We start from the raw sequence: 72,089 nt of genomic DNA, 5'->3' as shown, positions 1-72,089 counted from the left end.
TCCCCGGGGGTAGGGTTGGGCCACAGTAGGGGAATCAAGTTTTACATAGGAACATATAGAGAAAATCTTTAAACTTTCTTCTCAAAAACTATGACGCCAGGAAAGCTCAAATTAAAATGGAAGCATCCTCAGAAAGTGAATAATCTAGCTTATTTAAATCATGGTCCCCGGGGTAGAGTAGGACCACAGTAGGGGTATCAAGTTTTACATAGGAATATATAGAGAAAATCTTTAAACTTTCTTCTCAAAAACTATGATGCCAGGAAAGCTCAAATTAAAATGGAAGCATCCTCAGGTAGTGTAGATTTTTGTTTGTTCAAATCATGGTCCCCGGGGATAGGGTTGTGCCACAGTAGGGGGATCAAGTTTTACATAGGAATATATAGAGAAAATCTTTAAACTTTCTTCTAAAAAACTATGACGCCAGGAAAGCTCAAATTAAAATGGAAGCATCCTCAGGTTGTGTAGATTTTAGCTTGTTGAAATCATGGTCCCCGAGGGTAGGGTAGGGCCGCAGTAGGGGGATCAAGTTTTACACAGGAATATATAGAGAAAATCTTTAAATTTTCTTCTCAAAAACTATCACGCCAGGAAAGCTCAAATTAAAATGGAAGCATCCTCAGGTTGTGTAGATTTTAGTTTGTTCAAACCATGGTCCCCAGGGGTAGGGTTGGTCCAAAGTAGGGGGATCAAGTTTTACATAGGAACATATAAAGTAAATCTTTAAACTTTCTTCTCAAAAACTATGACGCCAGAAAAGCTCAAATTAAAATGGAAGCATCCTCAGGTAGTGTAGATTTTAGTTGGTTCAAATCATGGTCCCCGGGGGTAGGGTTGGGCCACAGTAGGGGGATCAAGTTTTACATAGGAATATATAGAGAAAATCTTTAAACTTTCTTCTCAAAAACTATGACGCCAGGAAAGCTCAAATTTAAATCGAAGCATCCTCAGGAAGATAATATTCTTGTTTGTTCAAATCATGGTCCCCGGGGGTAGGGTTGGGCCACAGTAGGGGAATCAAATTTTACATAGGAACATATAGAGAAAATCTTTAAACTTTCTTCTCAAAAACTATGACGCCAGGAAAGCTCAAATTAAAATGGAAGCATCCTCAGAAAGTGAATAATCTAGTTTATTTAAATCATGGTCCCCGGGGCTAGGGTTGGGCCACAGTAGGGGGGTCAAGTTTTACATTGGAATATATAGAGAAAATCTTTAAACTTTCTTCTCAAAAACTATGACGCCAGGAAAGCTCAAATTCAAATGAAAGCATCTTCAGGTAGTGTAGATTTTAGTTTGTAGAAATCATGGTCCCCGGGGGTAGGGTAGGGCCACAGTAAGGGGATCAAGTTTTACATAGGAATATATAGAGAAAATCTTTAAACTTTCTTCTCAAAACTATGACGCCAGGAAAGCTCAAATGAAAATGGAAGCATCCTCAGCAAGTGAATATTCTTGTTTGTTCAAATCATGGTCCCCGGGGGTAGGGTAGGGCCACAGTAGTGGGATCAAGTTTTACATAGGAATATGTAGAGAAAATCTTTAAACTTTCTTCTCAAAAACTTTGACGCCAGGAAAGCTCAAATTAAAATTGAAGCATCTTCAGGTAGTGTAGATTTTAGTTTGTTCATATCATGATCCCCGGGGGTAGGGTTGGGCCACATTAGGGGGGTCAAGTTTTGCTTAGGAATATATAGAGAAAATCTTTAAACTTTCTTCTCAAAAACTATGACGCCAGGAAAGCTCAAATAAAAATGGAAGCATCCACAGGTTGTGTAGATTTTAGCTTGTTGAAATCATGGTCCCCGAGGGTAGGGTAGGGCCGCAGTAGGGGGATCAAGTTTTACATAGGAATATATAGAGAAAATCTTTAAATTTTCTTCTCAAAAACTATCACGCCAGGAAAGCTCAAATGAAAATGGAAGCATCATCAGGTACTGTATATTTTAGTTTGTTCAAATCATGGTCCCCGGGGGTAGGGTAGGGCCACAGTAGGGGGATCAAGTTTTACATAGGAACATATAGAGAAAATCTTTAAACTTTCTTCTCAAAAACTATGACGCCAGGAAAGCTCAAATTGAAATGGAAGCATCCTCAGGTAGTGTAGATTCTTGTTTGTTCAAATCATGGTCCCCGGGGGTAGGGTTGGGCCACAGTAGGGGAATCAAGTTTTACATAGGAACATATAGAGAAAATCTTTAAACTTTCTTCTCAAAAACTATGACGCCAGGAAAGCTCAAATTAAAATGGAAGCATCCTTAGGAAGAGAATATTCTTGTTTGTTCAAATCATGGTCCCCGGCGGTAGGGTAGAACCACAGTAGGGGGATCAAGTTTTACATAGGGATATATAGAGAAAATCTTTAAACTTTCTTCTCAAAAACTATGACGCGACGAAAACTCACATAAAAATGGAAGCATCCTCAGGTAGTGTAGATTTTAGTTTGTTCAAATCATGGTCCCCGGGGGTAGGGTAGGGCCACAGTAGGGGGATCAAGTTTTACATAGGAATATATAGAGAAAATCTTTAAACTTTCTTCTCAAAAACTATGATGCCAGGAAAGCTCAAATTAAAATGGAAGCATCCTCAGGTAGTGTAGATTTTAGTTTGTTCAAATCACGGACCCCGGGGATAGGGTTGGGCCACAGTAGGGGAATCAAGTTTAACATAGGAATATATAGAGATAATCTTTAAACTTTCTTCTCAAAAACTATGACGCCAGGAAAGCTCAAATTAAAATGGAAGCATCCTCAGGTAGTGTAGATTTTAGTTTGTAGAAATCATGGTCCCCGGGGGTAGGGTACGGCCACATTAGGGTGATCAAGTTTTACATAGGAATATATAGAGAAAATCTTTAAACTTTCTTCTCAAAAACTATGACGCCAGGAAAGCTCAAATTAAAATGGAAGCATCCTCAGGTAGTGTAGATTTTAGATTGTTCAAATCATGGTCCCCGGGGTTAGGGTTGGGCCACAGTAGGGAGATCAAGTTTTACAAAGGAATATATAGAGAAAATCTTTAAACTTTCTTCTCAAAAATTATGACGGCAGGAAAGCTGACATTAAAATGGAAGCATATTCAGGTTGTGTAGATTTTTGTTTGTTCAAATCATGGTCCCCGGGGTTAGGGTTGGGCCACAGTATGGGGATCAAGTTTTACATAGGAATATATAGAGAAAATCTTTAAACTTTCTTCTCAAAAACTATGACGCCACGAAAGCTCAAATTAAAATGGAAGCATCATCAGGTAGTGTAGATTTTGGTTTGTTCAAATCATGGTCCCCGGGGGTAGGGTAGGGCCACAGTAGGGGGATCAAGTTTTACATAGGAACATATAGAGAAAATCTTTAAACTTTCTTCTCAAAAACTATGACGCCAGGAAAGCTCAAATAAAAATGGAAGCATCCTCAGGTAGTGTAGATTTTAGATTGTTCAAATCATGGTCCCCGGGGTTAGGGTTGGGCCACAGTAGGGAGATCAAGTTTTACACAGGAATATATAGAGAAAATCTTTAAACTTTCTTCTCAAAAACTATGACGCCAGGAAAGCTCAAATTAAAATGGAAGCAGCATCAACAGTTAGTGTAGATTTTAGTTTGTTCAAATCATAGTCCCCGGGGGCAGGGTAGGGCCACAGTAGGGGGATCAAGTTTCACATAGGAATATGTAGAGAAAATCTTTAAACTTTCTTCTCAAAAACTATGACGCCAGGAAAGCTCAAATTAAAATGGAAGCAGCATCAACAGGTAGTGTAGATTTTAGTTTGTTCAAATCATAGTCCCCGGGGGCAGGGTAGGGACACAGTAGGGGGATCAAGTTTTACATAGGAATATGTAGAGAAAATCTTTAAACTTTCTTCTAAAAAACTAAGACACCAGGAAAGCTCAAATTAAAATGGAAGCATCCTCAGGGAGTGTAGATTTTAGCTTGATGAAATCATGGTCCCCGGGGTAGGGAAGGACCGCAGTAGGGGGATCAAGTTTTACACAGGAATATATATAGAAAATCTTTAAACTTTCTTCTCAAAAACTATGACGCCAGGAAAGCTCAAATTAAAATGGAAGCAGCATCAACAGGTAGTGTAGATTTTAGTTTGTTCAAATCATAGTCTCCGGGGGCAGGGTAGGGCCACAGTAGGGGGATCAAGTTTTACATAGGAATATGTAGAGAAAATCTTTAAACTTTCTTCTCAAAAACTATGACGCCAGGAAAGCTCAAATTAAAATGGAAGCATCCTCAGGAAGTGAATATTCTTGTTTGTTCAACTCATGGTCCCCGGGGGTAGGGTAGGGCCACAGTAGGGGGATCAAGTTTTACATAGGAATATATAGAGAAAATCTTTAAACTTTCTTCTTAAAAACTATGATGCCAGGAAAGCTCAAATTAAAATGGAAGCATCCTCAGGTAGTGTAGATTTTAGATTGTTCAAATCATGGTCCCCGGGGATAGGGTTGGGCCACAGTTTGGGGATCAAGTTTTACAAAGGAATATATAGAGAAAATCTTTAAACTTTCTGCTTGAAAACTATGACGCCAGGAAATCTTTAAACTTTTTTTCTCAAAAACTATGACGCCAGGAAAGCTCAAATTAAAATGGAAGCATCCTCAGGAAGTTAATATTCTTGTTTGTTCAAATCATGGTCCCCGGGGGTAGGCTTGGGCCACAGTAGGGGGATCAAGTTTTACATAGGAATATGTAGAGAAAATCTTTAAACTTTCTTCTCAAAAACTAAGACACCAGGAAAGCTCAAATTAAAATGGAAGCATCCTCAGGGAGTGTAGATTTTAGCTTGATGAAATCATGGTCCCCGGGGTAGGGTAGGGCCGCAGTAGGGGGATCAAGTTTTACACAGGAATATATAGAGAAAATCTTTAAACGTTCTTCTCAAAAACTATGACGCCAGGAAAGCTCAAATTAAAATGGAAGCAGCATCAACAGGTAGTGTAGATTTTAGTTTGTGCAAATCATAGTCCACGGGGGCAGGGTAGGGCCACAGTAGGGGGATCAAGTTTTACATAGGAATATGTAGAGAAAATCTTTAAACTTTCTTCTCAAAAACTATGACGCCAGGAAAGCTCAAATTAAAATTGAAGCATCTTCAGGTAGTGTAGATTTTAGTTTGTTCATATCATGGTCCCCGGGGCTAGGGTTGGGCCACAGTAGGGGGATCAAGTTTTACATAGGAATATATAGAGAAAATCTTTAAACTTTCTTCTCAAAAACTATGACGCCAGGAAAGCTCAAATTCAAATGAAAGCATCTTCAGGTAGTGTAGATTTTAGTTTGTAGAAATCATGGTCCCCGGGGGTAGGGTAGGGCCACAGTAAGGGGATCAATTTTTACATAGGAATATATAGAGAATATCTTTAAACTTTCTTCTCAAAAACAATGACGCCAGGAAAGCTCAAATGAAAATGGAAGCATCCTCAGGAAGTGAATATTCTTGTTTGTTCAAATCATGGTCCCCGGGGGTAGGGTAGGGCCACAGTAGGGGGATCAAGTTTTACATAGGAATATGTAGAGAAAATCTTTAAACTTTCTTCTAAAAAACTATGACGCAAGGAAAGCTCAAATTAAAATTGAAGCATCTTCAGGTAGTGTAGATTTTAGTTTGTAGAAATCATGGTCCCCGGGGGTAGGGTAGGGCCACATTAGGGGGGTCAAGTTTTACATAGGAATATATAGAGAAAATCTTTAAACTTTCTTCTCAAAAACTATGACGCCAGGAAAGCTCAAATTCAAATGAAAGCATCCTCAGGTAGTGTAGATTTTAGTTTGTTCAAATCATGGTCCCCGGGATTAGGGTTGGGCCACAGTAGGGAGATCAAGTTTTACATAGGAATATGTAGAGAAAATCTTTAAACTTTCTTCTCAAAAACTATGACGCCAGGAAAGCTGACATTAAAATGGAAGCATTTTCAGGTAGTGTAGATTTTAGTTTTTTAAAATCATGGTCCCCGGGGGTAGGGTTGGGCCACAGTAGGGGGATCAAGTTTTACATAGGAATATATAGAGAAAATCTTTAAACTTTCTTCTCAAAAACTATGACGCCAGGAAAGCTCAAATTAAAATCGAAGCATCCTCAGGAAGATAATATTCTTGTTTGTTCAAATCATGGTCCCCGGGGGTAGGGTTGGGCCACAGTAGGGGAATCAAGTTTTACATAGGAACATATAGAGAAAATCTTTAAACTTTCTTCTCAAAAACTATGACGCCAGGAAAGCTCAAATTAAAATGGAAGCATCCTCAGAAAGTGAATAATCTAGTTTATTTAAATCATGCTCCCCGGGGGTAGGGTAGGACCACAGTAGGGGGATCAAGTTTTACAAAGGAATATATAGAGAAAATCTTTAAACTTTCTTCTCAAAAATTATGACGCCAGGAAAGCTGACATTAAAATGGAAGCATATTCAGGTAGTGTAGATTTTAGTTTGTTCAAATCATGGTCCCCGGGATTAGGGTTTGGCCACAGTATGGGGATCAAGTTTTACATAGGAATATGTAGAGAAAATCTTTAAACTTTCTTCTCAAAAACTATGACGCCACGAAAGCTCAAATTAAAATGGAAGCATCATCAGGTAGTGTAGATTTTAGTTTGTTCAAATCATGGTCCCCGGGGTTAGGGTTGGGCCACAGTAGGGAGATCAAGTTTTACACAGGAATATATAGAGAAAATCTTTAAACTTTCTTCTCAAAAACTAAGACACCAGGAAAGCTCAAATTAAAATGGAAGCATCCTCAGGGAGTGTAGATTTTAGCTTGATGAAATCATGGTCCCCGGGGTAGGGTAGGGCCGCAGTAGGGGGATCAAGTTTTACACAGGAATATATAGAGAAAATCTTTAAACTTTCTTCTCAAAAACTATGACGCCAGGAAAGCTCAAATTAAAATGGAAGCAGCATCAACAGGTAGTGTAGATTTTAGTTTGTGCAAATCATAGTCTACGGGGGCAGGGTAGGGCCACAGTAGGGGGATCAAGTTTTACATAGGAATATGTAGAGAAAATCTTTAAACTTTCTTCTCAAAAACTATGACGCCAGGAAAGCTCAAATTAAAATGGAAGCATCCTCAGGTAGTGTAGATTTTAGTTTCTTCAAATCATGGTTCCCGGGGGTAGGGTTGGGCCACAGTAGGGGGATCAAGTTTTACATAGGAATATATAGAGAAAATCTTTAAACTTTCTTCTCAAAAACTATGACGCCAGGAAAGCTCAAATTAAAATGGAAGCAGCATCATCAGGTAGTGTAGATTTTAGTTTGTTCAAATCATAGTCCCCGGGGGCAGGGTAGGGCCACAGTAGGGGGATCAAGTTTTACATAGGAATATGTAGAGAAAATCTTTAAACTTTATTCTCAAAAACTAAGACACCAGGAAAGCTCAAATTAAAATGGAAGCATTCTTAGGGAGTGTAGATTTTAGCTTGATGAAATCATGGTCCCCGGGGTAGGGTAGGGCCGCAGTAGGGAGATCAAGTTTTACACAGGAATATAAAGAGAAAATCTTTAAACTTTCTTCTCAAAAACTATGACGCCAGGAAAGCTCAAATTAAAATGGAAGCAGCATCAAAAGGTAGTGTAGATTTTAGTTGTTCAAATCATAGTCCCCGGGGGCAGGGTAAGGCCACAGTAGGGGGATCAAGTTTTACATAGGAATATGTAGAGAAAATCTTTAAACTTTCTTCTCAAAAACTATGACGCCAGGAAAGCTCAAATTAAAATGGAAGCATCCTCAGGTAGTGTAGATTTTGAGTTTTTCAAATCATGGTTCCCGGGGGTATGTTTGGGCCACAGTAGGGGGATCAAGTTTTACATAGGAATATATAGAGAAAATCTTTAAACTTTCTTCTCAAAAACTATGACGCCAGGAAAGCTCAAATTAAAATGGAAGCATCCTCAGGAAGTGAATATTCTTGTTTGTTCAACTCATGGCCCCCAGGGGTAGGGTAGGGCCACAGTAGGGGGATCATGTTTTACACAGGAATATGTAGAGAAAATCTTTAAACTTTCTTCTCAAAAACTATGACGCCAGGAAAGATCAAATTAAAATGGAAGCATCATCAGGGAGTGTAGATTTTAGTTTGTTCAAATCATGGTTCCCGGGAGAAGGGTTGGGCCACAGTAGGGGGATCAAGTTTTACATAGGAATATATAGAGAAAATCTTTAAACTTTCTTCTCAAAAACTATGACGCCAGGAAAGCTCAAATTAAAATGGAAGCATCAACAGGTAGTGTAGATTTTAGTTTGTTCAAATCATAGTCCCCGGGGGCAGGGTAGGGCCACAGTAGGGGGATCAAGTTTTACATAGGAATATGTAGAGAAAATCTTTAAACTTTCTTCTCAAAAACTAAGACACCAGGAAAGCTCAAATTAAAATGGAAGCATCCTCAGGGAGTGTAGATTTTAGCTTGATGAAATCATGGTCCCCGGGGTAGGGTAGGACCGCAGTAGGGGGATCAAGTTTTACACAGGAATATATATAGAAAATCTTTAAACTTTCTTCTCAAAAACTATGACGCCACGAAAGCTCAAATTAAAATGGAAGCATCATCAGGTAGTGTAGATTTTAGTTTGTTCAAATCATGGTCCCCGGGGTTAGGGTTGGGCCACAGTAGGGAGATCAAGTTTTACACAGGAATATATAGAGAAAATCTTTAAACTTTCTTCTCAAAAACTAAGACACCAGGAAAGCTCAAATTAAAATGGAAGCATCCTCAGGGAGTGTAGATTTTAGCTTAATGAAATCATGGTCCCCGGGGTAGGGTAGGGCCGCAGTAGGGGGATCAAGTTTTACACAGGAATATATAGAGAAAATCTTTAAACTTTCTTCTCAAAAACTATGACGCCAGGAAAGCTCAAATTAAAATGGAAGCAGCATCAACAGGTAGTGTAGATTTTAGTTTGTGCAAATCATAGTCTACGGGGGCAGGGTAGGGCCACAGTAGGGGGATCACGTTTTACATAGGAATATGTAGAGAAAATCTTTAAACTTTCTTCTCAAAAACTATGACGCCAGGAAAGCTCAAATTAAAATGGAAGCATCCTCAGGTAGTGTAGATTTTAGTTTCTTCAAATCATGGTTCCCGGGGGTATGGTTGGGCCACAGTAGGGGGATCAAGTTTTACATAGGAATATATAGAGAAAATCTTTAAACTTTCTTCTCAAAAACTATGACGCCAGGAAAGCTCAAATTAAAATGGAAGCATCATCAGGAAGTGAATATTCTTGTTTGTTCAACTCATGGTCCCCGGGGGTAGGGTAGGGCCACAGTAGGGGGATCATGTTTTACACAGGAATATGTAGAGAAAATCTTTAAACTTTCTTCTCAAAAACTATGACGCCAGGAAAGCTCAAATTAAAATGGAAGCAGCATCAACAGGTACTGTAGATTTTAGTTGTTTAAATCATAGTCCCCGGGGGCAGGGTAAGGCCACAGTAGGGGGATCAAGTTTTACATAGGAATATGTAGAGAAAATCTTTAAACTTTCTTCTCAAAAACTATGACGCCAGGAAAGCTCAAATTAAAATGGAAGCATCCTCAGGTAGTGTAGATTTTGAGTTTTTCAAATCATGGTTCCCGGGGGTATGTTTGGGCCACAGTAGGGGGATCAAGTTTTACATAGGAATATATAGAGAAAATCTTTAAACTTTCTTCTCAAAAACTATGACGCCAGGAAATCTCAAATTAAAATGGAAGCATCCTCAGGAAGTGAATATTCTTGTTTGTTCAACTCATGGCCCCCGGGGGTAGGGTAGGGCCACAGTAGGGGGATCATGTTTTACACAGGAATATGTAGAGAAAATCTTTAAACTTTCTTCTCAAAAACTATGACGCCAGGAAAGCTCAAATTAAAATGGAAGCATCCTCAGGTAGTGTAGATTTTGAGTTTTTCAAATCATGGTTCCCGGGGGTATGTTTGGGCCACAGTAGGGGGATCAAGTTTTACATAGGAATATATAGAGAAAATCTTTAAACTTTCTTCTCAAAAACTATGACGCCAGGAAAGCTCAAATTAAAATGGAAGCATCCTCAGGAAGTGTAGATTTTAGCTTGATGAAATCATGGTCCCCGGGGTAGGGTAGGACCGCAGTAGGGGGATCCAGTTTTACAAAGGAATATATATAGAAAATCTTTAAACTTTCTTCTCAAAAACTATGACGCCACGAAAGCTCAAATTAAAATGGAAGCATCATCAGGTAGTGTAGATTTTAGTTTGTTCAAATCATGGTCCCCGCGGTTAGGGTTGGGCCACAGTAGGGAGATCAAGTTTTACACAGGAATATATAGAGAAAATCTTTAAACTTTCTTCTCAAAAACTAAGACACCAGGAAAGCTCAAATTAAAATGGAAGCATCCTCAGGGAGTGTAGATTTTAGCTTGATGAAATCATGGTCCCCGGGGTAGGGTAGGGCCGCAGTAGGGGGATCAAGTTTTACACAGGAATATATAGAGAAAATCTTTAAACTTTCTTCTCAAAAACTATGACGCCAGGAAAGCTCAAATTAAAATGGAAGCAGCATCAACAGGTAGTGTAGATTTTAGTTTGTGCAAATCATAGTCTACGGGGGCAGGGTAGGGCCACAGTAGGGGGATCAAGTTTTACATAGGAATATGTAGAGAAAATCTTTAAACTTTCTTCTCAAAAACTATGACGCCAGCAAAGCTCAAATTAAAATGGAAGCATCCTCAGGTAGTGTAGATTTTAGTTTCCTCAAATCATGGTTCCCGGGGGTATGGTTGGGCCACAGTAGGGGGATCAAGTTTTACATAGGAATATATAGAGAAAATCTTTAAACTTTCTTCTCAAAAACTATGACGCCAGGAAAGCTCAAATTAAAATGGAAGCATCCTCAGGAAGTGAATATTCTTGTTTGTTCAACTCATGGTCCCCGGGGGTAGGGTAGGGCCACAGTAGGGGGATCATGTTTTACACAGGAATATGTAGAGAAAATCTTTAAACTTTCTTCTCAAAAACTATGACGCCAGGAAAGCTCAAATTAAAATGGAAGCATCCTCAGGTAGTGTAGATTTTGAGTTTTTCAAATCATGGTTCCCGGGGGTATGTTTGGGCCACAGTAGGGGGATCAAGTTTTACACAGGAATATATATAGAAAATCTTTAAACTTTCTTCTCAAAAACTATGACGCCACGAAAGCTCAAATTAAAATGGAAGCATCATCAGGTAGTGTAGATTTTAGTTTGTTCAAATCATGGTCCCCGGGGTTAGGGTTGGGCCACAGTAGGGAGATCAAGTTTTACACAGGAATATATAGAGAAAATCTTTAAACTTTCTTCTCAAAAACTATGACGCCACGAAAGCTCAAATTAAAATGGAAGCATCATCAGGGAGTGTAGATTTTAGTTTGTTCAAATCATGGTTCCCGGGAGAAGGGTTGGGCCACAGTAGGGGGATCAAGTTTTACATAGGAATATATAGAGAAAATCTTTAAACTTTCTTCTCAAAAACTATGACGCCAGGAAAGCTCAAATTAAAATGGAAGCATCAACAGGTAGTGTAGATTTTAGTTTGTTCAACTCATAGTCCCCGGGGGCAGGGTAGGGCCACAGTAGGGGGATCAAGTTTTACATAGGAATATATAGAGAAAATCTTTAAACTTTCTTCTTAAAAACTATGATGCCAGGAAAGCTCAAATTAAAATGGAAGCATCCTCAGGTAGTGTAGATTTTAGTTTGTTCAAATCATGGTCCCCGGGGATAGGGTTGGGCCACAGTAAGGGGATCTAGTTTTACATAGGAATATATAGAGAAAATCTTTAAACTTTCTTCTTGAAAACTATGACGCAAGGAAATCTTTAAACTTTTTTCTCAAAAACTATGACGCCAGGAAAGCTCAAATTAAAATGGAAGCATCCTCAGGAAGTTAATATTCTTGTTTGTTCAAATCATGGTCCCCGGGGGTAGGCTTGGGCCACAGTAGGGGGATCAAGTTTTACATAGGAATATGTAGAGAAAATCTTTAAACTTTCTTCTCAAAAACTATGACGCCAGGAAAGCTCAAATTAAAATGGAAGCATCCTCAGGTAGTGTAGATTTTGAGTTTCTTCAAATCATGGTTCCCGGGGGTATGTTTGGGCCACAGTAGGGGGATCAAGTTTTACATAGGAATATATAGAGAAAATCTTTAAACTTTCTTCTCAAAAACTATGACGCCAGGAAAGCTCAAATTAAAATGGAAGCATCCTCAGGAAGTGAATATTCTTGTTTGTTCAACTCATGGCCCCCGGGGGTAGGGTAGGGCCACAGTAGGGGGATCATGTTTTACACAGGAATATGTAGAGAAAATCTTTAAACTTTCTTCTCAAAAACTATGACGGCAGGAAAGCTCAAATTAAAATGGAAGCATCATCAGGGAGTGAAGATTTTAGTTTGTTCAAATCATGGTTCCCGGGAGAAGGGTTTGGCCACAGTAGGGGGATCAAGTTTTACATAGGAATATATAGAGAAAATCTTTAAACTTTCTTCTCAAAAATTATGACGCCAGGAAAGCTGACATTAAAATGGAAGCATATTCAGGTAGTGTAGATTTTTGTTTGTTCAAATCATGGTCCCCGGGGTTAGGGTTGGGCCACAGTATGGGGATCAAGTTTTACACAGGAATATATAGAGAAAATCTTTAAACTTTCTTCTCAAAAACTATGACGCCACGAAACCTCAAATTAAAATGGAAGCATCTTCAGGGAGTGTAGATTTTAGCTTGATGAAATCATGGTCCCCGGGGTAGGGTAGGGCCGCAGTAGGGGGATCAAGTTTTACACAGGAATATATAGAGAAAATCTTTAAACTTTCTTCTCAAAAACTATGACGCCAGGAAAGCTCAAATTAAAATGGAAGCAGCATCAATAGTTAGTGTAGATTTTAGTTTGTTCAAATCATAGTCCCCGGGGGCAGGGTAGGGCCACAGTAGGGGGATCAAGTTTTACATAGGAACATATAGAGTAAATCTTTAAACTTTCTTCTCAAAAACTATGACGCCAGGAAAGCTCAAATTAAAATGGAAGCATCCTCAGGTAGTGTAGATTTTTGTTTGTTCAAATCATGGTCCCCGGGGTTAGGGTTGGGCCACAGTAGGGAGATCAAGTTTTACACAGGAATATATAGAGAAAATCTTTAAACTTTCCTCTCAAAACCTAAGACACCAGGAAAGCTCAAATTAAAATGGAAGCATCCTCAGGGAGTGTAGATTTTAGCTTGATGAAATCATGGTCCCCGGGGTAGGGTAGGGCCGCAGTAGGGGGATCAAGTTTTACACAGGAATATATAGAGAAAATCTTTAAACTTTCTTCTCAAAAACTATGACGCCAGGAAAGCTCAAATTAAAATCGAAGCATCCTTAGGAAGATAATATTTTTGTTTGTTCAAATCATGGTCCCCGGTGTTAGGGTTGGGCCACAGTAGGGGGATCAAGTTTTACATTGGAATATATAGAGAAAATCTTTAAACTTTCTTCTCAAAAACTATGATGCCAGGAAAGCTCAAATTAAAATGGAAGCATCCTCAGGAAGTTAATATTCTTGTTTGTTCAAATCATGGTCCCCGGGGGTAGGGTTGGGCCACAGTAGGGGGATCAAGTTTTTCATAGGAACATATAGAGAAAATCTTTAAATTTTCTTCTGAAAAACTATGACGCCAGGAAAGCTCAAATTAAAATGGAAGCATACTCAGGAAGTGAATATTCTTGTTTGTTCAAATCATGGTCCCCGGGGTTAGGGTAGGGCCACAGTATTGGGATCAAGTTTTACATAGGAATATGTAGAGAAAATCTTTAAACTTTCTTCTCAAAAACTATGACGCCAGGAAAGCTCAAATTAAAATGGAAGCATCTTCAGGAAGTGTAGATTTTAGTTTGTTCATATCATGGTCCCCAGGGGTAGGGTTGGGCCACATTAGGGGGGTCAAGTTTTACATAGGAATATATAGAGAAAATCTTTAAACTTTCTTCTCAAAAACTATGACGCCAGGAAAGCTCAAATTCAAATGAAAGCATCCTCAGGTAGTGTAGATTTTAGTTTGTAGAAATCATGGTCACCGGGGGTAGGTTAGAGCCACAGTAGGGGGATCAAGTTTTACATAGGAATATATAGAGAAAATCTTTAAACTTTCTTCTCAAAAACTATGACGCCAGGAAAGCTCAAATTAAAATGGAAGCATCCTCAGGTAGTGTAGATTTTAGTTTCTTCAAATCATGGTTCCCGGGGGTATGGTTGGGCCACAGTAGGGGGATCAAGTTTTACATAGGAATATATAGAGAAAATCTTTAAACTTTCTTCTCAAAAACTATGACGCCAGGAAAGCTCAAATTAAAATGGAAGCATCCTCAGGAAGATAATATTCTTGTTTGTTCAACTCATGGTCCCCGGGGGTAGGGTAGGGCCACAGTAGGGGGATCATGTTTTACACAGGAATATGTAGAGAAAATCTTTAAACTTTCTTCTCAAAAACTATGACGCCAGGAAAGCTCAAATTAAAATGGAAGCATCATCAGGGAGTGTAGATTTTAGTTTGTTCAAATCATGGTTCCCGGGGGAAGGGTTGGGCCACAGTAGGGGGATCAAGTTTTACATAGGAATATATAGAGAAAATCTTTAAACTTTCTTCTCAAAAACTATGACGCCAGGAAAGCTCAAATTAAAATGGAAGCATCCTCAGGTAGTGTAGATTTTTGTTTGTTCAAATCATGGTCCCCGGGGTTAGGGTTGGGCCACAGTAGGGACATCAAGTTTTACACAGGAATATATAGAGAAAATCTTTAAACTTTCCTCTCAAAACCTAAGACACCAGGAAAGCTCAAATTAAAATGGAAGCATCCTCAGGGAGTGTAGATTTTAGCTTGATGAAATCATGGTCCCCGGGGTAGGGTAGGGCCACAGTAGGGGGATCAAGTTTTACATAGGAATATGTAGAGAAAATCTTTAAACTTTCTTCTCAAAAACTATGACGCCAGGAAAGCTCAAATTAAAATGGAAGCATCATCAGGGAGTGTAGATTTAAGTTTGTTCAAATCATGGTTCCCGGGTGTAGGGTTGGGCCACAGTAGGGGGATCAAGTTTTACATAGGAATATATAGAGAAAATCTTTAAACTTTCTTCTCAAAAACTATGACGCCAGGAAAGCTCAAATTTAAATGGAAACATCCTCAGGTAGTGTAGATTTTTGTTTGTTCAAATCATGGTCCCCGGGGTTAGGGTTGGGCCACAGTAGGGAGATCAAGTTTTACACAGGAATATATAGAGAAAATCTTTAAACTTTCCTCTCAAAACCTAAGACACCAGGAAAGCTCAAATTAAAATGGAAGCATCCTCAGGGAGTGTAGATTTTAGCTTGATGAAATCATGGTCCCCGGGGTAGGGTAGGGCCGCAGTAGGGGGATCAAGTTTTACACAGGAATATATAGAGAAAATCTTTAAACTTTCTTCTCAAAAACTATGACGCCAGGAAAGCTCAAATTAAAATCGAAGCATCCTTAGGAAGATAATATTCTTGTTTGTTCAAATCATGGTCCCCGGGGTTAGGGTTGGGCCACAGTAGGGGGATCAAGTTTTACATTGGAATATATAGAGAAAATCTTTAAACTTTCTTCTCAAAAACTATGACGCCAGGAAAGCTCAAATTAAAATGGAAGCATCCTCAGGAAGTTAATATTCTTGTTTGTTCAAATCATGGTCCCCGGGGGTAGGGTTGGGCCACAGTAGGGGGATCAAGTTTTTCATAGGAACATATAGAGAAAATCTTTAAATTTTCTTCTCAAAAACTATGACGCCAGGAAAGCTCAAATTAAAATGGAATCATACTCAGGAAGTGAATATTCTTGTTTGTTCAAATCATGGTCCCCGGGGTTAGGGTAGGGCCACAGTATTGGGATCAAGTTTTACATAGGAATATGTAGAGAAAATCTTTAAACTTTCTTCTCAAAAACTATGACGCCAGGAAAGCTCAAATTAAAATGGAAGCATCTTCAGGAAGTGTAGATTTTAGTTTGTTCATATCATGGTCCCCAGGGGTAGGGTTGGGCCACATTAGGGGGGTCAAGATTTACATAGGAATATATAGAGAAAATCTTTAAACTTTCTTCTCAAAAACTATGACGCCAGGAAAGCTCAAATTCAAATGAAAGCATCCTCAGGTAGTGTAGATTTTAGTTTGTAGAAATCATTGTCCCCGGGGGTAGGTTAGAGCCACAGTAGGGGGATCAAGTTTTACATAGGAATATATAGAGAAAATCTTTAAACTTTCTTCTCAAAAACTATGACGCCAGGAAAGCTCAAATTAAAAAGGAAGCATCCTCAGCATGTGAATATTCTTGTTTGTACAAATCATGGTCCATGGGGGCAGGGTAGGGCCGAGGTAGGGGGATCAAGTTTTACACAGGAATATATAGAGAAAATCTTTAAACTTTCTTCTCAAATACTATGACGCCAGGAAAGCTCAAATTAAAATGGAAGCATCCTCAGGTAGTGTAGATTTTAGTTTTTTAAATCATGGTCCCCGAAGGTAGGGTTGGGCCACAGTAGGGGGATCAAGTTTTACATAGGAATATGTAGAGAAAATCTTTAAATTTTTTTCTCAAAAACTATGACGCCAGGAAAGCTCAAATTAAAATGGAAGCATCCTTAGGAAGTGAATATTCTTTTTTGTTCAAATCATGGTCCCCGGGGGTAGGGTTGGGCCAGAGTAGGAGGATCAAGTTTTACATAGGAAGAAATAGAGAAAATCTTTAAACTTTCTTCTCAAAAACTATGACGCCACGAAAGCTGACATTAAAATGGAAGCATATTCAGGTAGTGTAGATTTTAGTTTTTTAAAATCATGGTCCCCGGGGGTAGGGTTGGGCCACAGTAGGGGGATCAAGTTTTACATAGGAATATATAGAGAAAATCTTTAAACTTTCTTCTCAAAAACTATGACGCCAGGAAAGCTCAAATTCAAATCGAAGCATCCTCAGGAAGATACTATTCTTGTTTGTTCAAATCATTGTCCCCGGGGGTATGGGTTGGGCCACAGTTGGGGAATCAAGTTTTACATAGGAACATATAGAGAAAATCTTTAAACTTTCTTCTTGAAAACTATGACGCCAGGAAATCTTTAAACTTTTTTCTCAAAAACTATGACGCCAGGAAAGCTCAAATTAAAATGGAAGCATCCTCAGGAAGTTAATATTCTTGTTTGTTCAAATCATGGTCCCCGGGGGTAGGCTTGGGCCACAGTAGGGGGGTCAAGTTTTACATAGGAATATGTAGAGAAAATCTGTAAACTTTCTTCTCAAAAACTATGACGCCAGGAAAGCTCAAATTAAAATGGAAGCATCCTCAGGTAGTGTAGATTTTGAATTTCTTCAAATCATGGTTCCCGGGGGTATGTTTGGGCCACAGTAGGGGGATCAAGTTTTACATAGGCATATATAGAGAAAATCTTTAAACTTTCTTCTGAAAAACTATGACGCCAGGAAAGTTCAAATTAAAACGGAAGCATCCTCAGGAAGTGAATATTCTTGTTTGTTCAACTCATGGCCCCCGGGGGTAGGGTAGGACCACAGTAGGGGGATCATGTTTTACACAGGAATATGTAGAGAAAATCTTTAAACTTTCTTCTCAAAAACAATGACGCCAGGAAAGTTCAAATTAAAATGGAAGCATCATCAGGGAGTGTAGATTTTAGTTTGTTCAAATCATGGTTCCCGGGAGAAGGGTTTGGCCACAGTAGGGGGATCAAGTTTTACATAGGAATATATAGAGAAAATCTTTAAACTTTCTTCTCAAAAATTATGACGCCAGGAAAGCTGACATTAAAATGGAAGCATATTCAGGTAGTGTAGATTTTTGTTTGTTCAAATCATGGTCCCCGGGGTTAGGGTTGGGCCACAGTATGGGGATCAAATTTTACACAGGAATATATAGAGAAAATCTTTAAACTTTCTTCTCAAAAACTATGACGCCACGAAAGCTCAAATTAAAATGGAAGCATCCTCAGGTAGTGTAGATTTTGAGTTTTTCAAATCATGGTTCCCGGGGGTATGTTTGGGCCACAGTAGGGGGATCAAGTTTTACATAGGAATATATAGAGAAAATCTTTAAACTTTCTTCTAAAAAACTATGACGCCAGGAAAGCTCAAATTAAAATGGAAGCAGCATCAATAGGTACTGTAGATTTTAGTTGTTTAAATCATAGTCCCCGGGGGCAGGGTAAGGCCACAGTAGGGGGATCAAGTTTTATATAGGAATATGTAGAGAAAATCTTTAAACTTTCTTCTCAAAAACTATGACGCCAGGAAAGCTCAAATTAAAATGGAAGCATCCTCAGGTAGTGTAGATTTTGAGTTTTTCAAATCATGGTTCCCGGGGGTATGTTTGGGCCACAGTAGGGGGATCAAGTTTTACATAGGAATATATAGAGAAAATCTTTAAACTTTCTTCTAAAAAACTATGACGCCAGGAAAGCTCAAATTAAAATGGAAGCAGCATCAACAGGTACTGTAGATTTTAGTTGTTTAAATCATAGTCCCCGGGGGCAGGGTAAGGCCACAGTAGGGGGATCAAGTTTTATATAGGAATATGTAGAGAAAATCTTTAAACTTTCTTCTCAAAAACTATGACGCCAGGAAAGCTCAAATTAAAATGGAAGCATCCTCAGGTAGTGTAGATTTTGAGTTTTTCAAATCATGGTTCCCGGGGGTATGTTTGGGCCACAGTAGGGGGATCAAGTTTTACATAGGAATATATAGAGAAAATCTTTAAACTTTCTTCTCAAAAACTATGACGCCAGGAAAGCTCAAATTAAAATGGAAGCATCCTCAGGAAGTTAATATTCTTGTTTGTTCAACTCATGGCCCCCGGGGGTAGGGTAGGGCCACAGTAGGGGGATCATGTTTTACACAGGAATATGTAGAGAAAATCTTTAAACTTTCTTCTCAAAAACTATGACGCCAGGAAAGCTCAAATTAAAATGGAAGCATCCTCAGGTAGTGTAGATTTTGAGTTTTTCAAATCATGGTTCCCGGGGGTATGTTTGGGCCACAGTAGGGGTATCAAGTTTTACATAGGAATATATAGAGAAAATCTTTAAACTTTCTTCTCAAAAACTATGACGCCAGGAAAGCTCAAATTAAAATGGAAGCATCCTCAGGAAGTGTAGATTTTAGCTTGATGAAATCATGGTCCCCGGGGTAGGGTGGGACCGCAGTAGGGGGATCAAGTTTTACACAGGAATATATATAGAAAATCTTTAAACTTTCTTCTCAAAAACTATGACGCCACGAAAGCTCAAATTAAAATGGAAGCATCATCAGGTAGTGTAGATTTTAGTTTGTTCAAATCATGGTCCCCGGGGTTAGGGTTGGGCCACAGTAGGGAGATCAAGTTTTACACAGGAATATATAGAGAAAATCTTTAAACTTTCTTCTCAAAAACTAAGACACCAGGAAAGCTCAAATTAAAATGGAAGCATCCTCAGGGAGTGTAGATTTTAGCTTGATGAAAGCATGGTCCCCGGGGTAGGGTAGGGCCGCAGTAGGGGGATCAAGTTTTACACAGGAATATATAGAGAAAATCTTTAAACTTTCTTCTCAAAAACTATGACGCCAGGAAAGCTCAAATTAAAATGGAAGCAGCATCAACAGGTAGTGTAGATTTTAGTTTGTGCAAATCATAGTCTACGGGGGCAGGGTAGGGCCACAGTAGGGGGATCAAGTTTTACATAGGAATATGTAGAGAAAATCTTTAAACTTTCTTCTCAAAAACTATGACGCCAGGAAAGCTCAAATTAAAATGGAAGCATCCTCAGGTAGTGTAGATTTTAGTTTCTTCAAATCATGGTTCCCGGGGGTATGGTTGGGCCACAGTAGGGGGATCAAGTTTTACATAGGAATATATAGAGAAAATCTTTAAACTTTCTTCTCAAAAACTATGACGCCAGGAAAGCTCAAATTAAAATGGAAGCATCCTCAGGAAGTGAATATTCTTGTTTGTTCAACTCATGGTCCCCGGGGGTAGGGTAGGGCCACAGTAGGGGGATCATGTTTCATACAGGAATATGTAGAGAAAATCTTTATACTTTCTTCTCAAAAACTATGACGCCAGGAAAGCTCAAATTAAAATGGAAGCAGCATCAACAGGTAGTGTAGATTTTAGTTTGTTCAAATCATGGTTCCCGGGGGAAGGGTTGGGCCACAGTAGGGGGATCAAGTTTTACATAGGAATATATAGAGAAAATCTTTAAACTTTCTTCTCAAAAATTATGACGCCAGGAAAGCTGACATTAAAATGGAAGCATATTCAGGTAGTGTAGATTTTTGTTTGTTCAAATCATGGTCCCCGGAGTTAGGGTTGGGCCACAGTATAGGGATCAAGTTTTACATAGGAATATATAGAGAAAATCTTTAAACTTTCTTCTCAAAAACTATGACGCCACGAAAGCTCAAATTAAAATGGAAGCATCATCAGGTAGTGTAGATTTTAGTTTGTTCAAATCATGGTCCCCGGGGGTAGGGTAGGGCCACAGTAGGGGGATCAAGTTTTACATAGGAATATATAGAGAAAATCTTTAAACTTTCTTCTCAAAAACTATGATGCCAGGAAAGCTCAAATTAAAATGGAAGCATCCTCAGGTAGTGTAGATTTTAGTTTGTTCAAATCATGGTCCCCGGGGTTAGGGTTGGGCCACAGTAGGGACATCAAGTTTTACACAGGAATATATAGAGAAAATCTTTAAACTTTCCTCTCAAAACCTAAGACACCAGGAAAGCTCAAATTAAAATGGAAGCATCCTCAGGAAATGAATATTCTAGTTTGTTTAAATCATGGTCCCCGGGGGTACGGTAGGACCACAGTAGGGGGATCAAGTTTTACATATGAATATATACAGAAAATCTTTAAACTTTCTTTTCAAAAACTATGACGCCAGGAAAGCTCAAATTAAAATGGAAGCATCTTCAGGTAGTGTAGATTTTAGTTTGTTCAAATCATGGTCCCCGGGGGTATGGTAGGGCCACAGTAGGGGGATAAAGTTTTACATAGGAACATATAGAGTAAATCTTTAAACTTTCTTCTCAAAAACTATGACGCCAGAAAAGCTCAAATTAAAATGGAAGCATCCTCAGGTAGTGTAGATTTTAGTTTCTTCAAATCATGGTTCCCGGGGGTATGGTTGGGCCACAGTAGGGGGATCAAGTTTTACATAGGAATATATAGAGAAAATCTTTAAACTTTCTTCTCAAAAACTATGACGCCAGGAAAGCTCAAATTAAAATGAAAGCATCATCAGGAAGTGAATATTCTTGTTTGTTCAACTCATGGTCCCCGGGGGTAGGGTAGGGCCACAGTAGGGGGATCATGTTTTACACAGGAATATGTAGAGAAAATCTTTAATTTTTCTTCTCAAAAACTATGACGCCAGGAAAGCTCAAATTAAAATGGAAGCAGCATCATCAGGTAGTGTAGATTATAGTTTGTTCAAATCATTGTCCCCGGGGGCAGGGTAGGGCCACAGTAGGGGGATCAAGTTTTACATAGGAATATGTAGAGAAAATCTTTAAACTTTATTCTCAAAAACTAAGACACCAGGAAAGCTCAAATTAAAATGGAAGCATTCTTAGGGAGTGTAGATTTTAGCTTGATGAAATCATGGTCCCCGGGGTAGGGTAGGGCCGCAGTAGGGGGATCAAGTTTTACATAGGAATATGTAGAGAAAATCTTTAAACTTTCTTCTCAAAAACTATGACGCCAGGAAAGCTCAAATTAAAATGGAAGCAGCATCCTCAGGTAGTGTAGATTTTAGTTTGTTCAAATCATGGTCCCCGGGGTTAGGGTTGGGCCACAGTAGGGACATCAAGTTTTACACAGGAATATAAAGAGAAAATCTTTAAACTTTCTTCTCAAAAACTATGACGCCAGGAAAGCTCAAATTAAAATGGAAGCAGCATCAACAGGTACTGTAGATTTTAGTTGTTTAAATCATAGTCCCCGGGGGCAGGGTAAGGCCACAGTAGGGGGATCAAGTTTTACATAGGAATATGTAGAGAAAATCTTTAAACTTTCTTCTCAAAAACTATGACGCCAGGAAAGCTCAAATTAAAATGGAAGCATCCTCAGGTAGTGTAGATTTTGAGTTTTTCAAATCATGGTTCCCGGGGGTATGTTTGGGCCACAGTAGGGGGATCAAGTTTTACATAGGAATATATAGAGAAAATCTTTAAACTTTCTTCTCAAAAACTATGACGCCAGGAAAGCTCAAATTAAAATGGAAGCATCCTCAGGAAGTGAATATTCTTGTTTGTTCAACTCATGGCCCCCGGGGGTAGGGTAGGGCCACAGTAGGGGGATCATGTTTTACACAGGAATATGTAGAGAAAATCTTTAAACTTTCTTCTCAAAAACTATGACGCCAGGAAAGCTCAAATTAAAATGGAAGCATCCTCAGGTAGTGTAGATTTTGAGTTTTTCAAATCATGGTTCCCGGGGGTATGTTTGGGCCACAGTAGGGGGATCAAGTTTTACATAGGAATATATAGAGAAAATCTTTAAACTTTCTTCTCAAAAACTATGACGCCAGGAAAGCTCAAATTAAAATGGAAGCATCCTCAGGAAGTGTAGATTTTAGCTTGATGAAATCATGGTCCCCGGGGTAGGGTAGGACCGCAGTAGGGGGATCAAGTTTTACACAGGAATATATATAGAAAATCTTTAAACTTTCTTCTCAAAAACTATGACGCCACGAAAGCTCAAATTAAAATGGAAGCATCCTCAGGTAGTGTAGATTTTGAGTTTTTCAAATCATGGTTCCCGGGGGTATGTTTGGGCCACAGTAGGGGGATCAAGTTTTACATAGGAATATATAGAGAAAATCTTTAAACTTTCTTCTCAAAAACTAAGACACCAGGAAAGCTCAAATTAAAATGGAAGCATCCTCAGGGAGTGTAGATTTTAGCTTGATGAAATCATGGTCCCCGGGGTAGGGTAGGGCCGCAGTAGGGGGATCAAGTTTTACACAGGAATATATAGAGAAAATCTTTAAACTTTCTTCTCAAAAACTATGACGCCAGGAAAGCTCAAATTAAAATGGAAGCAGCATCAACAGGTAGTGTAGATTTTAGTTTGTGCAAATCATAGTCTACGGGGGCAGGGTAGGGCCACAGTAGGGGGATCAAGTTTTACATAGGAATATGTAGAGAAAATCTTTAAACTTTCTTCTCAAAAACTATGACGCCACGAAAGCTCAAATTAAAATGGAAGCATCATCAGGTAGTGTAGATTTTAGTTTGTTCAAATCATGGTCCCCGGGGTTAGGGTTGGGCCACAGTAGGGAGATCAAGTTTTACATAGGAATATATAGAGAAAATCTTTAAACTTTCTTCTCAAAAACTATGACGCCAGGAAAGCTCAAATTAAAATGGAAGCATCCTCAGGAAGTGAATATTCTTGTTTGTTCAACTCATGGTCCCCGGGGGTAGGGTAGGGCCACAGTAGGGGGATCATGTTTTACACAGGAATATGTAGAGAAAATCTTTAAACTTTCTTCTCAAAAACTATGACGCCAGGAAAGCTCAAATTAAAATGGAAGCATCCTCAGGTAGTGTAGATTTTGAGTTTTTCAAATCATGGTTCCCGGGGGTATGTTTGGGCCACAGTAGGGGGATCAAGTTTTACACAGGAATATATATAGAAAATCTTTAAACTTTCTTCTCAAAAACTATGACGCCACGAAAGCTCAAATTAAAATGGAAGCATCATCAGGTAGTGTAGATTTTAGTTTGTTCAAATCATGGTCCCCGGGGTTAGGGTTGGGCCACAGTAGGGAGATCAAGTTTTACACAGGAATATATAGAGAAAATCTTTAAACTTTCTTCTCAAAAACTATGACGCCAGGAAAGCTCAAATTAAAATGGAAGCATCATCAGGGAGTGTAGATTTTAGTTTGTTCAAATCATGGTTCCCGGGAGAAGGGTTGGGCCACAGTAGGGGGATCAAGTTTTACATAGGAATATATAGAGAAAATCTTTAAACTTTCTTCTCAAAAACTATGACGCCAGGAAAGCTCAAATTAAAATGGAAGCATCAACAGGTAGTGTAGATTTTAGTTTGTTCAACTCATAGTCCCCGGGGGCAGGGTAGGGCCACAGTAGGGGGATCAAGTTTTACATAGGAATATGTAGAGAAAATCTTTAAACGTTCTTCTCAAAAACTAAGACACCAGGAAAGCTCAAATTAAAATGGAAGCATTCTTAGGGAGTGTAGATTTTAGCTTGATGAAATCATGGTCCCCGGGGTAGGGTAGGGCCGCAGTAGGGGGATCAAGTTTTACATAGGAATATGTAGAGAAAATCTTTAAACTTTCTTCTCAAAAACTATGACGCCAGGAAAGCTCAAATTAAAATGGAAGCAGCATCCTCAGGTAGTGTAGATTTTAGTTTGTTCAAATCATGGTCCCCGGGGTTAGGGTTGGGCCACAGTAGGGACATCAAGTTTTACACAGGAATATAAAGAGAAAATCTTTAAACTTTCTTCTCAAAAACTATGACGCCAGGAAAGCTCAAATTAAAATGGAAGCAGCATCAACAGGTACTGTAGATTTTAGTTGTTTAAATCATAGTCCCCGGGGGCAGGGTAAGGCCACAGTAGGGGGATCAAGTTTTACATAGGAATATGTAGAGAAAATCTTTAAACTTTCTTCTCAAAAACTATGACGCCAGGAAAGCTCAAATTAAAATGGAAGCATCCTCAGGTAGTGTAGATTTTGAGTTTTTCAAATCATGGTTCCCGGGGGTATGTTTGGGCCACAGTAGGGGGATCAAGTTTTACACAGGAATATATAGAGAAAATCTTTAAACTTTCTTCTCAAAAACTATGACGCCAGGAAAGCTCAAATTAAAATGGAAGCAGCATCAACAGGTAGTGTAGATTTTAGTTTGTGCAAATCATAGTCTACGGGGGCAGGGTAGGGCCACAGTAGGGGGATCAAGTTTTACATAGGAATATGTAGAGAAAATCTTTAAACTTTCTTCTCAAAAACTATGACGCCAGGAAAGCTCAAATTAAAATGGAAGCATCCTCAGGTAGTGTAGATTTTAGTTTCTTCAAATCATGGTTCCCGGGGGTATGGTTGGGCCACAGTAGGGGGATCAAGTTTTACATAGGAATATGTAGAGAAAATCTTTAAACTTTCTTCTCAAAAACTATGACGCCAGGAAAGCTCAAATTAAAATGGAAGCATCCTCAGGAAGTGAATATTCTTGTTTGTTCAACTCATGGTCCCCGGGGGTAGGGTAGGGCCACAGTAGGGGGATCATGTTTTACACAGGAATATGTAGAGAAAATCTTTAAACTTTTTTCTCAAAAACTATGACGCCAGGAAAGCTCAAATTAAAATGGAAGCATCCTCAGGTAGTGTAGATTTTGAGTTTTTCAAATCATGGTTCCCGGGGGTATGTTTGGGCCACAGTAGGGGGATCAAGTTTTACACAGGAATATATATAGAAAATCTTTAAACTTTCTTCTCAAAAACTATGACGCCACGAAAGCTCAAATTAAAATGGAAGCATCATCAGGTAGTGTAGATTTTAGTTTGTTCAAATCATGGTCCCCGGGGTTAGGGTTGGGCCACAGTAGGGAGATCAAGTTTTACACAGGAATATATAGAGAAAATCTTTAAACTTTCTTCTCAAAAACTATGACGCCAGGAAAGCTCAAATTAAAATGGAAGCATCATCAGGGAGTGTAGATTTTAGTTTGTTCAAATCATGGTTCCCGGGAGAAGGGTTGGGCCACAGTAGGGGGATCAAGTTTTACATAGGAATATATAGAGAAAATCTTTAAACTTTCTTCTCAAAAACTATGACGCCAGGAAAGCTCAAATTAAAATGGAAGCATCAACAGGTAGTGTAGATTTTAGTTTGTTCAACTCATAGTCCCCGGGGGCAGGGTAGGGCCACAGTAGGGGGATCAAGTTTTACATAGGAATATGTAGAGAAAATCTTTAAACGTTCTTCTCAAAAACTAAGACACCAGGAAAGCTCAAATTAAAATGGAAGCATCCTCAGGGAGTGTAGATTTTAGCTTGATGAAATCATGGTCCCCGGGGTAGGGTAGGACCGCAGTAGGGGGATCAAGTTTTACACAGGAATATATATAGAAAATCTTTAAACTTTCTTCTCAAAAACTATGACGCCAGGAAAGCTCAAATTAAAATGGAAGCAGCATCAACAGGTAGTGTAGATTTTAGTTTGTTCAAATCATAGTCCCCGGGGGCAGGGTAGGGCCACAGTAGGGGGATCAAGTTTTACATAGGAATATGTAGAGAAAATCTTTAAACTTTCTTCTCAAAAACTATGACGCCAGGAAAGCTCAAATTAAAATGGAAGCATCCTCAGGAAGTGAATATTCTTGCTTGTTCAACTCATGGTCCCCGGGGGTAGGGTAGGGCCACAGTAGGGGGATCAAGTTTTACATAGGAATATATAGAGAAAATCTTTAAACTTTCTTCTTAAAAACTATGATGCCAGGAAAGCTCAAATTAAAATGGAAGCATCCTCAGGTAGTGTAGATTTTAGTTTGTTCAAATCATGGTCCCCGGGGATAGGGTTGGGCCACAGTAAGGGGATCAAGTTTTACATAGGAATATATAGAGAAAATCTTTAAACTTTCTTCTTGAAAACTATGACGCAAGGAAATCTTTAAACTTTTTTCTCAAAAACTATGACGCCAGGAAAGCTCAAATTAAAATGGAAGCATCCTCAGGAAGTTAATATTCTTGTTTGTTCAAATCATGGTCCCCGGGGGTAGGCTTGGGCCACAGTAGGGGGATCAAGTTTTACATAGGAATATGTAGAGAAAATCTTTAAACTTTCTTCTCAAAAACTATGACGCCAGGAAAGCTCAAATTAAAATGGAAGCATCCTCAGGTAGTGTAGATTTTGAGTTTCTTCAAATCATGGTTCCCGGGGGTATGTTTGGGCCACAGTAGGGGGATCAAGTTTTACATAGGAATATATAGAGAAAATCTTTAAACTTTCTTCTCAAAAACTATGACGCCAGGAAAGCTCAAATTAAAATGGAAGCATCCTCAGGAAGTGAATATTCTTGTTTGTTCAACTCATGGCCCCCGGGGGTAGGGTAGGGCCACAGTAGGGGGATCATGTTTTACACAGGAATATGTAGAGAAAATCTTTAAACTTTCTTCTCAAAAACTATGACGCCAGGAAAGCTCAAATTAAAATGGAAGCATCATCAGGGAGTGAAGATTTTAGTTTGTTCAAATCATGGTTCCCGGGAGAAGGGTTTGGCCACAGTAGGGGGATCAAGTTTTACATAGGAATATATAGAGAAAATCTTTAAACTTTCTTCTCAAAAATTATGACGCCAGGAAAGCTGACATTAAAATGGAAGCATATTCAGGTAGTGTAGATTTTTGTTTGTTCAAATCATGGTCCCCGGGGTTAGGGTTGGGCCACAGTATGGGGATCAAGTTTTACATAGGAATATATAGAGAAAATCTTTAAACTTTCTTCTCAAAAACTATGATGCCAGGAAAGCTCAAATTAAAATGGAAGCATCCTAAGGGAGTGTAGATTTTAGCTTGATGAAATCATGGTCCCCGGGGTAGGGTAGGACCGCAGTAGGGGGATCAAGTTTTACACAGAAATATATAGAGAAAATCTTTAAACTTTCTTCTCAAAAACTATGACGCCAGGAAAGCTCAAATTAAAATGGAAGCAGCATCAACAGGTACTGTAGATTTTAGTTGTTTAAATCATAGTCCCCGGGGGCAGGGTAAGGCCACAGTAGGGGGATCAAGTTTTACATAGGAATATGTAGAGAAAATCTTTAAACTTTCTTCTCAAAAACTATGACGCCAGGAAAGCTCAAATTAAAATGGAAGCATCCTCAGGTAGTGTAGATTTTGAGTTTTTCAAATCATGGTTCCTGGGGGTATGTTTGGGCCACAGTAGGGGGATCAAGTTTTACATAGGAATATATAGAGAAAATCTTTAAACTTTCTTCTCAAAAACTATGACGCCAGGAAAGCTCAAATTAAAATGGAAGCATCCTCAGGAAGTGAATATTCTTGTTTGTTCAAATCATGGCCCCCGGGGGTAGGGTAGGGCCACAGTAGGGGGATCATGTTTTACACAGGAATATATAGAGAAAATCTTTAAACTTTCTTCTCAAAAACTATGACGCCAGGAAAGCTCAAATTAAAATGGAAGCATCCTCAGGTAGTGTAGATTTTGAGTTTTTCAAATCATGGTTCCCGGGGGTATGTTTGGGCCACAGTAGGGGGATCAAGTTTTACATAGGAATATATAGAGAAAATCTTTAAACTTTCTTCTCAAAAACTATGACGCCAGGAAAGCTCAAATTAAAATGGAAGCATCCTCAGGAAGTGTAGATTTTAGCTTGATGAAATCATGGTCCCCGGGGTAGGGTAGGACCGCAGTAGGGGGATCAAGTTTTACACAGGAATATATATAGAAAATCTTTAAACTTTCTTCTCAAAAACTATGACGCCACGAAAGCTCAAATTAAAATGGAAGCATCATCAGGTAGTGTAGATTTTAGTTTGTTCAAATCATGGTCCCCGGGGTTAGGGTTGGGCCACAGTAGGGAGATCAAGTTTTACACAGGAATATATAGAGAAAATCTTTAAACTTTCTTCTCAAAAACTAAGACACCAGGAAAGCTCAAATTAAAATGGAAGCATCCTCAGGGACTGTAGATTTTAGCTAGATGAAATCATGGTCCCCGGGGTAGGGTAGGGCCGCAGTAGGGGGATCAAGTTTTACACAGGAATATATAGAGAAAATCTTTAAACTTTCTTCTCAAAAACTATGACGCCAGGAAAGCTCAAATTAAAATGGAAGCAGCATCAACAGGTAGTGTAGATTTTAGTTTGTGCAAATCATAGTCTACGGGGGCAGGGTAGGGCCACAGTAGGGGGATCAAGTTTTACATAGGAATATGTAGAGAAAATCTTTAAACTTTCTTCTCAAAAACTATGACGCCAGGAAAGCTCAAATTAAAATGGAAGCATCCTCAGGTAGTGTAGATTTTAGTTTCTTCAAATCATGGTTCCCGGGGGTATGGTTGGGCCACAGTAGGGGGATCAAGTTTTACATAGGAATATATAGAGAAAATCTTTAAACTTTCTTCTCAAAAACTATGACGCCAGGAAAGCTCAAATTAAAATGGAAGCATCCTCAGGAAGTGAATATTCTTGTTTGTTCAACTCATGGTCCCCGGGGGTAGGGTAGGGCCACAGTAGGGGGATCATGTTTTACACAGGAATATGTAGAGAAAATCTTTAAACTTTCTTCTCAAAAACTATGACGCCAGGAAAGCTCAAATTAAAATGGAAGCATCCTCAGGTAGTGTAGATTTTGAGTTTTTCAAATCATGGTTCCCGGGGATATGTTTGGGCCACAGTAGGGGGATCAAGTTTTACACAGGAATATATATAGAAAATCTTTAAACTTTCTTCTCAAAAACTATGACGCCAGGAAAGCTCAAATTAAAATGGAAGCATCATCAGGTAGTGTAGATTTTAGTTTGTTCAAATCATGGTCCCCGGGGTTAGGGTTGGGCCACAGTAGGGAGATCAAGCTTTAAACAGGAATATATAGAAAAAAATCTTTAAACTTTCTTCTCAAAAACTATGACGCCAGGAAAGCTCAAATTAAAATGGAAGCATCATCAGGGAGTGTAGATTTTAGTTTGTTCAAATCATGGTTCCCGGGAGAAGGGTTGGGCCACAGTAGGGGGATCAAGTTTTACATAGGAATATATAGAGAAAATCTTTAAACTTTCTTCTCAAAAACTATGATGCCAGGAAAGCTCAAATTAAAATGGAAGCATCAACAGGTAGTGTAGATTTTAGTTTGTTCAACTCATAGTCCCCGGGGGCAGGGTAGGGCCACAGTAGGGGGATCAAGTTTTACATAGGAATATGTAGAGAAAATCTTTAAACGTTCTTCTCAAAAACTAAGACACCAGGAAAGCTCAAATTAAAATGGAAGCATCCTCAGGGAGTGTAGATTTTAGCTTGATGAAATCATGGTCCCCGGGGTAGGGTAGGACCGCAGTAGGGGGATCAAGTTTTACACAGGAATATATATAGAAAATCTTTAAACTTTCTTCTCAAAAACTATGACGCCAGGAAAGCTCAAATTAAAATGGAAGCAGCATCAACAGGTAGTGTAGATTTTAGTTTGTTCAAATCATAGTCCCCGGGGGCAGGGTAGGGCCACAGTAGGGGGATCAAGTTTTACATAGGAATATGTAGAGAAAATCTTTAAACTTTCTTCTCAAAAACTATGACGCCAGGAAAGCTCAAATTAAAATGGAAGCATCCTCAGGAAGTGAATATTCTTGCTTGTTCAACTCATGGTCCCCGGGGGTAGGGTAGGGCCACAGTAGGGGGATCAAGTTTTACATAGGAATATATAGAGAAAATCTTTAAACTTTCTTCTTAAAAACTATGATGCCAGGAAAGCTCAAATTAAAATGGAAGCATCCTCAGGTAGTGTAGATTTTAGTTTGTTCAAATCATGGTCCCCGGGGATAGGGTTGGGCCACAGTAAGGGGATCAAGTTTTACATAGGAATATATAGAGAAAATCTTTAAACTTTCTTCTTGAAAACTATGACGCAAGGAAATCTTTAAACTTTTTTCTCAAAAACTATGACGCCAGGAAAGCTCAAATTAAAATGGAAGCATCCTCAGAAAGTTAATATTCTTGTTTGTTCAAATCATGGTCCCCGGGGGTAGGCTTGGGCCACAGTAGGGGGATCAAGTTTTACATAGGAATATGTAGAGAAAATCTTTAAACTTTCTTCTCAAAAACTATGACGCCAGGAAAGCTCAAATTAAAATGGAAGCATCCTCAGGTAGTGTAGATTTTGAGTTTCTTCAAATCATGGTTCCCGGGGGTATGTTTGGGCCACAGTAGGGGGATCAAGTTTTACATAGGAATATATAGAGAAAATCTTTAAACTTTCTTCTCAAAAACTATGACGCCAGGAAAGCTCAAATTAAAATGGAAGCATCCTCAGGAAGTGAATATTCTTGTTTGTTCAACTCATGGCCCCCGGGGGTAGGGTAGGGCCACAGTAGGGGGATCATGTTTTACACAGGAATATGTAGAGAAAATCTTTAAACTTTCTTCTCAAAAACTATGACGCCAGGAAAGCTCAAATTAAAATGGAAGCATCATCAGGGAGTGAAGATTTTAGTTTGTTCAAATCATGGTTCCCGGGAGAAGGGTTTGGCCACAGTAGGGGGATCAAGTTTTACATAGGAATATATAGAGAAAATCTTTAAACTTTCTTCTCAAAAATTATGACGCCAGGAAAGCTGACATTAAAATGGAAGCATATTCAGGTAGTGTAGATTTTTGTTTGTTCAAATCATGGTCCCCGGGGTTAGGGTTGGGCCACAGTATGGGGATCAAGTTTTACACAGGAATATATAGAGAAAATCTTTAAACTTTCTTCTCAAAAACTATGACGCCACGAAACCTCAAATTAAAATGGAAGCATCCTCAGGGAGTGTAGATTTTAGCTTGATGAAATCATGGTCCCCGGGGTAGGGTAGGGCCGCAGTAGGGGGATCAAGTTTTACACAGGAATATATAGAGAAAATCTTTAAACTTTCTTCTCAAAAACTATGACGCCAGGAAAGCTCAAATTAAAATGGAAGCAGCATCAATAGTTAGTGTAGATTTTAGTTTGTTCAAATCATAGTCCCCGGGGGCAGGGTAGGGCCGCAGTAGGGGGATCAAGTTTTACATAGGAATATATAGAGAAAATCTTTAAACTTTCTTCTCAAAAACTATGACGCCAGGAAAGCTCAAATTAAAATGGAAGCATCAACAGGTAGTGTAGATTTTAGTTTGTTCAAATCATAGTCCCCGGGGGTAGGGTAGGGCCACAGTAGGGCGATCAAGTTTTACATAGGAATATGTAGAGAAAATCTTTAAACTTTCTTCTCAAAAACTAAGACACCAGGAAAGCTCAAATTAAAATGGAAGCATCCTCAGGGAGTGTAGATTTTAGCTTGATGAAATCATGGTCCCCGGGGTAGGGTAGGACCGCAGTAGGGGGATCAAGTTTTACACAGAAATATATAGAGAAAATCTTTAAACTTTCTTCTCAAAAACTATGACGCCAGGAAAGCTCAAATTAAAATGGAAGCAGAATCAACAGGTAGTGTAGATTTTAGTTTGTTCAAATCATAGTCCCCGGGGGCAGGGTAGGGCCACAGTAGGTGGATCAAGTTTTACATAGGAATATGTAGAGAAAATCTTTAAACTTTCTTCTCAAAAACTATGACGCCAGGAAAGCTCAAATTAAAATGGAAGCATCCTCAGGTAGTGTAGATTTTAGTTTCTTCAAATCATGGTTCCGGGGGTATGGTTGGGCCACAGTAGGGGGATCAAGTTTTACATAGGAATATATAGAGAAAATCTTTAAACTTTCTTCTGAAAAACTATGACGCCAGGAAAGCTCAAATTAAAATGGAAGCATCCTCAGGAAGTGAATATTCTTGTTTGTTCAACTCATGGTCCCCCGGGGTAGGGTAGGGCCACATTAGGGGGATCATGTTTTACACAGGAATATGTAGAGAAAATCTTTAAACTTTCTTCTCAAAAACTATGACGCCAGGAAAGCTCAAATTAAAATGGAAGCATCATCAGGGAGTGTAGATTTTAGTTTGTTCAAATCATGGTTCCCGGGGTAAGGGTTGGGCCATAGTAGGGGGATCAAGTTTTACATAGGAATATATAGAGAAAATCTTTAAACTTTCTTCTCAAAAACTATGACGCCAGGAAAGCTCAAATTAAAATGGAAGCATCCTCAGGTAGTGTAGATTTTTGTTTGTTCAAATCATGGTTCCCGGGGTTAGGGTTGGGCCACAGTAGTGAGATCAAGTTTTACATAGGAATATATAGAGAAAATCTTTAAACTTTCCTCTCAAAACCTAAGACACCAGGAAAGCTCAAATTAAAATGGAAGCATCCTCAGGGAGTGTAGATTTTAGCTTGATGAAATCATGGGTCCCGGGGTAGGGTAGGGCCACAGTAGGGGGATCAAGTTTTACATAGGAATATGTTGAGAAAATTTTTAAACTTTCTTCTCAAAAACTATGACGCCAGGAAAGCTCAAATTAAAATGGAAGCATCATCAGGGAGTGTAGATTTTAGTTTGTTCAAATCATGGTTCCCGGGGGTAGGGTTGGGCCACAGTAGGGGGATCAAGTTTTACATAGGAATATATAGAGAAAATCTTTAAACTTTCTTCTCAAAAACTATGACGCCAGGAAAGCTCAAATTAAAATGGAAGCATCCTCAGGTAGTGTAGATTTTTGTTTGTTCAAATCATGGTCCCCGGGGTTAGGGTTGGGCCACAGTAGGGAGATCAAGTTTTACACAGGAATATATAGAGAAAATCTTTAAACTTTCCTCTCAAAACCTAAGACACCAGGAAAGCTCAAATTAAAATGGAAGCATCCTCAGGGAGTGTAGATTTTGGCTTGATGAAATCATGGTCCCCGGGGTAGGGTAGGGCCGCAGTAGGGGGATCAAGTTTTACACAGGAATATATAGAGAAAATCTTTAAACTTTCTTCTCAAAAACTATGACGCCAGGAAAGCTCAAATTAAAATCGAAGCATCCTTAGGAAGATAATATTCTTGTTTGTTCAAATCATGGTCCCCGGGGTTAGGGTTGGGCCACAGTAGGGGGATCAAGTTTTACATAGGAATATATAGAGAAAATCTTTAAACTTTCTTCTCAAAAACTATGATGCCAGGAAAGCTCAAATTAAAATGGAAGCATCCTCAGGAAGTTAATATTCTTGATTGTTCAAATCATGGTCCCCGGGGGTAGGGTTGGGCCACAGTATTGGGATCAAGTTTTACATAGGAATATGTAGAGAAAATCTTTAAACTTTCTTCTCAAAAACTATGACGCCAGGAAAGCTCAAATTAAAATGGAAGCATCTTCAGGAAGTGTAGATTTTAGTTTGTTCATATCATGGTCCCCAGGGGTAGGGTTGGGCCACATTAGGGGGGTCAAGTTTTACATAGGAATATATAGAGAAAATCTTTAAACTTTCTTCTCAAAAACTATGACGCCAGGAAAGCTCAAATTCAAATGAAAGCATCCTCAGGTAGTGTAGATTTTAGTTTGTAGAAATCATGGTCACCGGGGGTAGGTTAGAGCCACAGTAGGGGGATCAAGTTTTACATAGGAATATATAGAGAAAATCTTTAAACTTTCTTCTCAAAAACTATGACGCCAGGAAAGCTCAAATTAAAATGGAAGCATCCTCAGGTAGTGTAGATTTCAGTTTCTTCAAATCATGGTTCCCGGGGGTATGGTTGGGCCACAGTAGGGGGATCAAGTTTTACATAGGAATATATAGAGAAAATCTTTAAACTTTCTTCTCAAAAACTATGACGCCAGGAAAGCTCAAATTAAAATGGAAGCATCCTCAGGAAGTGAATATTCTTGTTTGTTCAACTCATGGTCCCCGGGGGTAGGGTAGGGCCACAGTAGGGGGATCATGTTTTACACAGGAATATGTAGAGCAAATCTTTAAACTTTCTTCTCAAAAACTATGACGCCAGGAAAGCTCAAATTAAAATGGAAGCATCATCAGGGAGTGTAGATTTTAGTTTGTTCAAATCATGGTTCCCGGGGGAAGGGTTGGGCCACAGTAGGGGGATCAAGCTTTACAAAGGAATATATAGAGAAAATCTTTAAACTTTCTTCTCAAAAACTATGACGCCAGGAAAGCTCAAATTAAAATGGAAGCATCCTCAGGTAGTGTAGATTTTTGTTTGTTCAAATCATGGTCCCCGGGGTTAGGGTTGGGCCACAGTAGGGACATCAAGTTTTACACAGGAATATATAGAGAAAATCTTTAAACTTTCCTCTCAAAACCTAAGACACCAGGAAAGCTCAAATTAAAATGGAAGCATCCTCAGGAAGTGAATATTCTTGTTTGTTCAACTCATGGTCCCCGGGGTAGGGTAGGGCCACAGTAATGGGATCAAGTTTTACATAGGAATATGTAGAGAAAATCTTTAAACTTTCTTCTCAAAAACTATGACGCCAGGAAAGCTCAAATTAAAATGGAAGCATCATCAGGGAGTGTAGATTTAAGTTTGTTCAAATCATGGTTCCCGGGTGTAGGGTTGGGCCACAGTAGGGGGATCAAGTTTTACATAGGAATATATAGAGAAAATCTTTAAACTTTCTTCTCAAAAACTATGACGCCAGGAAAGCTCAAATTAAAATGGAAGCATCCTCAGGTAGTGTAGATTTTTGTTTGTTCAAATCATGGTCCCCGGGGTTAGGGTTGGGCCACAGTAGGGAGATCAAGTTTTACACAGGAATATATAGAGAAAATCTTTAAACTTTCCTCTCAAAACCTAAGACACCAGGAAAGCTCAAATTAAAATGGAAGCATCCTCAGGGAGTGTAGATTTTAGCTTGATGAAATCATGGTCCCCGGGGTAGGGTAGGGCCGCAGTAGGGGGATCAAGTTTTACACAGGAATATATAGAGAAAATCTTTAAACTTTCTTCTCAAAAACTATGACGCCAGGAAAGCTCAAATTAGAATCGAAGCATCCTTAGGAAGATAATATTCTTGTTTGTTCAAATCATGGTCCCCGGGGTTAGGGTTGGGCCACAGTAGGGGGATCAAGTTTTACATTGGAATATATAGAGAAAATCTTTAAACTTTCTTCTCAAAAACTATGATGCCAGGAAAGCTCAAATTAAAATGGAAGCATCCTCAGGAAGTTAATATTCTTGTTTGTTCAAATCATGGTCCCCGGGGTTAGGGTTGGGCAACAGTAGGGGGATCAAGTTTTTCATAGGAACATATAGAGAAAATCTTTAAATTTTCTTCTCAAAAACTATGACGCCAGGAAAGCTCAAATTAAAATGGAAGCATACTCAGGAAGTGAATATTCTTGTTTGTTCAAATCATGGTCCCCGGGGTTAGGGTAGGGCCACAGTATTGGGATCAAGTTTTACATAGGAATATGTAGAGAAAATCTTTAAACTTTCTTCTCAAAAACTATGACGCCAGGAAAGCTCAAATTAAAATGGAAGCATCTTCAGGAAGTGTAGATTTTAGTTTGTTCATATCATGGTCCCCAGGGGTAGGGTTGGGCCACATTAGGGGGGTCAAGTTTTACATAGGAATATATAGAGAAAATCTTTAAACTTTCTTCTCAAAAACTATGACGCCATGAAAGCTCAAATTCAAATGAAAGCATCCTCAGGTAGTGTAGATTTTAGTTTGTAGAAATCATGGTCCCCGGGGGTAGGTTAGAGCCACAGTAGGGGGATCAAGTTTTACATAGGAATATATAGAGAAAATCTTTAAACTTTCTTCTCAAAAACTATGACGCCAGGAAAGCTCAAATTAAAAAGGAAGCATCCTCAGCATGTGAATATTCTTGTTTGTACAAATCATGGTCCATGGGGGCAGGGTAGGGCCGAGGTAGGGGGATCAAGTTTTACACAGGAATATATAGAGAAAATCTTTAAACTTTCTTCTCAAATACTATGACGCCAGGAAAGCTCAAATTAAAATGGAAGCATCCTCAGGTAGTGTAGATTTTAGTTTTTTAAATCATGGTCCCCGAAGGTAGGGTTGGGCCACAGTAGGGGGATCAAGTTTTACATAGGAATATATAGAGAAAATCTTTAAATTTTTTTCTCAAAAACTATGACGCCAGGAAAGCTCAAATTAAAATGGAAGCATCCTTAGGAAGTGAATATTCTTTTTTGTTCAAATCATGGTCCCCGGGGGTAGGGTTGGGCCAGAGTAGGAGGATCAAGTTTTACATAGGAACAAATAAAGAAAATCTTTAAACTTTCTTCTCAAAAACTATGACGCCACGAAAGCTGACATTAAAATGGAAGCATATTCAGGTAGTGTAGATTTTAGTTTTTTAAAATCATGGTCCCCGGGGGTAGGGTTGGGCCACAGTAGGGGGATCAAGTTTTACATAGGAATATATAGAGAAAATCTTTAAACTTTCTTCTCAAAAACTATGACGCCAGGAAAGCTCAAATTCAAATCGAAGCATCCTCAGGAAGATAATATTCTTGTTTGTTCAAATCATTGTCCCCGGGGGTATGGGTTGGGCCACAGTTGGGGAATCAAGTTTTACATAGGAACATATAGAGAAAATCTTTAAACTTTCTTCTTGAAAACTATGACGCCAGGAAATCTTTAAACTTTTTTCTCAAAAACTATGACGCCAGGAAAGCTCAAATTAAAATGGAAGCATCCTCAGGAAGTTAATATTCTTGTTTGTTCAAATCACGGTCCCCGGGGGTAGGCTTGGGCCACAGTAGGGGGGTCAAGTTTTACATAGGAATATGTAGAGAAAATCTGTAAACTTTCTTCTCAAAAACTATGACGCCAGGAAAGCTCAAATTAAAATGGAAGCATCCTCAGGTAGTGTAGATTTTGAATTTCTTCAAATCATGGTTCCCGGGGGTATGTTTGGGCCACAGTAGGGGGATCAAGTTTTACATAGGCATATATAGAGAAAATCTTTAAACTTTCTTCTGAAAAACTATGACGCCAGGAAAGCTCAAATTAAAACGGAAGCATCCTCAGGAAGTGAATATTCTTGTTTGTTCAACTCATGGCCCCCGGGGGTAGGGTAGGGCCACAGTAGGGGGATCATGTTTTACACAGGAATATGTAGAGAAAATCTTTAAAATTTCTTCTCAAAAACAATGACGCCAGGAAAGCTCAAATTAAAATGGAAGCATCATCAGGGAGTGTAGATTTTAGTTTGTTCAAATCATGGTTCCCGGGAGAAGGGTTGGGCCACAGTAGGGGGATCAAGTTTTACATAGGAATATATAGAGAAAATCTTTAAACTTTCTTCTCAAAAATTATGACGCCAGGAAAGCTGACATTAAAATGGAAGCATATTCAGGTAGTGTAGATTTTTGTTTGTTCAAATCATGGTCCCCGGGGTTAGGGTTGGGCCACAGTATGGGGATCAAATTTTACACAGGAATATATAGAGAAAATCTTTAAACTTTCTTCTCAAAAACTATGACGCCACGAAAGCTCAAATTAAAATGGAAGCATCCTCAGGGAGTGTAGATTTTAGCTTGATGAAATCATGGTCCCCGGAGTAGGGTAGGGCCGCAGTAGGGGGATCAAGTTTTACACAGGAATATATAGAGAAAATCTTTAAACTTTCTTCTCAAAAACTATGACGCCAGGAAAGCTCAAATTAAAATGGAAGCAGCATCAACAGTTAGTGTAGATTTTAGTTTGTTCAAATCATAGTCCCCGGGGGCAGGGTAGGGCCACAGTAGGGGGATCAAGTTTTACATAGGAATATGTAGAGAAAATCTTTAAACTTTCTTCTCAAAAACTATGACGCCAGGAAAGCTCAAATTAAAATGGAAGCATCCTCAGGTAGTGTAGATTTTAGTTTCTTCAAATCATGGTTCCCGGGGGTATGGTTGGGCCACAGTAGGGGGATCAAGTTTTACATAGGAATATATAGAGAAAATCTTTAAACTTTCTTCTCAAAAACTATGACGCCAGGAAAGCTCAAATTAAAATGGAAGCATCCTCAGGAAGTGAATATTCTTGTTTGTTCAACTCATGGTCCCCGGGGGTAGGGTAGGGCCACAGTAGGGGGATCATGTTTCATACAGGAATATGTAGAGAAAATCTTTATACTTTCTTCTCAAAAACTATGACGCCAGGAAAGCTCAAATTAAAATGGAAGCAGCATCAACAGGTAGTGTAGATTTTAGTTTGTTCAAATCATGGTTCCCGGGGGAAGGGTTGGGCCACAGTAGGGAGATCAAGTTTTACATAGGAATATATAGAGAAAATCTTTAAACTTTCTTCTCAAAAATTATGACGCCAGGAAAGCTGACATTAAAATGGAAGCATATTCAGGTAGTGTAGATTTTTGTTTGTTCAAATCATGGTCCCCGGAGTTAGGGTTGGGCCACAGTATAGGGATCAAGTTTTACATAGGAATATATAGAGAAAATCTTTAAACTTTCTTCTCAAAAACTATGACGCCACGAAAGCTCAAATTAAAATGGAAGCATCCTCAGGTAGTGTAGATTTTAGTTGGTTCAAATCATGGTCCCCGGGGGTAGGGTTGGGCCACAGTAGGGACATCAAGTTTTACACAGGAATATATAGAGAAAATCTTTAAACTTTCCTCTCAAAACCTAAGACACCAGGAAAGCTCAAATTAAAATGGAAGCATCCTCAGGAAATGAATATTCTAGTTTGTTTAAATCATGGTCCCCGGGGGTACGGTAGGACCACAGTAGGGGGATCAAGTTTTACATATGAATATATACAGAAAATCTTTAAACTTTCTTTTCAAAAACTGTGACGCCAGGAAAGCTCAAATTAAAATGGAAGCATCTTCAGGTAGTGTAGATTTTAGTTTGTTCAAATCATGGTCCCCGGGGGTAGGGTAGGGCCACAGTAGGGGGATAAAGTTTTACATAGGAAGATATAGAGTAAATCTTTAAACTTTCTTCTCAAATACTATGACGCCAGAAAAGCTCAAATTAAAATGGAAGCATCCTCAGGTAGTGTAGATTTTAGTTGGTTCAAATCATGGTCCCCGGGGGTAGGGTTGGGCCACAGTAGGGGGATCAAGTTTTACATAGGAATATATTGAGAAAATCTTTAAACTTTCTTCTTGAAAACTATGACGCCAGGAAAGCTCAAATTAAAATTGAAGCATCCTAAGGTAGTGTAGATTTTAGTTTTTTAAAATCATGGTCCCCGAAGGTAGGGTTGGGCCACAGTAGGGGGATCAAGTTTTACATAGGAATATATAGAGAAAATCTTTAAACTTTCTTCTCAAAAACTACACTGGATGAAAAATCAAGTTTCAGCAAAACTGAAACTATATGGAAACCTTGCTGAAACTTGAAGTTGAAGTTACATGTATAGTTTCCGCAATGCGGAAACCATTATATCGATTCAGCAAGTATCCGTTAGGTTTCAGTCAGCAGAAACTTTAGTCTAAGATTCCTGATGGTTTCCGCAATGCGGAAACTAAATTTGAATCGTGTGAAAAGTTGTGTAAATTATTATGGAAATATCAATCAGTTTCAGAACATTTCCGCTAGGTTTCAGTATGCTGAAACTTTAAGTTAAGATTCCAAATGGTTTACGCATTGCTGAAACTATTACTAAAATTGATTTGAGTTTAATAGTGATATCATTTATTTTTAACAGGTTTAAGTTTAATTCTAGCCTAATGATAATGAATCCGTACATACTAAAATGTATAGTAAGGTTTCAGCGTGACTGAAACTATATGTATACATGTAACTATCTTCAAATGTGGAAAATAAGGCGATTAAGAATCTTACTAAGTAATTAATTGAATTTGAAAAGAAAAAATGATGTCTGATCTTGTTAAATGCATATGATGAAATCATTAATCTTAGGTACTCGGGCACGTGTATACATCTGTATACATTCTTTGTCCAGGTGACCTCCTCTGTGATTTTCCTGTATATTCTGTGTGGATTGCAGGGTTTTTTTTCTGTCAGGGGTGAACAAAAGACTGTTACATAACATATACACAGTACGAAGCGTGAGTTTATAACTGGAGCCCGGCAGGAATTTTTTTTCAATTTGTGTGTACCTGAGTTAGTAAAACTGGTAAGTAAATTATAATTATTTAGTAAAAAAAAATCTAGCTAGTTGTATATCGCAAACAGTGTATGAAGAAGTGTTTTACTTAATACACTCATTAATTGATATACCTATTGTAAGACTTCTTCTTAAATCCTTTAGTTATCATTTGAATGAGCCTTGAGGTACAGTAACTAATTAAGCAAACAAATTAAGGTAAAGTCGTTGTAAATTTTTACAAATCATACCAAATATTCGTACAACCTGAAGTTTAGATCTAATTCGTTTCTTTTTTAATACCACGCCAACACATGTACACATTTTTTTTTAATTCTACAGTTGATAATAACAAGTAAAACCCACTTGGAGTTTGAGTCTAATATAATAATTGTTTATTTACATGCATTTCAGACTTTACTACAAATTGAAAGTGGGGGGGGGGGGGGGGGCTAGACTAATCCTCAGAAATATTGAGGAAAATCCCTAATTCCCAAAATCATGAAAATCCTAATCCGTGGGGGGGGGGGGGGGGGGGGTATACCTATACTATATACTTCGGAAAATAAATTTCCCTACCTAATTTTTTTCCCCAAAATCATGAAATTCCTAATCCGTGCCGGGGGGGAGGGAGGGGGGGGGGTAGTATGCCTATTACTCCAACTTCTCAATCTTTCATGGTACATGTATATTTAGGAACAATTACATCTCCGGCGAGAAAAAGTGGGGGGGGGGGGGGGGGCTATGTGCCTAATGGTTCAGTCTAACTTTGCACTAAGCCCCCCCCCCCCCCAGCCCCCTCCTCCCCCCCCCCCCCCCCCCCCGGTTCCGACGCCTATGTGATTCGTGCATTTCTATATACTTTGTATTTACTTTCTGTATTGTAAACACAGATATTAATACATGTTTATGAAACATGCACATGTTTCTGTTTTAAGATATAATAAGCATTATTTATAATTTTACTGAAGTTATACGTTATATTACAAAATCAGTTTAAAATCCAGCACTAGCCATCTGGTGCACGTGATTTTAATCCCATTTTTAAAATTTGATTATACATTCGTATACATTTGATGTAGAAAGTATACCAAATAATTAAAATTATATTTTGTTTATACATGTATATCAGTCCGACGTGTACGTCTTACTTCCCGGCTTGTTTAACGCGTTTGTATTTTAATTTCATAAGTATTCTCAACGTACTGTTCATCGTATGACCAATCAGTGCACATGTGTAACTGTAAAATAATTGCCATCAATTCATCGTAGTTGTAAATTGACCGTACGGGTGAACGCTGTTAACCGGACCCCGTTAATTGATCGGCATCTAATTATATTTGTGATTTCTGTGTGTTCATGCAGAACCTGCTCTGTGATGAACATAATATTTTCACACCTCTATATTTTGAATAAGAATATAACCGTGCTTAGAATCGCGGTGAAAATTGGACAAGTCGAGACTAATTTGTCAGTAAACTATATAGGCTATGGCTCTATCATATTTAGTTTGGCAAAACCATAAGTACATGTAAATAAAATATAGTTAAAGACAAAATCTGATACATATGTCTCATTAGAATTTGTTTAATTTCATTAGACATTTGTAAACAAACGGTCGGCCATTTTTTTTGTTAATCAAGTGTTACAAATACAATTATAACAAACACACGCCAATTCTTTGTCGTATTTAACCAGGAAACACTGACTCCGACAGTTCTTATTTAAAATAAATATACATGTAAAAAGTATACTATTCGGTAAAAAATGATAATTTTGATTAAACATTATTTATTTTAAACTATCCCAAGATGCACTTTTCCAAGATTTAGCGGGATCTGATTGGTCAGTATTGGCGCACTATGATTCCGAGCGAAGGTTAAAATGGACAAGAAGGTGCTGTTGTAAAATGGAGAATTGAGAAGCATTAATAGCCTGTACAACAAGGAGATAATGCAGGATCGAAGAACTCATGTCAAGGTAACTAAATTCACAATATAGATACTCCCAATAACATTTTCAAGGCTCTAATTTATCTCTCATTTGTAAACGAGATCTCGCGCCATCAAATCAAGATGGCGTCATTTTTTCAAACTTGGTTCGGCATTTTAATTTTTATCACCGTATCTCTTTAAAATATACGTTTTGACCAAGTTAACCATTAACCAACTTTAAATGCATGATAATCAAGATTATCCAGGGTATACATAATTATATAAACGTCCCTAATATATGAATGCTTGGTTGGTAAACAAGACGAACAATGAATCTTTCGCACAATATACAATTTACAAACTCTAAATGTAACGTAAATATTAAAAAAAAATTATCAATTAAATCCGGAAAATGAAATCTTTTACGTTTTTCTTTTTCAGCATTGACAGCATACAAAGTCAATGTTTTCGGTGATTAGTTGCATCCTCTGTTCGGTGATTCGGGTGAATGTTTTGACCAGCTGGACGATGTGAACGCAAGGTATTGCTTTGAAATTGATTATTTTCACCATTAACTTATACATGTGTTGGATGTTTATAATTGACTGTAGTAATTTTTGGGAAATCCAGGTCTAAGTTCTTGAAAAGGAGGTTGATGGGGGGGGGTGGTGGTGGTGGTGAAACACACTTATTGTTGATAAGTTTTTCCATTCTTCAACAAACAATAATTGAATCAAAATAAAAATAACATTGCTTCAAATATAAAAAGAAACATTTTAGACCAGATACTACTGTAGTCATTATATGACATAGTTTAAACAGCAACTGGCAATTGCATAGTAGCTTCTGTATTCACAATTTTATTCAGAATGCTTTTAATACATGTTAGGCTGAATGTTTATTGTTTAAAAATCTAAATGAAACTTTATTTTTCTTATTTAAGATAAATAGAACAGACATAAAGTACAGCCCAGTTAAAGGAACAAGTTCATCGCAAGTAGAAGAATTTTAATGCTACCACTGTCCAGAACTACTAAGTTTGCTGTAACCATGATGTGATCATATGAGTGCTTCACCCGTCTGGACAATGCTCGAAAATCCCCCAAAAAGGCCTATTTCCATAAACTACGACTCAGGTTACATCAACAACAGCCAAGGACACTCCTTATTGATTCCAATGGACACATCTCTACGACCCGACTAAACCTCTGCAGAACAAGACTTTTTAACTGTAAAGTATTCTCATTGCAAAAAATCTATGTACTATAAAAGTACTTTTTTTATATGATCAAATACCAGTATATTACAATGTCTGTCTGTAAGCTAGAATCTTAGAAAATCACATGGTTTTGACTTATTAAATGATTGATTAGACCTTGCAGATATTAACTTTCATTTTCTTAAATAATTTGTTATATATTTGCAAATATTGCATAAAATATTAGACTCCATGTAACATATATCCTCACACCTCCAAGTTGATAAGTGTATTAGGAGATGAATGCATGGGTCATAGAAATGATAAAATACACCAAACAATATTCAATTATGTCGTATATGAAAATATATAAAGACAACATATACCCCATGTATTACAATTTTTATATAACAAAATTACTTGCATGGAAAGTTGTTTCCATGTGGGTTTTATTTTAATCTGTGTTATGTAACTAATATTGGAATTAGCTTTTATATCATAAGTAAAATGCTGGTATTGATGAGAATTGTAAGGTGAATGATCTGTGTGATACTTTGTATTTTATACATTCATGCTACAGATAGCAAGTACATGTACATGTAGTAATACTTGACATATATTAACAATGTATATTTTACTTCATGTCTTGGATTTAAAAATATTAATGTAGGTAAAGTAGTGAAATGTAGAAAGGTAAACCGTGTGTAAAGAAGAATATTCATCAGGAATGAAGTGTGTTGCAATCAGCATAATTAATCAAATGTGTACATCATATTTTCGCACATGATTTGACAGACTGCTCCATTGTTAGCTTTTTATTGGCCAACAAGCTTTTCATATCTCCCTCTGGGTCATCTATTAAATACTGACAGGCTTATGATATTAAAATCTGATCAGTTGGTACATCATGGGTGGAAATGAGAAGTTCACTTTGGACTTAATGGATTATCAAATAAATGATATCAAATCCTGTTCTAGTGTAAAACATTAGATTATATTACTCACAAAGAAAAGGTTTATCCCAACTTGTAAGTGGGTCACTTTGACCTCATTTTGGAATTTATTGACATACATATTCAAATCAAATCTGGGTCATACCTCTAGAGTCAACTATTATCTTGTAGTGTATTTTTTTTTTTTTTTTACTAAAGATGGATACTTTAGACTTTTCAAAAATATTTTATGGTGTACATATTCATTGTAGTTCAAAACAAATTGTGACAAGTGTATCATGTTCATGTAACAATGAAGTTTTCTTTGTTTATTCATGTACATGCAGTTATTTTGTAAACTGCATTCATATTCTTAAAAAAGTAAGATCTTTGTTGCATTTTTAAAGGGAGATTTAATAGGCATTTAATCGAGATGAAAAAAAAATACAAATGTAAAGATTTCTATGGGAGTTTTTTTTTTCTTGTGCAATTTTATCATTTTTTAAATAAAAGTCCCTAATAAGGGAATTGCCATATGGATGTTAATCCATTATTGTATCTTGGCTGTATTTTATTTATTATTGGAAACAATTTCAGATTTTTGAACAAAATAAATTTGGAACTGTTTGAAATTGTTTTGTTTTTACATAAAGTAGAAACCTTGCTCAGCTTTTGTGAAAGCAAAAATATAAAAAGTTTCAGTAAGTTTCAGTCGCGGAAACCCTTTGTAAACAATATGTATCCCAATTGTATATGGAGGTTGAAACTATGCAGAAACTTCAAGTTTCAGTAAGTTTCCTTCGCGGAAACCATTTGTAAACAATATGTATCCCAAACGTATATGGAGATTGAAACTATGCAGAAACTTCAAGTTTCAGTAAGTTTCCGTTGCGGAAACCATTTGGATTCATGGACAGCCTAAGTTTCAGCACTGCGGAAACTTAATGAAACTTGAAGTTTCCGTGCTGAAACCTGTCGGAAACTTAAAGTAACCTTAAGTTTCCGCAGAGTTTCCAAAGGGTTTCCGCAGCGCTGAAACCAGACATTTCATCCAGTGCTATGACGCCAGGAAAGCTCAAATTTAAATCGAAGCATCCTCAGGAAGATAATATTCTTGTTTGTTCAAATCATGGTCCCCGGGGGTAGGGTTGGGCCACAGTAGGGGAATCAAGTTTTTTATAGGAACATATAGAGAAAATCTTTAAACTTTCTTCTCAAAAACTATGACGCCAGGAAAGCTCAAATTAAAATGGAAGCATCCTCTGGAAGTGAATATTCTAGTTTATTCAAATCATGGTCCCCGGGGGTAGGGTAGGACCACAGTAGGGCGATCAAGTTTTACATAGGAATATATAGAGAAAATCTTTAAACTTTCTTCTCAAAAACTATGACGCCACGAAAACTCACATAAAAATGGAAGCATCCTCAGGTAGTGTAGATTTTAGTTTGTTCAAATCATGGTCCCCGGGGGTAGGGTAGGGCAACAGTAGGGGGATCAAGTTCTACATAGGAATATATAGAGAAAATCTTTAAACTTTCTTCTCAAAAACTATGACGCCAGGAAAGCTCAAATTAAAATGGAAGCATCCTCAGGAAGTGAATATTCTTGTTTGTTCAACTCATGGTCCCAGGGGGTAGGGTAGGGCCACAGTAGGGGGATCATGTTTTACACAGGAATATGTAGAGAAAATCTTTAAACTTTCTTCTCAAAAACTATGACGCCAGGAAAGCTCAAATAAAAATGGAAGCATCATCAGGGAGTGTAGATTTTAGTTTGTTCAAATCATGGTTCCCGGGGGAAGGGTTGGGCCACAGTAGGGGGATCAAGTTTTACATAGGAATATATAGAGAAAATCTTTAAACTTTCTTCTCAAAAATTATGACGCCAGGAAAGCTGACATTAAAATGGAAGCATATTCAGGTAGTGTAGATTTTTGTTTGTTCAAATCATGGTTCCCGGGGTTAGGGTTGGGCAACAGTATGGGGATCAAGTTTTACACAGGAATATATAGAGAAAATCTTTAAACTTTCTTCTCAAAAACTATGACATCACGAAAGCTCAAATTAAAATGGAAGCATCCTCAGGGAGTGTAGATTTTAGCTTGATGAAATCATGGTCCCCGGGGTAGGGTAGGGCCGCAGTGGGGGGATCAAGTTTTACACAGAAATATATAGAGAAAATCTTTAAACTTTCTTCTCAAAAACTATGACGCCAGGAATGCTCAAATTAAAATGGAAGCAGCATCAACAGGAAGTGTAGATTTTAGTTTGTTCAAATCATAGTCCCCGGGAGCAGGGTAGGGCCACAGTAGGGGGATCAAGTTTTACATAGGAATATGTAGAGAAAATCTTTAAACTTTCTTCTCAAAAACTATGACGCCAGGAAAGCTCAAATTAAAATGGAAGCATCCTCAGGTAGTGTAGATTTTAGTTTCTTCAAATCATGGTTCCCGGGGGTATGGTTGGGCCACAGTAGGGGGATCAAGTTCTACATAGGAATATATAGAGAAAATCTTTAAACTTTCTTCTCAAAAACTATGACGCCACGAAAGCTCAAATTAAAATGGAAGCATCATCAGGAAGTGAATACTCTTGTTTGTTCAACTCATGGTCCCAGGGGGTAGGGTAGGGCCACAGTAGGGGGATCATGTTTTACACAGGAATATGTAGAGAAAATCTTTAAACTTTCTTCTCAAAAACTATGACGCCAGGAAAGCTCAAATTAAAATGGAAGCATCATCAGGGAGTGTAGATTTTAGTTTGTTCAAATCATGGTTCCCGGGGGAAGGGTTGGGCCACAGTAGGGGGATCAAGTTTTACATAGGAATATATAGAGAAAATCTTTAAACTTTCTTCTCAAAAATTATGACGCCAGGAAAGCTGACATTAAAATGGAAGCATATTCAGGTAGTGTAGATTTTTGTTTGTTCAAATCATGGTCCCCGGAGTTAGGGTTGGGCCACAGTATGGGGATCAAGTTTTACATAGGAATATATAGAGAAAATCTTTAAACTTTCTTCTCAAAAACTATGACGCCACGAAAGCTCAAATTAAAATGGAAGCATCATCAGGTAGTGTAGATTTTAGTTTGTTCAAATCATGGTCCCCGGGGGTAGGGTAGGGCCACAGTAGGGGGATCAAGTTTTACATAGGAATATATAGAGAAAATCTTTAAACTTTCTTCTCAAAAACTATGACGCCAGGAAAGCTCAAATTAAAATGGAAGCATCCTCAGGTAGTGTAGATTTTAGTTTGTTCAAATCATGGTCCCCGGGGGTAGGGTTGGGCCACAGTAGGAGGATCAAGTTTTACATAGGAATATATGGAGAAAATCTTTAAACTTTCTTCTCAAAAACTATGACGCCACGAAAGCTCAAATTAAAATGGAAGCATCCTCAGGTAGTGTAGATTTTAGTTTGTTCAAATCATGGTCCCCGGGGGAAGGGTTGGGCCACAGTAGGAGGATCAAGTTTTACATAGGAACATATAGAGAAAATCTTTAAACTTTCTTCTCAAAAACTATGACACCACGAAAGCTGACATTAAAATGGAAGCATATTCAGGTAGTGTAGATTTTAGTTTTTTAAAATCATGGTCCCCGGGGGTAGGGTTGGGCCACAGTAGGGGGATCAAGTTTTACATAGGAATATATAGAGAAAATCTTTAAACTTTCTTCTCAAAAACTATGACGCCAGGAAAGCTCAAATTCAAATGAAAGCATCCTCAGGTAGTGTAGATTTTAGTTTGTAGAAATCATGGTCCCCGGGGGTAGGTTAGAGCCACAGTAGGGGGATCAAGTTTTACATAGGAATATATGGAGAAAATCTTTAAACTTTCTTCTCAAAAACTATGACGCCAGGAAAGCTGAAATTAAAAAGGAAGCATCCTCAGCATGTGAATATTCTTGTTTGTACAAATCATGGTCCATGGGGGCAGGGTAGGGCCGAGGTAGGGGGATCAAGTTTTACATAGGAATATGTAGAGAAAATCTTTAAACTTTCTTCTCAAAAACTATGACGCCAGGAAAGCTCAAATTAAAATGGAAGCATCCTCAGGTAGTGTAGATTTTAGTTTCTTCAAATCATGGTTCCCGGGGGTATGGTTGGGCCACAGTAGGGGGATCAAGTTTTACATAGGAATATATAGAGAAAATCTTTAAACTTTCTTCTCAAAAACTATGACGCCAGGAAAGCTCAAATTAAAATGGAAGCATCCTCAGGAAGTGAATATTCTTGTTTGTTCAACTCATGGTCCCCGGGGGTAGGGTAGGGCCACAGTAGGGGGATCATGTTTTACACAGGAATATGTAGAGAAAATCTTTAAACTTTCTTCTCAAAAACTATGACGCCAGGAAAGCTCAAATAAAAATGGAAGCATCATCAGGGAGTGTAGATTTTAGTTTGTTCAAATCATGGTTCCCGGGGGAAGGGTTGGGCCACAGTAGGGGGATCAAGTTTTACATAGGAATATATAGAGAAAATCTTTAAACTTTCTTCTCAAAAATTATGACGCCAGGAAAGCTGACGTTAAAATGGAAGCATATTCAGGTAGTGTAGATTTTTGTTTGTTCAAATCATGGTCCCCGGAGTTAGGGTTGGGCCACAGTATGGGGATCAAGTTTTACATAGGAATATATAGAGAAAATCTTTAAACTTTCTTCTCAAAAACTATGACGCCACGAAAGCTCAAATTAAAATGGAAGCATCATCAGGTAGTGTAGATTTTAGTTAGTTCAAATCATGGTCCCCGGGGGTAGGGTTGGGCCACAGTAGGGGGATCAAGTTTTACATAGGAATATATAGAGAAAATCTTTAAACTTTCTTCTCAAAAACTATGACGCCAGGAAAGCTCAAATTAAAATGGAAGCATCCTCAGGTAGTGTAGATTTTAGTTTGTTCAAATCATGGTCCCCGGGGGTAGGGTAGGGCCACAGTAGGGGGATCAAGTTTTACATAGGAATATATAGAGAAAATCTTTAAACTTTCTTCTCAAAAACTATGACGCCAGGAAAGCTCAAATTAAAATGGAAGCATCCTCAGGTAGTGTAGATTTTAGTTTGTTCAAATCATGGTCCCCGGGGGTAGGGTTGGGCCACAGTAGGAGGATCAAGTTTTACATAGGAATATATGGAGAAAATCTTTAAACTTTCTTCTCAAAAACTATGACGCCACGAAAGCTCAAATTAAAATGGAAGCATCCTCAGGTAGTGTAGATTTTAGTTTGTTCAAATCATGGTCCCCGGGGGAAGGGTTGGGCCACAGTAGGAGGATCAAGTTTTACATAGGAACATATAGAGAAAATCTTTAAACTTTCTTCTCAAAAACTATGACACCACGAAAGCTGACATTAAAATGGAAGCATATTCAGGTAGTGTAGATTTTAGTTTTTTAAAATCATGGTCCCCGGGGGTAGGGTTGGGCCACAGTAGGGGGATCAAGTTTTACATAGGAATATATAGAGAAAATCTTTAAACTTTCTTCTCAAAAACTATGACGCCAGGAAAGCTCAAATTCAAATGAAAGCATCCTCAGGTAGTGTAGATTTTAGTTTGTAGAAATCATGGTCCCCGGGGGTAGGTTAGAGCCACAGTAGGGGGATCAAGTTTTACATAGGAATATATGGAGAAAATCTTTAAACTTTCTTCTCAAAAACTATGACGCCAGGAAAGCTGAAATTAAAAAGGAAGCATCCTCAGCATGTGAATATTCTTGTTTGTACAAATCATGGTCCATGGGGGCAGGGTAGGGCCGAGGTAGGGGGATCAAGTTTTACATAGGAATATGTAGAGAAAATCTTTAAACTTTCTTCTCAAAAACTATGACGCCAGGAAAGCTCAAATTAAAATGGAAGCATCCTCAGGTAGTGTAGATTTTAGTTTCTTCAAATCATGGTTCCCGGGGGTATGGTTGGGCCACAGTAGGGGGATCAAGTTTTACATAGGAATATATAGAGAAAATCTTTAAACTTTCTTCTCAAAAACTATGACGCCAGGAAAGCTCAAATTAAAATGGAAGCATCCTCAGGAAGTGAATATTCTTGTTTGTTCAACTCATGGTCCCCGGGGGTAGGGTAGGGCCACAGTAGGGGGATCATGTTTTACACAGGAATATGTAGAGAAAATCTTTAAACTTTCTTCTCAAAAACTATGACGCCAGGAAAGCTCAAATAAAAATGGAAGCATCATCAGGGAGTGTAGATTTTAGTTTGTTCAAATCATGGTTCCCGGGGGAAGGGTTGGGCCACAGTAGGGGGATCAAGTTTTACATAGGAATATATAGAGAAAATCTTTAAACTTTCTTCTCAAAAATTATGACGCCAGGAAAGCTGACGTTAAAATGGAAGCATATTCAGGTAGTGTAGATTTTTGTTTGTTCAAATCATGGTCCCCGGAGTTAGGGTTGGGCCACAGTATGGGGATCAAGTTTTACATAGGAATATATAGAGAAAATCTTTAAACTTTCTTCTCAAAAACTATGACGCCACGAAAGCTCAAATTAAAATGGAAGCATCATCAGGTAGTGTAGATTTTAGTTAGTTCAAATCATGGTCCCCGGGGGTAGGGTTGGGCCACAGTAGGGGGATCAAGTTTTACATAGGAATATATAGAGAAAATCTTTAAACTTTCTTCTCAAAAACTATGACGCCAGGAAAGCTCAAATTAAAATGGAAGCATCCTCAGGTAGTGTAGATTTTAGTTTGTTCAAATCATGGTCCCCGGGGGTAGGGTTGGGCCACAGTAGGAGGATCAAGTTTTACATAGGAATATATGGAGAAAATCTTTAAACTTTCTTCTCAAAAACTATGACGCCACGAAAGCTCAAATTAAAATGGAAGCATCATCAGGTAGTGTAGATTTTAGTTTGTTCAAATCATGGTCCCCGGGGGTAGGGTTGGGCCACAGTAGGAGGATCAAGTTTTACATAGGAACATATAGAGAAAATCTTTAAACTTTCTTCTCAAAAACTATGACGCCACGAAAGCTGACATTAAAATGGAAGCATATTCAGGTAGTGTAGATTTTAGTTTTTTAAAATCATGGTCCCCGGGGGTAGGGTTGGGCCACAGTAGGGGGATCAAGTTTTACATAGGAATATATAGAGAAAATCTTTAAACTTTCTTCTCAAAAACTATGACGCCAGGAAAGCTCAAATTCAAATGAAAGCATCCTCAGGTAGTGTAGATTTTAGTTTGTAGAAATCATGGTCCCCGGGGGTAGGTTAGAGCCACAGTAGGGGGATCAAGTTTTACATAGGAATATATGGAGAAAATCTTTAAACTTTCTTCTCAAAAACTATGACGCCAGGAAAGCTGAAATTAAAAAGGAAGCATCCTCAGCATGTGAATATTCTTGTTTGTACAAATCATGGTCCATGGGGGCAGGGTAGGGCCGAGGTAGGGGGATCAAGTTTTACATAGGAATATGTAGAGAAAATCTTTAAACTTTCTTCTCAAAAACTATGACGCCAGGAAAGCTCAAATTAAAATGGAAGCATCCTCAGGTAGTGTAGATTTTAGTTTCTTCAAATCATGGTTCCCGGGGGTATGGTTGGGCCACAGTAGGGGGATCAAGTTTTACATAGGAATATATAGAGAAAATCTTTAAACTTTCTTCTCAAAAACTATGACGCCAGGAAAGCTCAAATTAAAATGGAAGCATCCTCAGGAAGTGAATATTCTTGTTTGTTCAACTCATGGTCCCCGGGGGTAGGGTAGGGCCACAGTAGGGGGATCATGTTTTACACAGGAATATGTAGAGAAAATCTTTAAACTTTCTTCTCAAAAACTATGACGCCAGGAAAGCTCAAATAAAAATGGAAGCATCATCAGGGAGTGTAGATTTTAGTTTGTTCAAATCATGGTTCCCGGGGGAAGGGTTGGGCCACAGTAGGGGGATCAAGTTTTACATAGGAATATATAGAGAAAATCATTAAACTTTCTTCTCAAAAATTATGACGCCAGGAAAGCTGACGTTAAAATGGAAGCATATTCAGGTAGTGTAGATTTTTGTTTGTTCAAATCATGGTCCCCGGAGTTAGGGTTGGGCCACAGTATGGGGATCAAGTTTTACATAGGAATATATAGAGAAAATCTTTAAACTTTCTTCTCAAAAACTATGACGCCACGAAAGCTCAAATTAAAATGGAAGCATCATCAGGTAGTGTAGATTTTAGTTAGTTCAAATCATGGTCCCCGGGGGTAGGGTTGGGCCACAGTAGGGGGATCAAGTTTTACATAGGAATATATAGAGAAAATCTTTAAACTTTCTTCTCAAAAACTATGACGCCAGGAAAGCTCAAATTAAAATGGAAGCATCCTCAGGTAGTGTAGATTTTAGTTTGTTCAAATCATGGTCCCCGGGGGTAGGGTTGGGCCACAGTAGGAGGATCAAGTTTTACATAGGAATATATGGAGAAAATCTTTAAACTTTCTTCTCAAAAACTATGACGCCACGAAAGCTCAAATTAAAATGGAAGCATCATCAGGTAGTGTAGATTTTAGTTTGTTCAAATCATGGTCCCCGGGGGTAGGGTTGGGCCACAGTAGGAGGATCAAGTTTTACATAGGAACATATAGAGAAAATCTTTAAACTTTCTTCTCAAAAACTATGACGCCACGAAAGCTGACATTAAAATGGAAGCATATTCAGGTAGTGTAGATTTTAGTTTTTTAAAATCATGGTCCCCGGGGGTAGGGTTGGGCCACAGTAGGGGGATCAAGTTTTACATAGGAATATATAGAGAAAATCTTTAAACTTTCTTCTCAAAAACTATGACGCCAGGAAAGCTCAAATTCAAATGAAAGCATCCTCAGGTAGTGTAGATTTTAGTTTGTAGAAATCATGGTCCCCGGGGGTAGGTTAGAGCCACAGTAGGGGGATCAAGTTTTACATAGGAATATATAGAGAAAATCTTTAAACTTTCTTCTCAAAAACTATGACGCCAGGAAAGCTGAAATTAAAAAGGAAGCATCCTCAGCATGTGAATATTCTTGTTTGTACAAATCATGGTCCATGGGGGCAGGGTAGGGCCGAGGTAGGGGGATCAAGTTTTACATAGGAATATGTAGAGAAAATCTTTAAACTTTCTTCTCAAAAACTATGACGCCAGGAAAGCTCAAATTAAAATGGAAGCATCATCAGGTAGTGTAGATTTTAGTTTCTTCAAATCATGGTTCCCGGGGGTATGGTTGGGCCACAGTATGGGGATCAAGTTTTACATAGGAATATATAGAGAAAATCTTTAAACTTTCTTCTCAAAAACTATGACGCCAGGAAAGCTCAAATTAAAATGGAAGCATCCTCAGGAAGTGAATATTCTTGTTTGTTCAACTCATGGTCCCCGGGGGTAGGGTAGGGCCACAGTAGGGGGATCATGTTTTACACAGGAATATGTAGAGAAAATCTTTAAACTTTCTTCTCAAAAACTATGACGCCAGGAAAGCTCAAATTAAAATGGAAGCATCATCAGGGAGTGTAGATTTTAGTTTGTTCAAATCATGGTTCCCGGGGGAAGGGTTGGGCCACAGTAGGGGGATCAAGTTTTACATAGGAATATATAGAGAAAATCTTTAAACTTTCTTCTCAAAAACTATGACGCCAGGAAAGCTCAAATTAAAATGGAAGCATCCTCAGGTAGTGTAGATTTTTGTTTGTTCAAATCATGGTCCCCGGGGTTAGGGTTGGGCCACAGTAGGGACATCAAGTTTTACACAGGAATATATAGAGAAAATCTTTAAACTTTCCTCTCAAAACCTAAGACACCAGGAAAGCTCAAATTAAAATGGAAGCATCCTCAGGGAGTGTAGATTTTAGCTTGATGAAATCATGGTCCCCGGGGTAGGGTAGGGCCACAGTAGGGGGATCAAGTTTTACATAGGAATATGTAGAGAAAATCTTTAAAACTATGACGCCAGGAAAGCTCAAATTAAAATGGAAGCATCATCAGGGAGTGTAGATTTAAGTTTGTTCAAATCATGGTTCCCGGGTGTAGGGTTGGGCCACAGTAGGGGGATCAAGTTTTACATAGGAATATATAGAGAAAATCTTTAAACTTTCTTCTCAAAAACTATGACGCCAGGAAAGCTCAAATTAAAATGGAAGCATCCTCAGGTAGTGTAGATTTTTGTTTGTTCAAATCATGGTCCCCGGGGTTAGGGTTGGGCCACAGTAGGGAGATCAAGTTTTACACAGGAACATATAGAGAAAATCTTTAAACTTTCCTCTCAAAACCTAAGACACCAGGAAAGCTCAAATTAAAATGGAAGCATCCTCAGGGAGTGTAGATTTTAGCTTGATGAAATCATGGTCCCCGGGGTAGGGTAGGGCCGCAGTAGGGGGATCAAGTTTTACACAGGAATATATAGAGAAAATCTTTAAACTTTCTTCTCAAAAACTATGACGCCAGGAAAGCTCAAATTAAAATCGAAGCATCCTGAGGAAGATAATATTCTTGTTTGTTCAAATCATGGTCCCCGGGGTTAGGGTTGGGCCACAGTAGGGGGATCAAGTTTTACATTGGAATATATAGAGAAAATCTTTAAACTTTCTTCTCAAAAACTATGATGCCAGGAAAGCTCAAATTAAAATGGAAGCATCCTCAGGAAGTTAATATTCTTGTTTGTTCAAATCATGGTCCCCGGGGGTAGGGTTGGGCCACAGTAGGGGGATCAAGTTTTTCATAGGAACATATAGAGAAAATCTTTAAATTTTCTTCTCAAAAACTATGACGCCAGGAAAGCTCAAATTAAAATGGAAGCATGCTCAGGAAGTGAAGATTCTTGTTTGTTCAAATCATGGTCCCCGGGGTTAGGGTAGGGCCACAGTATTGGGATCAAGTTTTACATAGGAATATGTAGAGAAAATCTTTAAACTTTCTTCTCAAAAACTATGACGCCAGGAAAGCTCAAATTAAAATGGAAGCATCTTCAGGAAGTGTAGATTTTAGTTTGTTCATATCATGGTCCCCGGGGGTAGGGTTGGGCCACAGTAGGGGGATCAAGTTTTTCATAGGAACATATAGAGAAAATCTTTAAATTTTCTTCTCAAAAACTATGACGCCAGGAAAGCTCAAATTAAAATGGAAGCATGCTCAGGAAGTGAATATTCTTGTTTGTTCAAATCATGGTCCCCGGGGTTAGGGTAGGGCCACAGTATTGGGATCAAGTTTTACATAGGAATATGTAGAGAAAATCTTTAAACTTTCTTCTCAAAAACTATGACGCCAGGAAAGCTCAAATTAAAATGGAAGCATCTTCAGGAAGTGTAGATTTTAGTTTGTTCATATCATGGTCCCCAGGGGTAGGGTTGGGCCACAGTAGGGGGATCAAGTTTTACATAGGAATATATAGAGAAAATCTTTAAACTTTCTTCTCAAAAACTATGACGCCAGGAAAGCTCAAATTCAAAGGAAAGCATCCTCAGGTAGTGTAGATTTTAGTTTGTAGAAATCATGATCCCCGGGGGTAGGTTAGAGCCACAGTAGGGGGATCAAGTTTTACATAGGAATATATAGAGAAAATCTTTAAACTTTCTTCTCAAAAACTATGACGCCAGGAAAGCTGAAATTAAAAAGGAAGCATCCTCAGCATGTGAATATTCTTGTTTGTACAAATCATGGTCCATGGGGGCAGGGTAGGGCCGAGGTAGGGGGATCAAGTTTTACACAGGAATATATAGAGAAAATCTTTAAACTTTCTTCTCAAATACTATGACGCCAGGAAAGCTCAAATTAAAATGGAAGCATCCTCAGGTAGTGTAGATTTTAGTTTTTTAAATCATGGTCCCCGAAGGTAGGGTTGGGCCACAGTAGGGGGATCAAGTTTTACATAGGAATATATAGAGAAAATCTTTAAATTTTTTTCTCAAAAACTATGACGCCAGGAAAGCTCAAATTAAAATGGAAGCATCCTTAGGAAGTGAATATTCTTGTTTGTTCAAATCATGGTCCCCGGGGGTATGGGTTGGGCCACAGTTGGGGAATCAAGTTTTACATAGGAACATATAGAGAAAATCTTTAAACTTTCTTCTTGAAAACTATTATGCCAGGAAATCTTTAAACTTTTTTCTCAAAAACTATGACGCCAGGAAAGCTCAAATTAAAATGGAAGCATCCTCAGGAAGTTAATATTCTTGTTTGTTCAAATCATGGTCCCCGGGGGTAGGCTTGGGCCACAGTAGGGGGGTCAAGTTTTACATAGGAATATGTAGAGAAAATCTGTAAACTTTCTTCTCAAAAACTATGACGCCAGGAAAGCTCAAATTAAAATGGAAGCATCCTCAGGTAGTGTAGATTTTGAATTTCTTCAAATCATGGTTCCCGGGGGTATGTTTGGGCCACAGTAGGGGGATCAAGTTTTACATAGGCATATATAGAGAAAATCTTTAAACTTTCTTCTGAAAAACTATGACGCCAGGAAAGCTCAAATTAAAACGGAAGCATCCTCAGGAAGTGAATATTCTTGTTTGTTCAACTCATGGCCCCCGGGGGTAGGGTAGGGCCACAGTAGGGGGATCATGTTTTACACAGGAATATGTAGAGAAAATCTTTAAACTTTCTTCTCAAAAACAATGACGCCAGGAAAGCTCAAATTAAAATGGAAGCATCATCAGGGAGTGTAGATTTTAGCTTGATGAAATCATGGTCCCCGGGGTAGGGTATTGCCGCAGTAGGGTGATCAAGTTTTACACAGGAATATATAGAGAAAATCTTTAAACTTTCTTCTCAAAAACTATGACGCCAGGAAAGCTCAAATTAAAATGGAAGCAGCATCAACAGTTAGTGTAGATTTTAGTTTGTTCAACTCATGGTCCCCGGGGGTAGGGTAGGGCAACAGTATGGGGATCAAGTTTTACACAGGAATATATAGAGAAAATCTTTATACTTTCTTCTCAAAAACTATGACGCCAGGAAAGCTCAAATTAAAATGGAAGCAGCATCAACAGGTAGTGTAGATTTTAGTTTGTTCAAATCATGGTTCCCGGGGGGAAGGGTTGGGCCACAGTAGGGGGATCAAGTTTTACATAGGAATATATAGAGAAAATCTTTAAACTTTCTTCTCAAAAATTATGACGCCAGGAAAGCTGACATTAAAATGGAAGCATATTCAGGTAGTGTAGATTTTTGTTTGTTCAAATCATGGTCCCCGGACTTAGGGTTGGGCCACAGTATGGGGATCAAGTTTTACATAGGAATATATAGAGAAAATCTTTAAACTTTCTTCTCAAAAACTATGACGCCACGAAAGCTCAAATTAAAATGGAAGCATCATCAGGTAGTGTAGATTTTAGTTTGTTCAAATCATGGTCCCCGGGGGTAGGGTAAGGCCACAGTAGGGGGATCAAGTTTTACATAGGAATATATAGAGAAAATCTTTAAACTTTCTTCTCAAAAACTATGATGCCAGGAAAGCTCAAATTAAAATGGAAGCATCCTCAGGTAGTGTAGATTTTTGTTTGTTCAAATCATGGTCCCCGGGGTTAGGGTTGGGCCACAGTAGGGACATCAAGTTTTACACAGGAATATATAGAGAAAATCTTTAAACTTTCCTCTCAAAACCTAAGACACCAGGAAAGCTCAAATTAAAATGGAAGCATCCTCAGGGAGTGTAGATTTTAGCTTGATGAAATCATGGTCCCCGGGGTAGGGTAGGGCCGCAGTAGGGGGATCAAGTTTTACACAGGAATATATAGAGAAAATCTTCAAACTTTCTTCTCAAAAACTATGACGCCAGGAAAGCTCAAATTAAAATGGAAGCAGCATCAACAGGTAGTGTAGATATTGGTTTGTTCAAATCATAGTCCCCGGGGGCAGGGTAGGGCCACAGTAGGGGGATCAAGTTTTACATAGGAATATATAGAGAAAATCTTTAAACTTTCTTCTCAAAAACTATGACGCCAGGAAAGCTCAAATTAAAATCGAAGAATCCTCAGGAAGATAATATTCTTGTTTGTTCAAATCATGGTCCCCGGGGTTAGGGTTGGGCCACAGTAGGGGGATCAAGTTTTACATTGGAATATATAGAGAAAATCTTTAAACTTTCTTCTCAAAAACTATGACGCCAGGAAAGCTCAAATTAAAATGGAAGCATCCTCAGGAAGTTAATATTCTTGTTTGTTCAAATCATGGTCCCCGGGGGTAGGGTTGGGCCACAGTAGGGGGATCAAGTTTTTCATAGGAACATATAGAGAATATCTTTAAATTTTCTTCTCAAAAACTATGACGCCAGGAAAGCTCAAATTAAAATGGAAGCATACTCAGGAAGTGAATATTCTTGTTTGTTCAAATCATGGTCCCCGGGGTTAGGGTAGGGCCACAGTATTGGGATCAAGTTTTACATAGGAATATGTAGAGAAAATCTTTAAACTTTCTTCTCAAAAACTATGACGCCAGGAAAGCTCAAATTAAAATGGAAGCATCTTCAGGTAGTGTAGATTTTAGTTTGTTCATATCATGGTCCCCAGGGGTAGGGTTGGGCCACATTAGGGGGGTCAAGTTTTACATAGGAATATATAGAGAAAATCTTTAAACTTTCTTCTCAAAAACTATGACGCCAGGAAAGCTCAAATTCAAATGAAAGCATCCTCAGGTAGTGTAGATTTTAGTTTGTAGAAATCATGGTCCCCGGGGGTAGGTTAAAGCCACAGTAGGGGGATCAAGTTTTACATAGGAATATATAGAGAAAATCTTTAAACTTTCTTCTCAAAAACTATGACGCCAGGAAAGCTCAAATTAAAAAGGAAGCATCCTCAGCATGTGAATATTCTTGTTTGTACAAATCATGGTCCCCAGGGGTAGGGTAGGGCCACAGTAAGGGGATCAAGTTTTACATTGAAATATATAGAGAAAATCTTTAAACTTTCTTCTCAAAAACTATGACGCCAGGAAAGTTCAAATTAAAATGGAAGCATCCTCAGGAAGTGAATATTCTTGTTTGTTCAAATCATAGTCCCTGGGGGTTGGGAAGGGCCACAGTAGGGGGATCAATTTTTACATAGGAATATATAGAGAAAATCTTTAAACTTTCTTCTCAAAAACTATGACGCCAGGAAAGCTCAAATTAAAATGGAAGCATCCTCAGGAAGTGAATATTATTCTTTGTTCAAATCATGGTCCATGGGGGTAGGGTAGGGCCGAGGTAGGGGGATCAAGTTTTACACAGGAATATATAGAGAAAATCTTTAAACTTTCTTCTCAAATACTATGACGCCAAGAAAGCTCAAATTAAAATGGAAGCATCCTCCGGTAGTGTAGATTTTAGTTTTTTAAAATCATGGTCCCCGAAGGTAGGGTTGGGCCACAGTAGGGGGATAAAGTTTTACATAGGAATATATAGAGAAAATCTTTAAATTTTTTTCTAAAAAACTATGACGCCAGGAAAGCTCAAATTAAAATGGAAGCATCCTCAGGAAGTTGAATATTCTTGTTTGTTCAAATCATGGTCCCCGGGGGTAGGGTTGGGCCACAGTAGGAGGATCAAGTTTTACATAGGAACATATAGAGAAAATCTTTAAACTTTCTTCTCAAAAACTATGACGCCACGAAAGCTGACATTAAAATGGAAGCATATTCAGGTATTGTAGATTTTAGTTTTTTAAAATCATGGTCCCCGGGGGTAGGGTTGGGCCACAGTAGGGGGATCAAGTTTTACATAGGAATATATAGAGAAAATCTTTAAACTTTCTTCTCAAAAACTATGACGCCAGGAAAGCTCATATTCAAATCGAAGCATCCTCAGGAAGATAATATTCTTGTTTGTTCAAATCATTTTCCCCGGGGGTATGGGTTGGGCCACAGTTGGGGAATCAAGTTTTACATAGGAACATATAGAGAAAATCTTTAAACTTTCTTCTCAAAAACTATGACGCCAGGAAAGCTCAAATTAAAATCGAAGAATCCTCAGGAAGATAATATTCTTGTTTGTTCAAATCATGGTCCCCGGGGTTAGGGTTGGGCCACAGTAGGGGGATCAAGTTTTACATTGGAATATATAGAGAAAATCTTTAAACTTTCTTCTCAAAAACTATGACGCCAGGAAAGCTCAAATTAAAATGGAAGCATCCTCAGGAAGTTAATATTCTTGTTTGTTCAAATCATGGTCCCCGGGGGTAGGGTTGGGCCACAGTAGGGGGATCAAGTTTTTCATAGAAACATATAGAGAATATCTTTAAATTTTCTTCTCAAAAACTATGACGCCAGGAAAGCTCAAATTAAAATGGAAGCATACTCAGGAAGTGAATATTCTTGTTTGTTCAAATCATGGTCCCCGGGGTTAGGGTAGGGCCACAGTATTGGGATCAAGTTTTACATAGGAATATGTAGAGAAAATCTTTAAACTTTCTTCTCAAAAACTATGACGCCAGGAAAGCTCAAATTAAAATGGAAGCATCTTCAGGTAGTGTAGATTTTAGTTTGTTCATATCATGGTCCCCAGGGGTAGGGTTGGGCCACATTAGGGGGGTCAAGTTTTACATAGGAATATATAGAGAAAATCTTTAAACTTTCTTCTCAAAAACTATGACGCCAGGAAAGCTCAAATTCAAATGAAAGCATCCTCAGGTAGTGTAGATTTTAGTTTGTAGAAATCATGGTCCCCGGGGGTAGGTTAGAGCCACAGTAGGGGGATCAAGTTTTACATAGGAATATATAGAGAAAATCTTTAAACTTTCTTCTCAAAAACTATGACGCCAGGAAAGCTCAAATTAAAAAGGAAGCATCCTCAGCATGTGAATATTCTTGTTTGTACAAATCATGGTCCCCAGGGGTAGGGTAGGGCCACAGTAAGGGGATCAAGTTTTACATTGAAATATATAGAGAAAATCTTTAAACTTTCTTCTCAAAAACTATGACGCCAGGAAAGTTCAAATTAAAATGGAAGCATCCTCAGGAAGTGAATATTCTTGTTTGTTCAAATCATAGTCCCTGGGGGTTGGGAAGGGCCACAGTAGGGGGATCAATTTTTACATAGGAATATATAGAGAAAATCTTTAAACTTTCTTCTCAAAAACTATGACGCCAGGAAAGCTCAAATTAAAATGGAAGCATCCTCAGGAAGTGAATATTATTCTTTGTTCAAATCATGGTCCATGGGGGTAGGGTAGGGCCGAGGTAGGGGGATCAAGTTTTACACAGGAATATATAGAGAAAATCTTTAAACTTTCTTCTCAAATACTATGACGCCAAGAAAGCTCAAATTAAAATGGAAGCATCCTCAGGTAGTGTAGATTTTAGTTTTTTAAAATCATGGTCCCTGAAGGTAGGGTTGGGCCACAGTAGGGGGATAAAGTTTTACATAGGAATATATAGAGAAAATCTTTAAATTTTTTTCTCAAAAACTATGACGCCAGGAAAGCTCAAATTAAAATGGAAGCATCCTCAGGAAGTGAATATTCTTGTTTGTTCAAATCATGGTCCCCGGGGGTAGGGTTGGGCCACAGTAGGAGGATCAAGTTTTACATAGGAACATATAGAGAAAATCTTTAAACTTTCTTCTCAAAAACTATGACGCCACGAAAGCTGACATTAAAATGGAAGCATATTCAGGTATTGTAGATTTTAGTTTTTTAAAATCATGGTCCCCGGGGGTAGGGTTGGGCCACAGTAGGGGGATCAAGTTTTACATAGGAATATATAGAGAAAATCTTTAAACTTTCTTCTCAAAAACTATGACGCCAGGAAAGCTCAAATTCAAATCGAAGCATCCTCAGGAAGATAATATTCTTGTTTGTTCAAATCATTTTCCCCGGGGGTATGGGTTGGGCCACAGTTGGGGAATCAAGTTTTACATAGGAACATATAGAGAAAATCTTTAAACTTTCTTCTCAAAAACTATGACGCCAGGAAAGCTCAAATTAAAATGGAAGCATCCTCAGGAAATGAATATTCTAGTTTGTTTAAATCATGGTCCCCGGGGGTACGGTAGGACCACAGTAGGGGGATCAAGTTTTACATATGAATATATACAGAAAATCTTTAAACTTTCTTTTCAAAAACTATGACGCCAGGAAAGCTCAAATTAAAATGGAAGCATCTTCAGGTAGTGTAGATTTTAGTTTGTTCAAATCATGCTCCCCGGGGGTAGGGTAGGGCCACAGTAGGGGGATAAAGTTTTACATAGGAACATATAGAGTAAATCTTTAAACTTTCTTCTCAAAAACTATGACGCCAGAAAAGCTCAAATTAAAATGGAAGCATCCTCAGGTAGTGTAGATTTTAGTTGGTTCAAATCATGGTCCCCGGGGGTAGGGTTGGGCCACAGTAGGGGGATCAAGTTTTACATAGGAATATATTGAGAAAATCTTTAAACTTTCTTCTTGAAAACTATGACGCCAGGAAAGCTCAAATTAAAATTGAAGCATCCTAAGGTAGTGTAGATTTTAGTTTTTTAAAATCATGGTCCCCGAAGGTAGGGTTGGGCCACAGTAGGGGGATCAAGTTTTACATAGGAATATATAGAGAAAATCTTTAAACTTTCTTCTCAAAAACTACACTGGATGAAAAATCAAGTTTCAGCAAAACTGAAACTATATGAAAACCTTGCTGAAACTTGAAGTTGAAGTTACATGTATAGTTTCCGCAATGCGGAAACCATTATATCGATTCAGCAAGTATCCGTTAGGTTTCAGTCAGCAGAAACTTTAGTCTAAGATTCCTGATGGTTTCCGCAATGCGGAAACTAAATTTGAATCGTGTGAAAAGTTGTGTAAATTATTATGGAAATATCAATCAGTTTCAGAACATTTCCGCTAGGTTTCAGTATGCTGAAACTTTAAGTTAAGATTCCAAATGGTTTACGCATTGCTGAAACTATTACTAAAATTGATTTGAGTTTAATAGTGATATCATTTATTTTTAACAGGTTTAAGTTTAATTCTAACCTAATGATAATGAATCCGTACATACTAAAATGTATAGTAAGGTTTCAGCGTGACTGAAACTATATGTATACATGTAACTATCTTCAAATGTGGAAAATAAGGCGATTAAGAATCTTACTAAGTAATTAATTGAATTTGAAAAGAAAAAATGATGTCTGATCTTGTTAAATGCATATGATGAAATCATTAATCTTAGGTACTCGGGCACGTGTATACATCTGTATACATTCTTTGTCCAGGTGACCTCCTCTGTGATTTTCCTGTATATTCTGTGTGGATTGCAGGGTTTTTTTCTGTCAGGGGTGAACAAAAGACTGTTACATAACATATACACAGTACGAAGCGTGAGTTTATAACTGGAGCCCGGCAGGAATTTTTTTTCAATTTGTGTGTACCTGAGTTAGTAAAACTGGTAAGTAAATTATAATTATTTAGTAAAAAAAAATCTAGCTAGTTGTATATCGCAAACAGTGTATGAAGAAGTGTTTTACTTAATACACTCATTAATTGATATACCTATTGTAAGACTTCTTCTTAAATCCTTTAGTTATCATTTGAATGAGCCTTGAGGTACAGTAACTAATTAAGCAAACAAATTAAGGTAAAGTCGTTGTAAATTTTTACAAATCATACCAAATATTCGTACAACCTGAAGTTTAGATCTAATTCGTTTCTTTTTTAATACCACGCCAACACATGTACACATTTTTTTTTAATTCTACAGTTGATAATAACAAGTAAAACCCACTTGGAGTTTGAGTCTAATATAATAATTGTTTATTTACATGCATTTCAGACTTTACTACAAATTGAAAGTGGGGGGGGGGGGCTAGACTAATCCTCAGAAATATTGAGGAAAATCCCTAATTCCCAAAATCATGAAAATCCTAATCCGTGGGGTGGGGGGGGGGGGGGGTATACCTATACTATATACTTCGGAAAGTAAATTTCCCTACCCAATTTTTTTCCCCAAAATCATGAAATTCCTAATCCGTGCCGGGGGGGAGGGGGGGGGGGGTAGTATGCCTATTACTCCAACTTCTCAATCTTTCAAGGTACATGTAAATTTAGGAACAATTACATCTCCGGCGAGAAAAAGTGGGGGGGGGGGGGGGCTATGTGCCTAATGGTTCAGTCTAACTTTGCACTAAGCCCCCCCCCCCCCCAGCCCCCTCCTCCCCCCCCCCCCCCCCGGTTCCGACGCCTATGTGATTCGTGCATTTCTATATACTTTGTATTTACTTTCTGTATTGTAAACACAGATATTAATACATGTTTATAAAACATGCACATGTTTCTGTTTTAAGATATAATAAGCATTATTTATAATTTTACTGAAGTTATACGTTATATTACAAAATCAGTTTAAAATCCAGCACTAGCCATCTGGTGCACGTGATTTTAATCCCATTTTTAAAATTTGATTATACATTCGTATACATTTGATGTAGAAAGTATACCAAATAATTAAAATTATATTTTGTTTATACATGTATATCAGTCCGACGTGTACGTCTTACTTCCCGGCTTGTTTAACGCGTTTGTATTTTAATTTCATAAGTATTCTCAACGTACTGTTCATCGTATGACCAATCAGTGCACATGTGTAACTGTAAAATAATTGCCATCAATTCATCGTAGTTGTAAATTGACCGTACGGGTGAACGCTGTTAACCGGACCCCATTAATTGATCGGCATCTAATTATATTTGTGATTTCTGTGTGTTCATGCAGAACCTGCTCTGTGATGAACATAATATTTTCACACCTCTATATTTTGAATAAGAATATAACCGTGCTTAGAATCGCGGTGAAAATTGGACAAGTCGAGACTAACTTGTCAGTAAACTATATAGGCTATGGCTCTATCATATTTAGTTTGGCAAAACCATAAGTACATGTAAATAAAATATAGTTAAAGACAAAATCTGATACATATGTCTCATTAGAATTTGTTTAATTTCATTAGACATTTGTAAACAAACGGTCGGCCATTTTTTTTGTTAATCAAGTGTTACAAATACAATTATAACAAACACACGCCAATTCTTTGTCGTATTTAACCAGGAAACACTGACTCCGACAGTTCTTATTTAAAATAAATATACATGTAAAAAGTATACTATTCGGTAAAAAATGATAATTTTGATTAAACATTATTTATTTTAAACTATCCCAAGATGCACTTTTCCAAGATTTAGCGGGATCTGATTGGTCAGTATTGGCGCACTATGATTCCGAGCGAAGGTTAAAATGGACAAGAAGGTGCTGTTGTAAAATGGAGAATTGAGAAGCATTAATAGCCTGTACAACAAGGAGATAATGCAGGATCGAAGAACTCATGTCAAGGTAACTAAATTCACAATATAGATACTCCCAATAACATTTTCAAGGCTCTAATTTATCTCTCATTTGTAAACGAGATCTCGCGCCATCAAATCAAGATGGCGTCATTTTTTCAAACTTGGTTCGGCATTTTAATTTTTATCACCGTATCTCTTTAAAATATACGTTTTGACCAAGTTAACCATTAACCAACTTTAAATGCATGATAATCAAGATTATCCAGGGTATACATAATTATATAAACGTCCCTAATATATGAATGCTTGGTTGGTAAACAAGACGAACAATGAATCTTTCGCACAATATACAATTTACAAACTCTAAATGTAACGTAAATATTAAAAAAAAATTATCAATTAAATCCGGAAAATGAAATCTTTTACGTTTTTCTTTTTCAGCATTGACAGCATACAAAGTCAATGTTTTCGGTGATTAGTTGCATCCTCTGTTCGGTGATTCGGGTGAATGTTTTGACCAGCTGGACGATGTGAACGCAAGGTATTGCTTTGAAATTGATTATTTTCACCATTAACTTATACATGTGTTGGATGTTTATAATTGACTGTAGTAATTTTTGGGAAATCCAGGTCTAAGTTCTTGAAAAGGAGGTTGATGGGGGGGGGGGGGGGGGGGGGGGGGGTGGTGGTGGTGGTGAAACACACTTATTGTTGATAAGTTTTTCCATTCTTCAACAAACAATAATTGAATCAAAATAAAAATAACATTGCTTCAAATATAAAAAGAAACATTTTAGACCAGATACTACTGTAGTCATTATATGACATAGTTTAAACAGCAACTGGCAATTGCATAGTAGCTTCTGTATTCACAATTTTATTCAGAATGCTTTTAATACATGTTAGGCTGAATGTTTATTGTTTAAAAATCTAAATGAAACTTTATTTTTCTTGTTTAAGATAAATAGAACAGACATAAAGTACAGCCCAGTTAAAGGAACAAGTTCATCGCAAGTAGAAGAATTTTAATGCTACCACTGTCCAGAACTACTAAGTTTGCTGTAACCATGATGTGATCATATGAGTGCTTCACCCGTCTGGACAATGCTCGAAAATCCCCCAAAAAGGCCTATTTCCATAAACTACGACTCAGGTTACATCAACAACAGCCAAGGACACTCCTTATTGATTCCAATGGACACATCTCTACGACCCGACTAAACCTCTGCAGAACAAGACTTTTTAACTGTAAAGTATTCTCATTGCAAAAAATCTATGTACTATAAAAGTACTTTTTTTATATGATCAAATACCAGTATATTACAATGTCTGTCTGTAAGCTAGAATCTTAGAAAATCACATGGTTTTGACTTATTAAATGATTGATTAGACCTTGCAGATATTAACTTTCATTTTCTTAAATAATTTGTTATATATTTGCAAATATTGCATAAAATATTAGACTCCATGTAACATATATCCTCACACCTCCAAGTTGATAAGTGTATTAGGAGATGAATGCATGGGTCATAGAAATGATAAAATACACCAAACAATATTCAATTATGTCGTATATGAAAATATATAAAGACAACATATACCCCATGTATTACAATTTTTATATAACAAAATTACTTGCATGGAAAGTTGTTTCCATGTGGGTTTTATTTTAATCTGTGTTATGTAACTAATATTGGAATTAGCTTTTATATCATAAGTAAAATGCTGGTATTGATGAGAATTGTAAGGTGAATGATCTGTGTGATACTTTGTATTTTATACATTCATGCTACAGATAGCAAGTACATGTACATGTAGTAATACTTGACATATATTAACAATGTATATTTTACTTCATGTCTTGGATTTAAAAATATTAATGTAGGTAAAGTAGTGAAATGTAGAAAGGTAAACCGTGTGTAAAGAAGAATATTCATCAGGAATGAAGTGTGTTGCAATCAGCATAATTAATCAAATGTGTACATCATATTTTCGCACATGATTTGACAGACTGCTCCATTGTTAGCTTTTTATTGGCCAACAAGCTTTTCATATCTCCCTCTGGGTCATCTATTAAATACTGACAGGCTTATGATATTAAAATCTGATCAGTTGGTACATCATGGGTGGAAATGAGAAGTTCACTTTGGACTTAATGGATTATCAAATAAATGATATCAAATCCTGTTCTATTGTAAAACATTAGATTATATTACTCACAAAGAAAAGGTTTATCCCAACTTGTAAGTGGGTCACTTTGACCTCATTTTGGAATTTATTGACATACATATTCAAATCAAATCTGGGTCATACCTCTAGAGTCAACTTTTATCTTGTAGTGTATTTTTTTTTTTTTTTACTAAAGATGGATACTTTAGACTTTTCAAAAATATTTTATGGTGTACATATTCATTGTAGTTCAAAACAAATTGTGACAAGTGTATCATGTTCATGTAACAATGAAGTTTTCTTTGTTTATTCATGTACATGCAGTTATTTTGTAAACTGCATTCATATTCTTAAAAAAGTAAGATCTTTGTTGCATTTTTAAAGGGAGATTTAATAGGCATTTAATCGAGATGAAAAAAAAATACAAATGTAAAGATTTCTATGGGAGTTTTTTTTTTCTTGTGCAATTTTATCATTTTTTAAATAAAAGTCCCTAATAAGGGAATTGCCATATGGATGTTAATCCATTATTGTATCTTGGCTGTATTTTATTTATTATTGGAAACAATTTCAGATTTTTGAACAAAATAAATTTGGAACTGTTTGAAATTGTTTTGTTTTTACATAAAGTAGAAACCTTGCTCAGCTTTTGTGAAAGCAAAAATATAAAAAGTTTCAGTAAGTTTCAGTCGCGGAAACCCTTTGTAAACAATATGTATCCCAATTGTATATGGAGGTTGAAACTATGCAGAAACTTCAAGTTTCAGTAAGTTTCCTTCGCGGAAACCATTTGTAAACAATATGTATCCCAAACGTATATGGAGATTGAAACTATGCAGAAACTTCAAGTTTCAGTAAGTTTCCGTTGCGGAAACCATTTGGATTCATGGACAGCCTAAGTTTCAGCACTGCGGAAACTTAATGAAACTTGAAGTTTCCGTGCTGAAACCTGTCGGAAACTTAAAGTAACCTTAAGTTTCCGCAGAGTTTCCAAAGGGTTTCCGCAGCGCTGAAACCAGACATTTCATCCAGTGCTATGACGCCAGGAAAGCTCAAATTTAAATCGAAGCATCCTCAGGAAGATAATATTCTTGTTTGTTCAAATCATGGTCCCCGGGGGTAGGGTTGGGCCACAGTAGGGGAATCAAGTTTTTTATAGGAACATATAGAGAAAATCTTTAAACTTTCTTCTCAAAAACTATGACGCCAGGAAAGCTCAAATTAAAATGGAAGCATCCTCTGGAAGTGAATATTCTAGTTTATTCAAATCATGGTCCCCGGGGGTAGGGTAGGACCACAGTAGGGCGATCAAGTTTTACATAGGAATATATAGAGAAAATCTTTAAACTTTCTTCTCAAAAACTATGACGCCAGGAAAGCTCAAATTAAAATGGAAGCATATTCAGGTAGTGTAGATTTTTGTTTGTTCAAATCATGGTTCCCGGGGTTAGGGTTGGGCAACAGTATGGGGATCAAGTTTTACACAGGAATATATAGAGAAAATCTTTAAACTTTCTTCTCAAAAACTATGACGCCAGGAAAGCTCAAATTAAAATGGAAGCATCCTCAGGGAGTGTAGATTTTAGCTTGATGAAATCATGGTCCCCGGGGTAGGGAAGGGCCGCAGTGGGGGGATCAAGTTTTACACAGGAATATATAGAGAAAATCTTTAAACTTTCTTCTCAAAAACTATGACGCCAGGAAAGCTCAAATTAAAATGGAAGCAGCATCAACAGGAAGTGTAGATTTTAGTTTGTTCAAATCATAGTCCCCGGGAGCAGGGTAGGGCCACAGTAGGGGGATCAAGTTTTACATAGGAATATGTAGAGAAAATCTTTAAACTTTCTTCTCAAAAACTATGACGCCAGGAAAGCTCAAATTAAAATGGAAGCATCCTCAGGTAGTGCAGATTTTAGTTTCTTCAAATCATGGTTCCCGGGGGTATGGTTGGGCCACAGTAGGGGGATCAAGTTCTACATAGGAATATATAGAGAAAATCTTTAAACTTTCTTCTCAAAAACTATGACGCCACGAAAGCTCAAATTAAAATGGAAGCATCCTCAGGAAGTGAATATTCTTGTTTGTTCAACTCATGGTCCCAGGGGGTAGGGTAGGGCCACAGTAGGGGGATCATGTTTTACACAGGAATATGTAGAGAAAATCTTTAAACTTTCTTCTCAAAAACTATGACGCCAGGAAAGCTCAAATTAAAATGGAAGCATCATCAGGGAGTGTAGATTTTAGTTTGTTCAAATCATGGTTCCCGGGGGAAGGGTTGGGCCACAGTAGGGGGATCAAGTTTTACATAGGAATATATAGAGAAAATCTTTAAACTTTCTTCTCAAAAATTATGACGCCAGGAAAGCTGACATTAAAATGGAAGCATATTCAGGTAGTGTAGATTTTTGTTTGTTCAAATCATGGTCCCCGGAGTTAGGGTTGGGCCACAGTATGGGGATCAAGTTTTACATAGGAATATATAGAGAAAATCTTTAAACTTTCTTCTCAAAAACTATGACGCCACGAAAGCTCAAATTAAAATGGAAGCATCATCAGGTAGTGTAGATTTTAGTTTGTTCAAATCATGGTCCCCGGGGGTAGGGTAGGGCCACAGTAGGGCGATCAAGTTTTACATAGGAATATATAGAGAAAATCTTTAAACTTTCTTCTCAAAAACTATGACGCCAGGAAAGCTCAAATTAAAATGGAAGCATCCTCAGGTAGTGTAGATTTTAGTTTGTTCAAATCATGGTCCCCGGGGGTAGGGTTGGGCCACAGTAGGAGGATCAAGTTTTACATAGGAATATATGGAGAAAATCTTTAAACTTTCTTCTCAAAAACTATGACGCCACGAAAGCTCAAATTAAAATGGAAGCATCATCAGGTAGTGTAGATTTTAGTTTGTTCAAATCATGGTCCCCGGGGGTAGGGTTGGGCCACAGTAGGAGGATCAAGTTTTACATAGGAACATTAAGAGAAAATCTTTAAACTTTCTTCTCAAAAACTATGACGCCACGAAAGCTGACATTAAAATGGAAGCATATTCAGGTAGTGTAGATTTTAGTTTTTTAAAATCATGGTCCCCGGGGGTAGGGTTGGGCCACAGTAGGGGGATCAAGTTTTACATAGGAATATATAGAGAAAATCTTTAAACTTTCTTCTCAAAAACTATGACGCTAGGAAAGCTCAAATTCAAATCGAAGCATCCTCAGGAAGATAATATTCTTGTTTGTTCAAATCATTGTCCCCGGGGGTATGGGTTGGGCCACAGTTGGGGAATCAAGTTTTACATAGGAACATATAGAGAAAATCTTTAAATTTTCTCCTCAAAAACTATGACGCCAGGAAAGCTCAAATTAAAATGGAAGCATCCTCAGGAAATGAATATTCTAGTTTGTTTAAATCATGGTCCCCGGGGGTACGGTAGGACCACAGTAGGGGGATCAAGTTTTACATATGAATATATACAGAAAGTCTTTATACTTTCTTTTCAAAAACTATGACGCCAGGAAAGCTCAAATTAAAATGGAAGCATCTTCAGGTAGTGTAGATTTTAGTTGGTTCAAATCATGGTCCCCGGGGGTAGGGTTGGGCCACAGTAGGGGGATCAAGTTTTACATAGGAATATATAGAGAAAATCTTTAAACTTTCTTCTCAAAAACAATGACGCCACGAAAGCTCAAATTAAAATGGAAGCATCCTCAGGGAGTGTAGATTTTAGCTTGATGAAATCATGGTCCCCGGGGTAGGGTAGGGCCGCAGTGGGGGGATCAAGTTTTACACAGGAATATATAGAGAAAATCTTTAAACTTTCTTCTCAAAAACTATGACGCCAGGAAAGCTCAAATTAAAATGGAAGCAGCATCAACAGGAAGTGTAGATTTTAGTTTGTTCAAATCATGGTCCCCGGGAGCAGGGTAGGGCCACAGTAGGGGGATCAAGTTTTACATAGGAATATGTAGAGAAAATCTTTAAACTTTCTTCTCAAAAACTATGACGCCAG

The 72,089-nt window shown here is 38.0% G+C and overlaps 2 long non-coding RNA genes across 2 annotated transcripts; both read left to right on the top strand.

Annotated features, from left to right (window-relative positions):
• Nucleotides 1–42,526: 42,526 nt before the first annotated feature.
• On the top strand, nucleotides 42,527–45,783 carry LOC136275873 (uncharacterized). Its single transcript, XR_010714372.1, has 3 exons — nucleotides 42,527–42,659; nucleotides 43,055–43,154; nucleotides 43,557–45,783. It is a non-coding gene; the product is annotated as an uncharacterized lncRNA (long non-coding RNA).
• A 20,047-nt stretch (nucleotides 45,784–65,830) lies between these two features.
• Nucleotides 65,831–69,100, top strand: LOC136275861 (uncharacterized). Its single transcript, XR_010714365.1, has 3 exons — nucleotides 65,831–65,963; nucleotides 66,359–66,458; nucleotides 66,878–69,100. It is a non-coding gene; the product is annotated as an uncharacterized lncRNA (long non-coding RNA).
• The last annotated feature ends 2,989 nt before the right edge of the window (nucleotides 69,101–72,089 follow it).

The sequence above is a fragment of the Magallana gigas genome, chromosome 5, assembly GCF_963853765.1.
Source record: "Magallana gigas chromosome 5, xbMagGiga1.1, whole genome shotgun sequence".
In the NCBI taxonomy this organism is placed as follows: domain Eukaryota; kingdom Metazoa; phylum Mollusca; class Bivalvia; order Ostreida; family Ostreidae; genus Magallana; species Magallana gigas.
The sequence above is the reverse complement of the archived record's forward strand: the minus strand, read 5'-3'. Positions and strand labels throughout refer to the sequence as shown.